At 37.9% G+C, this 60,948-nt stretch overlaps 2 protein-coding genes and 1 pseudogene across 3 annotated transcripts; 1 reads left to right on the plus strand and 2 right to left on the minus strand.

The window, feature by feature from the left end:
* Window positions 1-3,230: 3,230 nt before the first annotated feature.
* LOC132311098 (uncharacterized) lies at window positions 3,231-7,037 on the plus strand. Of its 2 annotated transcripts, none has more exons than XM_059808826.1 (2): window positions 3,231-4,331; window positions 6,589-7,037. In XM_059808826.1, exons 1-2 carry the CDS (start codon window positions 3,301-3,303, stop codon window positions 6,593-6,595), a joined length of 1,038 nt encoding a protein of 345 aa, XP_059664809.1. In that variant the 5' UTR covers window positions 3,231-3,300; the 3' UTR covers window positions 6,596-7,037. The 2 variants fall into 2 exon arrangements, with proteins under 2 accessions (XP_059664809.1, XP_059664808.1); XM_059808825.1 differs by having other exon boundaries at window positions 3,232-4,331; window positions 6,608-7,037.
* On the minus strand, window positions 6,416-9,734 carry LOC132311097 (probable galacturonosyltransferase 12). The gene is made up of 5 exons (XM_059808824.1): window positions 9,336-9,734; window positions 8,281-8,336; window positions 7,401-8,153; window positions 7,006-7,308; window positions 6,416-6,851 (listed from the first exon to the last, which is right to left on the minus strand). Exons 1-5 carry the CDS (start codon window positions 9,550-9,552, stop codon window positions 6,567-6,569), a joined length of 1,614 nt encoding a protein of 537 aa, XP_059664807.1. The 5' UTR covers window positions 9,553-9,734; the 3' UTR covers window positions 6,416-6,566.
* Window positions 9,735-50,276: 40,542 nt separating this feature from the next.
* LOC132315179 (small nucleolar RNA R71) lies at window positions 50,277-50,374 on the minus strand (annotated as a pseudogene).
* Between the last annotated feature and the right edge of the window lie 10,574 nt (window positions 50,375-60,948).

A 60,948-nucleotide genomic window follows, 5' to 3' on the forward strand; every position in this document is an offset into this window, starting at 1 on the left:
ACCCTAGATCATTTCTAGCACAAATCACATCATTCATGCATTTCAAGTAACATAGAATCGTATTATACAAAGCAACAAGATATAGATTCATCAACTTGAAATCTAAAATGCTAGAATAACCAAAGTGGGTCATGCCTCCTAACGTCTATGTTCCAAATGAATCTATAGGATCATTCCTAAGTCACATTTGAACAATAAATCAAAAATCACAACATCTATGCAATTTAACCAATATAGAAGCATGCTATACAAAGCAACTAGATATAGATTTTCAAAGTTAACAACTTGAAATCTAAAAGTACAAAAACAACTAAATATAACAATTTAGTATAATTAGAATTCTAATACCACACATCAAGACATAGATTCTCAAAGTTATCAACTAGAAATCTAAAAGTGTGAAAACAAATAGTGGAAGACTTGGACATCACGTCTCGGATTTCCGCCGAGAACAAAATGGTTATTCCGGGCATTAACCCGCTGGGAAGACCACCCTAGGGCGCACTATCTCAATTGGAGAAAACTCATACCTCCCGCACTAGAGACAAACTCTAACCATATCACAATAACAATGTCCCAAGTAACTCCAAAATAAACCAAATAAGTTCACAACTTATACATAATTATATAATGCATGAAATCACCTTCCATGCACAAATTGGTTGAAACCACACAATCCATGCCTTAGAGTTTCAATTCTAAAATGGCATATATAATGTCAAATCTTTACTATGATATAACGTACAAAACAATATCATCAACTTAACAATTTAAATCATGCCTCCATGGTAAACTTTAAACACTAATTCTACGACATTTTAGCAAGAAGTTTACAAGGCTAATGATACCAATAATTCACAAGAATCCATATTACTACTACATAGTACAAGTTAGCAATTTAACTCCCAATAGTGTACAATAAGCATTCCGTATTCATAATGCTATGAAATCACAAGTCAACAATATATTCATATTAGAAACATACTCTCATGAATATAAACTTAACAACAATGTTCTTCAATGCTTAAAACATACTCAAGTGAATACACAACAAGTCTAAATCCATGATCTCAATATAGAAACAACTTCTAAAACATGATTAAATCCATGGAACAATAAGATATAGTTTAATTAAATAAAATTAATTAAACTCTCTAGATTTTAAATCATTTCCAAATGGCCTCCATATAATATATGTTAAAAGACATATCATGGTCATTATATATATTCATTCAAAAGCTTAGTTAGGCCAATGAAACTATAAAATAGATTTTAATTAAAGTCTCTAGAATTTCAAACTCAACCAAATGCTCTCAAATTAAACTATGTTAACAAATATGCCAAAACTTAATTTAAAATAAGCCCATGAGAATTAAACTTTCACAAAAGATAATTATTTAATAAAAAGTGTAATTCTTATTCAAATAATCCGAATTTAATATATGTTAACAAACATATTAAAGCCAAATTTTCTAGTATTCCACAATTCAAATCCAAGTTATACATCATCATGAAAATTTAATCTTATACAAAGAATTAAATATTACTAACTTTCTAGATTTGATACAAGGCATACATATATGTTGTAAAATCATGGGAAACACATAATACAATACACAAATAATCCTAAAATATCCCCTACCTCCATTTGAAATGAAATCTCAAATCCCCACTAAAATGAAAGTGCTCTAAATCCGACGAAACTTCTAGGTTTTGTCAGGGACAACACCACGAACATGAATCCCAAGGAAGCCCCATCAAAATCACATCTTGACTTCAAACCCGCCGGGTCCGAAAGAGTGGAATTTGAGCATACGCGCTCAAACGGAAAAACTCCGTGAACGAAAAAGATTCAAAATGAGAAAATATGAATAACGGAAGAAACGACGTAAAAAACTAAATCCCGAGCAGAGAGTTATGGCCTAAACTTGGCGCTAACTAGGGCCAAAAACCCTGAAAGTGGACAAAAATGACCAGAAGGAAATTCTATGAGTACACGACTCGACGAAAAGTGAAAATGAATCCCGTACGAGGATCCAGGCTCAAAACAAGGCATTTAGTAATAACTTTCATTAATTGCACAATGGCCCCTCCAAAAAGTGAAAACTACGAAACTGCCCCGGAATGAAAATATCTTCCAAAAAGATATTTTCTTAAAAACCCACACCACAAGAAAAGAAAAAGATTCTGAAGAACTATGCATCCATGCCCTTATGGACACCGAGAACATCCAGAGTACCTTTCTGCAAAAGTAAATATACGTATTTTGTAGAAACCACTTAGAATAAAGATACGTGAAGTCAGAAACCAACTCCGAACATAAAAAGTGAGGTTTAGCAATAAAATGACAAAATAAGGAAAATGACGAAATAGGGAAAATGACGAAAAGTAAATAGTGTCGAAAAACGAAGAATGTGAAAATGACTCGATCCTCAAAAGAAGTTGTCAATCCAAAAAAAAGAGTCTCGGAAACTATTTCTGAGCACTTGAGATGACACTAAATGATGAGAAACTGAACTCAGAAAGGAAAAGAACAATGGAAAAAAACATATCCGTGAAAATTTGAGAAAAGAAAGAAAGGAAAATAATCGGGTCATTACAAGTCCATTAATGAAAGTTAATGAAGTTTTTAGAGAGAGAAAGGAAGAAGACGACATTTTGAAAAAAGACAAGCGTATTTTGGATACAATATATAAATGTATTTATATATATGAAATACAATATTTAAAGTTTTTATATATAAAATACATGGGTGGTGAAAATTTAGTTACCCAAAATTTTTAATTGATGCGGCCAATTCTCCTTCACTTATTTCAAAATGATAGAAATAGCAAACTGTTTGACTTGAGGTGATTTTCACCCCAACAAAATACCTACAGATCTCTAAATTTATAGAATATTAAAAAGATAAAGATATGAATCAAATCCGTTTTTAGTGAATTAATGATTCTCCATTTAGAACCAACATCTAGGAGAATCAACAATACGATTCCGGAAGACATGGTCGATTTGGAAAGCACAACAAAGAACCAAGTTATTTTTATTATTATTTTTTTTTGAAAGGTACACAGAACCAAGTTCAAAAAAATTGGAGAAATTATTATATGATTTTTTAATTTAATTAATTTTTTTCTTTCTTTCTTGTAATTACTAATTGACACATAAAGCAAATGTGTCACCATTTTAGGTTTTGTGAGGCTGTCAATCTGTCTTACTCTCCTTATCCATATGGTTGCAAGTGGAACTCGCTTCTTAAACTCCTACTAGCTCTTTTGCTTACATTTGATGAACTGAAAGAAAATGGATTGTGATCTTCTCAAAATCCATTTACAAACCACTCTAACTTCAAAGCATTCATTCCAATTGCAACTAGCTAAAACTACTCTCTTCGCATCTTTCCCATTCTCTACACAGCAGCAGCATCACCACCAATACCATCTCTCCTCCTCCTCCTCCCCAAAACCCAAATCCAAATTCCTTCCTCTATCTGTCCAATGTTCTTCTTCTATCTCCTCTCCCACCCCACCCACCTCCAAAGCAGAAGCCATCCTCCAAGCCAAAACCTGCCTCTCCACCACCTTAGAAAAGCCCCTCAACAACCCCAAACTCACAGGTAAGCTCAAGAAACTGAAGCAGCCCAGGTTCCGAGTCGAGATACCCCTCATTGACGACTCGCCCGATTCGCTCTCCCAACTCGCTTTCGCGGTCTTTTCTGACATACCCATCAACAGAAAAGGCTCTCCGGTGAAGATCTCACTCGTATGGCCAAACCACTCGTTGACAGAATCTGCTGCTGATTCCTTTGTTTCTCAACTGCCAAACCGGCTTGAACACTTGTACATATCTTCATTGACCAACAACAGTGATACCACCACCAGCGTGTTGAATTCTGGTGATGTGGCAGTGTTTTTGGCGCCAGAGGCTTCACAGTTGGCTGTTATGAAAAGAATTACTGACATTTTGTACCCAAAGCCAGTGGTGATTTTCAACCCTGGATGGGGGTTTGAAGAGGAGGGCAGTTTTGGTGAGTTGAGTGGGTTTGTGGCCTCATTTGAGGTGGTATATTCATTTATGGGATTGGAGGTCAGAGGAATTTTGAATCAGAGAAAAGGAGTAATCTTCAAGTGTGTTAAAGATGGGGTTTTGAGCGGTGAGAGATGGACGGTTTTCGTTGAAGAAGGAGGGGAAATGAAAGTGATCTCCATGTTCAAGGCAAGGCCATCCATTGGGGAAGTTGAAAACGTTTTGTATAACTTGATGGCTATTAATTCCCCTATTACAAAGTCTGCCAAGTTTTTGAAGGATTTGGTTTCGAATGTAACCGGAAAAAAGTAAGTTCCTCAGTACTGTCAATTCATTCTATTCAAGTGCAATACTGCCATTACAACTTGGGGTATTTGTTTGTTGAAATGCCTTAGTGAATTCAATTGTTCCCAACTCTTGATAATTATTATTCAATACTCTTTTCGTACTTCGATTGTTAGGAAAAGGATGTTGTCAGTTCCGACTGCATTGTTCTGTTTCCTCATTACTTCTTGATATCTAGCATTACCATTGTGGCTTTGTTTTAGTTGCTGTCAACAGCTTTTTCCTAGTACAATTAGCAAGTTGTAGACCTATTATAGATGGTAAATGAACCTCTCTTTTTTTTTTTTTTCCCTGATTACTCTTTTTAATACTATTTGTTCATTCTTTCTTTTTTCTTAAATTTTAATTATTTCTCAGTATAATATGGTCTTAGAGATTGTTTGAAGTGAGACCTATAGGAATCATTTAATGGAAGGAGGGTGTGAAATTATTATGAAGTGAATACTCTTAAGAATTACAACATTCTTCCAAGAGGTAACCAAAGTAGTTTATAGAAGACCATAGTGGGTGGTTTTTTTTTTTTTTTTTTTTTTTTTTTTTTTTTTTTTTTTTTCCCTGCTGAGATTAGTAGGAGATAGGTTAGAGGCTAGGTCCCCTTTTCAATCCTTCTCAGCAGAAGGATTTGTCCCCTTCAGTGGTATAAAAATGGCAGACTGCTGTCATTGAGACAATGTGGCCTGTGCATTTGTTAGATTTGTCTAAGAAAAATGATAGTTGGAGAATCTGTGCTGTGGTTATTCAACTTAAAAATCGTACCTGTCTAATCTTTAACTGCAATTGGTAACTTGAAAATTGTGACAAATGGATACATGGAGCTATTCATTAATTTGTTTATGCTTTTAGAATTTAGACACATTAGATGTTTGCTTTGTGATACCTGTTAAAATCTTACCAAGAGATATCTCGTTGAAAATTCAAAAATGGTAGTTCCATTTTTGTGAGTTTGACAGGGGAAAGGGTGGTTAATTCAAAGGCCAGATTGAAGTCCTGAGAAAATTGAAGTAGCCTATTCTAGTTTCATGACAATTCCATCTTCTCCTTCTTCAATTATTATTGTTGTTGTTATTACTTCTTCTCTTAAGATGTTTGTTTGTTTGATAATTTTTTAATGTGGTTGCATTTAGTATTTCAGAGTTTAATTAATTAACATGGAGAAATGCGAAGGCAATATGTTTGTTAAGCATATCAGATGAGAGTTTCACTGGGTGGTAAGAACATAAGCAAACATGTCGCATTTATTTCCAGGAAGACCTGCTTGGAACTAAGAGGAGATCTAGCGTAAAAAATATCTTAGTGAACCTGAACATAATTAATTAAGTAACCGGCATATCAGAGGATGCTTATACTTGTGCTGTTTAAAGTTTTGATCTTTTTTTTTTTCTAATGTTTTAGGAACTACAGTCTAATTTATGTTCATCAAGTCCTGTGTTGGACTATGTTTTCTTTTGCATATATAATGTGTGGTGAGATAATGTGAAGTAGAGAGCCCCTAAGATTGAAATGTGTCTTATACTATAAAACTCATTGCCTACCACCCCCAAATGGTGTGGAAAACCATCTATAGTACATGAACGCCAAGTTTTGTTTGTACGCAATGAGCACCTATTATTGTCACCCTTAAAAGCCAAGATGAACTACAAATTTCTTCTACTCTTTAGTGTTCTTATTCAGGGGTTTTAGAAATTCAATGCTTGTTGCTTTCACCTAAATAACATCGGTTAGATGATCTTGGACTATAGACCAGATGTTGAAGAAGGTAGATTGCTCATTGCACTGGTGAGACTATCCTTCCTGTTACTGTTTTCGTTTCTCTTTGTTTCTACTATTTCTTTGAATTCTGTACTTGATAAGGCTCTGGTTCTAGATGAATGGTCCTCAGCTAGGTGCGTGAAATTAAGAATATCTTGTGTTGCATAAGACAATAAGTTTTTTCACAAATCTCTCTTATCTGTTACTTGCATAAAAACTTCATGGTTTAAAGCCTATAAAATCCTTTACTCAGGAAATGAAGAAAATAATTAAGAACACAAAACCACAAGCAAGGGAGTCAATAAAAATTGAAGTCTGGTGCTGTTTTCATCTCATGTGCAAAATCATGGACCTTGAATCCATGAAGAAATCTCTCCTGTTTCCAGCTTTTTCATGATTAAGCTCATACTTGATCATCATTATGCTCAATTTATTCACCACAATCAACGCTAAGATTCCCTAATATGGCAGCTTTTGATGAAATTGTCAGAAAAGTTGACATACTTGGTCCATAGAGGCCGAAGTTGGGGGAACACTACATCCAGCCAAGGTTTTGCTCGGCCATTGAAATGGATGACAGCGGCAGTTTCAGCATCTGAGATGCTCGTGTTGCCCTGGTACCCCAGTCCGAGCATGTGCCAGAACGGATCAATAATGTGGACGTGATCATGGAATGCTATTAGTCCCGGTGGCAATGTTCCTAGCTGCCACAAACTTAAATCGGATTTCAAGTTCTGTAAGGAGAGGAACAGGTATACTTGTTAGAATGCAACTTTGATTTTGCAATAGACTACCAATTATTCTGAGTTCTAGCCAGATGAATTCAATAGTCATGTAAGTATCTGGAAAATCACATGATTAATGTGATATAACAATATGGAATTTTACCTCTTCAATCCAGTAATGATATGTTTGGCTTATGTTAGTCTTCCTCCAAGCCTCGAGATCAAAGATATTCATGCCGTATGCCCATGCACATTCATTAGGATCAAAATTGTTCTTTATCAAAGGGTGAGAGAAGTTCAAATAGCTCTTAAACCGTTTTGACATTACAAACTTGTCATGTCCCCTACACGTTTCTACAGCTCCATTGACCTTCCCATTCATGTCAACGTCCCAAAGAGGGGAAAGATCAGTTTGAACCACAATGTCATCGTCCAGAAACACTACCTTGTTAAGACTAGGAAACAACTGCAAAGCAAATGCAGCTGTTGTGATTAAACAAAACACCATCAGGACTAACTATAAGAAAAAATAGCTTATGATCAGAACTTGGGATTTACCTCCGGTAGATATATCCGAATGTGATTCATCAGCGAATTGTACTTGGGGCTAAGCGCTTGCAATTTCGCTGCAATGACATGAGGCTTTTCAGTGTGATTTGCAACAATGGCCGATGAACCGCCTCTAAACTTTGACCGAACTTGTTGGTCTTTCTCCATGGCTTCCAAAACAGGGACCTTCCCCTTGGTGAACCAATCAAAATGGTGCAGTTCCTTTACCTCAATGACTGCAGGGATCAAAGGGTGCAAAGAGAACCATGCCTGCATGGGAGAGTAGGTCTTTTTATCTGTGATTATGTGAAGGACAACCTTTTCAGGGTGCAACGAGTTCTGAACGAGTGATGATGCAACGACGGATGCAGCAAGGATGTTGTCAGAGGCGAGCACGAAGTGGAATAAGGAGTTGTCGACTAGGGAGGGGACAAGTTCCGGCAAGGGGAGCTGGAGGCGGGCATTGGCGTTGGTGGAGTGCTCATTGGCTAGGTTTAGGGCAAGGCAGTGGAGCTGTTTCGGGATGCTGCTGGACGCCACGTGCCGGTACAGGTATTCTTGGATTTTGGCTGTCCTAGTCCTCTGCTCAAAGAGGGTGACCATAGCTCTAAGCTTGAGAGCAAAAGTCTTTGCACCTAGTTTTCTGTCTTTTATTTCAGCAACAAACTCTTCTAATGTCTGAGGAACCTGATCAGCTGCTCCTAATTGTATTTCATCTTGGCTCATTGGTTCTTCCAGGATTTCAAATATCACTTCTGGAACCTATCAGAAATCAAATAATGCTAAAACATGATCAGTACTAGTACAGAAAGAAAGTGATTAAATTAATTAATTAGAGGATCTCAAGTTATTTAATACAATTCGAAATTAAGATCAAGGGATTGATTACAGTTGATTCAATATTTCTGCCAAGAATCCTTGGTCCTAGTCTTTTCCCCAAGCAACCTGTCATCATAAGATCAGTTGCAAAATGATATCAGAAATTGTAATCACACACATTGGTAAAATTAGCGTTCTCAATTTGAGAGCATCGTTATATATAAGAGAAAAATTACAAATATGAAAAGAGAATAAAAATCAAATCCCTAAACAAAAGCCTAAACATTAACCTATAATGAAGACCCAATAAATCTGTCACAATCATCGAGTCAACTTATAGATATGATTTCCAATACTTCCCTTCAAGCTGTAGGGAATATATCAACCAAACTCATATATATTAAGACGTAAAACAACTGTATCCTTACCACAATAAGATTGCAATGCTACCTAACACACCAGCAGTCCAAATAAGGCAATAAATGTTGTTGGAGATATGGAAACGGCAAACACCATGCTACCTAAACAAGGCACAAATAGCACCTAGAGACTCTTAGCACATGTCAAATGCTAAAGGGATATCCCCAAAAAATGGGTCTTAACTTGGGAGAAGAGCCTCCCTACACCGGTGCGATCCATCCTAGAGATGAAAAAGATCCGAACAACACCAAGAAAAGGGCCATGCAATATTCTCTTGGGCCAAAACACAGAGCTCCAACAAAAACAAACGACGAAAGAGAAATCTGAAAAATGACGCCATGAGATGGCATGGTGGCTGAAACTTGGATCACCGCCGGAGATGAGGCTTATGCCGCCATCTCCGACAGTGGCTCTGATACCAAATTGAATTATATGATAGGTGGCTCTAATACCAAAAGGTAAAATTAGTGTTCTCAATTTGAGAACCTGACTATCATTATATACAAAAGGAAAATTACAAACATGGAAAGAGAATAAAAATCAAATCAGAATAAAAATCATATTTTTAAACAAACGCCTAAACATTAGCCTATAATGAAAACCCAATAAATCTGCCATAATCATCGAGTCAACTTATAGATATGATTTCCAACACACACACACACATATATAAAGAGAGAGAGAGACGGATTAAAATGTAGCTACCTAAGGTAGAGCAAGTCCGGCTGTGTTCATCAATGGTATGATCCATTGCCGTTAACACAAAGACGAACCGAAGAAGAAAGGTAAAGAAGAGAAGTGAATACAAAACCATGCGACACGACACTCGTCTTGAGCCAACCTTTACTTTGATGAATTCTTTAACACCTTTAGATGGGAATACTGTTACATGCCGCAAACTTGGCGATATGTGAACCTGCATATTTCGAGTTGGTTCTTTAATTGGTGGCGGTCTCTAACTATTCATTTGGCAATCACTCAAACAAGAACTGAGTTTTGAATGAATTGCAAGAAGCCACGAAGAGTAGATGCAGCTAGTAAAAGGAAGGTCTGGATATTGGTGCATGTTTACATTGTTTAGTGTTGCTATCGATCACCTAACCTTGCTTAGCATTTGGGTTATATATATTTATATATATACATCAAATTTTACTGGGTATTTTATTTTTGAAGTTGTTGGAGGGAAAGAGACTTTGTCTTGATTTTGAAGAAGAAGAAATGTACGTTGAGAGAGAGAGGGGGTTGTAATTGTTTGGTATCGCTGCTATCGCATAGGTTTGCCTAAACATGAAGTATTTGAGAATATATATATATATATATATACACGTGGATCAATAACATGTGTGTTTGGGCTTTTGACGGAACAGAACTTCTAAATGGAAAATGACACACTCTCTGTCCTCTCCAAGGAGGGTGACAGAGAAAGGTGGGGCTTGTTGTTGGTCTGTTTGAGTGAAATTTACAGGAACAATATGATTTTATTTCTTTGAATAATACTATTGATTTTAGGATTGTAGTTAATTTTTCCCTTTCATGAGAGGGCTTTTTGTCACAAAAATACTAATAATACAATTAGAATAATGACATGTGTCAATTTTGAATTTATAATAAATTACATTGACCTCTCTTGAAGTTTGGACAAATTACATATGAATTAAACGTTTGGCCTTTATTACTCTGACTTATCCTAAAAGTATAAAATATCTTTATACCCTTCTCTAATTTAATAATAGTTTAACAAAAAAATCTATCAAACAACAAAGACGCTATTACCCCTTCTTTTTTTCTTCGTTCTTTTTTTTTTTTTTTTTTTTTTTTTTTTCATCTTGTAAACATTATATTATCCTAACTATTATTTTTTTGGGAAAAAAAAAAAAAAAAAAAAACATCATCAAACCCTAAAAGAGAAACCTACTCAAATGTCATTAATAAAAAAATTCACTTTTGTAAAATTTAATAATATAATATTAGTATGAAAATTGACTTTACATTTCAATGGCATTGCATGGTATTTTTGTCTTTCATATCAAAATATAAGGTTATTAAGGTCTTTTAATAAAAGGAAATGACAACTTAATAATTTTTTGAATTTTCATTAACGGCGAGGTGTCGTTGATCATACTCGTCAAATCTTAAGAAAGGTTAAATTAATAAAGGCTAAACGTTCTACCCGTATAATTTTTTCAAACCTCAGTGAATGAATTTAAAATATATATAAACAATAAAAATATTGAAGAGTCTTAATTTTTCTAATCTTATATCTTAATTTTAATTTGACAGAAGTGAAACATTAATCCAAAAATATCATGGTGGTTGTTAAGGTGGTACCCGACTTTCATTTCTGATAATTTAATATTGATTTCCGACAAATTAGAGATGGGTGTAATTTAGAAAAAAAAAAAAAAAAAAAAAAAAAAAAAAAAAACAAACAGAAGGAGGAGGAGGAGGAGGGATATATTGTTAGTGCCATTGATATCTGAATTTGATTTGAGAAATAGTGAGAGTCAAATTGCCTCCTCCTGTTCCTGCTCCAGCCAGTCCCAGGAAAGGAAACCCGTGCCTTTAGATGTTATTAAGGATACTACAGTTTCTCCTACTCCTAATGTGTTGAGATTTGTATGCTGTGATATAACAAATTTTTACTTGGATTGTATAGATATTATTTCTTATTTGAAATGATATTTATATATTATATACTTGGTGAATGATAATGTATTATACTTTCGATTCGTGATAAAATTGATTATGTCCACTTGATTGCAAGAGATATTTATATGTATTTAATGACAATCAATACAAGAATATAAATAGCGATGGTAATTAAGGATAGACTCTTAATTAATTAAGACTTTAACCGGATCCGCAATAGGTTGGGATATATTACAAGAGCCGTTGTATGCAATTGCTCTCAATCATAATCATTGTCATGTTATTTGACTCTCAAGCATGAGAGAATTACAAACACTTTTATTAATTAATAATTACTTTAATTTGTTTAGCGAAACCTCCGGGATCCTATGACCGACAATTTAGATAATTATGTAATTAATAGTTAAAGAGTTATATTCTCGATATTTGCATCGTTGTTACTTGTATTTATTTCGATTTGGTTATGGTTGATCACAAAGTAAATTCGAAATCCTTTGTGTATTTTAGACAAAATGATTTTTATGAATTTACTTACTAAATTATTATTTTTTGTTAAACAAATGTTTTATATGATCAAACTGGGAAATAATCAAGGAACCAAAATAAATATATTAATAGTGCGGTCATATTGATGGCTTTAATTATTCGATAGCTAATTATGCATAGAGAGGTCAAAGTGCAACATTGACTTAGTGATTATTTACTATTTGATTGGAGGTCAATTAATTTCTTTTAGTAGAATAGAAATTAATTTATGAATTAATTGAATTGGGTCCATGGTAGTTGGATCAGGTCAATTATTAATTCATTAGAACCAAAAAAATATTAAGGTCAAAGGATTCTCTCACCTATAGCTCAACTTAATATTGGAGGCCCATTTAATTAGAGATAACACTTAAATTATAGAGATTGATAAATACTTTTGACATGTATGTACACTATATGATTATATATACATATGACTATGTATTGCTTAGTAAGCTTTTTTGGCATCATAAGTATGTGCCAATAATCCCTATGTTCGATCCCTACTCGCTATACTCACATATACTTGTTGATACACTCAGCCAAGGTATCAAAATTTAGATGTTTATAAGTGGCAATTGGGACATTAACTTTTAGATTTATAAAACCACTAAACAACTATACATTAGTACAGCGAGTAGGAATCGTCTACTAGAATTATTGGCTTGGAATGAACTTAATATCAATGAGCATGAGATTGAAAAGATAGTGAATGGTTTAATTATACTAATGGTGATTTTAAACTATGTAAGCATACAAATGAAATAAGGTATTAAGGTAATAAGGAGAGTGGCTTAGGGTATAAACGAAAAAAAATATTTTCAATCACCCACTATCCTGAAAAAAAAAAAAAAAAAAAAAAAAAAAAAAAAAAAAGAAAGAAAGAAAAAAGAGAGGACCGAAAAATGAAAAAGGGACACATTGTCACAAAAATGACAGTTCACATGTATGTGTATAATTCTGCATATACAAATGAAAAAGGGACACATTGTCACAAAAATGACAGTTCACATGTATGTGTATAATTCTGCATATACAAACTTAGTCCCTAAGAAATGTGAATTGTCCAACATTCTCTCAATAGGACAACAATGCACGTATCTGTCATGTGTATTACACACTTATATAGACCAAAATGCCCCTGTGAAGGACACTTGTCAACATATAGTAAAATATTATTTTTGCTGCTTGTGTGTATTCAAGTAAACTGAATTTCTGAGCTCTGTAAAAACAATGTAGCAGCTGATACATATATATAATAGTCAGACACATATGTGAAATGACTAGAATATCCTTAGTAAAAATACACAGTACGCCAGCAATATAACTGTGTTTGGTCTGTAACCATGGTCTGTAACACAATGTAACTTGCTTAATTACTTTGAAATGAGCTCTCTCATATGTAAAAGGACCATACTGCCATTATGCATCCCTGAGATAACCTGAGCACACCAGAAACCATGGTATACCACTGTAGTAAACCTGTAATCATATTTTTTACATTTAAACAGGGTATACCCTAGATCAAATGTGGGACCAACAAAAAGTGACAACTCCAATCCTCATGGGCCTCCAATATTAAGTTTGGCTATTGGTGAAAATTCTTTGGGCTTACTTGTGACGACCCTGAATTTTACAAACCCAATGTGTCTTGTGATGAAGCGGATCCAAAAATGCGAAAACAAAACAAAAACAAGTCTTTAGAGATGTACGTCATCCCTAAGACACAAGAATGGCCTTCCGTGGAGTCCCGTGACTCAGCGGAAGCAAGACCGAAGTTAAGGTTTTAAAACCCTCCAAGGAATGAACCAAGGGCAAAATGGTCATTCCAAACTGAAATGAGTGCCACCGTACACACCATTGGAAAGAAAACAAAAAATAAACAAAGATAGACTCAAGAATCACTTGATTTGGAGTTCGGACGACAAAGATATCAAGTCCCGAAGTCAAAGGAAGAGAAACCCCCAAAGAATCCCCTCCCGGTTGAAACCAAATCCTAAAACTATCTCACTAAAACTTAAATATCTCAAGGTACAAGTGGAATCTGGAACTGTAATTGGTACCATTGGAAATCTTATTTCGACGCAGTCATTTTAGACTCAAGAATGGATCAATTCGGAGTTAAAACGAAAGAGATATGGCTATTTGAAGTCGGAGGGTCAAAGCTGAGTCAACCTAAAAAAGGGGGCTTGGAGTGCTTGTCCAAGAGCTATGAGCGCTCGTCCAAGCCATCCTTCCAGACGAGTGCTCATCTGACATTCGTGCAACACTCCTAGTTAGGCCTGAGCCCACTACCCCAAGTTGGAGTGCTCATCCGTTGCTAACGAGCACTCGTTCGATGCCTAATGCACCAAACCAGCCAACTTAAAATGTGATTTTGAGGTCTTTAAGGGATTTTTTTTGGAAAAAAAGTTGTGAAGTGAACCCTCCTAAATTCATGTTTTCTGGTCAACCATGTCAAGACTAGAATTTATTTTTCAAGGGAAATACCTAAAATGCCCTTTAAACCAAATTTGCAAAGAAAAATGCAAAATGAGTCCAAAGGGTACTCAAATCACCAAGGAAGAGGTTTTGCCCAAAAACAATCATGCACACAGATGTAACTTACCTATTAGGCTGTGCTACAATGATCAACGGCTTTAAAATACCGCCAATGCAAAATATGACCTACCTAAACCCCAATGCGGAAAAAATCCCCTTTAAAGGCAAAATATGCAACAACCAGACCTAAATGCAATCAAAAGACCATTTAGCCCTTGGCCACACGTCATGCATATTAAATGAGTGCTAGTAAGTGTGCTTGTGCACACTTTGTACCACCCGAATTGAAAATTGACCGCTATAACCTCGCATTTTCCTATTTTTGCCCAAAAATGCAATACATGAAACCAAAATGCAAAAATGAAAACGAAATGGTGTTTGGCCCTTGGCCACACCTCATACATATTAGATGAATGTCAAATAATAAATTCCATATATAATGCACACTTCGGTGCGAAAATGATATGCTAAAACCATTGATATTCATATTATTCTCATTTAAGGCAAAATTCTATATTTATTACATTTATGTGTGATAAACGCTGAAAAGTGCGCATTTAAACCATTTAAACTTGAGTATTTTAGGACCTTATTCTATCTTATTTTCCCGTTTTACTCTAATTTCATATTATTTCCCTTTTCAGGCACTTATCCCCAAAATAAGTTAATTCAGCTGAATTAGAGGATAAAAGATGCAATCTCAAGCTTAGTGGAAGAAATGAACAAAGTGGAAGCAAAGTGATGGAAAACAGCCTTCTTCAATCGATTGAACCAAGCTCCGATCGATCACACAGTGATCGTTCCCACCATGCCAAGATGGATTGAGCCTTTTGTCCTTATCCTCAGGAAATTTCCCTCTTTGATTGATCCAACATTCCTTCGATCGATCGGATATTTTTGATCTTATCCCCACCTACGACTTTTGTCTTTTTCCCAAAATATCCTGAAAATATCTCGGCTTTGCCATTATTCTAAAAAGGTGCTGCCATAGTTCGATCAATCGAACCAACCTAGTGATTGATCGAACCTCCTCAAGTGCGAGAAAAACAGAGTTCTAGCCAATTAAAAGGTGTACTCGTGGTGCAATCATTTAGAGGTCCTATTACACGAGGTCTGACTATTGGGTGTTATATTTGAGCTACCTATATAAGGATTTTAGCCATTTTTGTATCATAACGACTTTAGAAAGGAACCATATACAATAGAGAGGTAGGAGAAGTCTAGAGATCAAGAAAGAGATACACACCATTTAAGAGAGTTCGTCCACTCATCTAGGGTTTCCATCAAGGAGAAGAAGATCATTTCCACCGTGGAGATAGCCCTTGAGGGTTAGATGATTACATCAATGAGTGGCTAAACCATTCTCTTGGGGCTAGAGATAGCCCTAAGCATGCCTCATAAACTTTAATGTTTTGTAATTAAAGAGGATTTGTGTTGTAATTATTGTCTTGACATTTTATATATACATATGAATCTTGTCTCTACAATGATTTGTGTGGCTTAATACTTTCAATTGATCATTTAATTCTATCCATATGTCTATATATGCTATGATGAATGTTCATATATTTATTTCTACATTTTGTGGCATTGTGGTTTATTTGATGGTTCATACTTATTTCTTGATGGATTGTACCACACTCTTAGCTTAATCTTCATGTCACTAGCTTAGTTGTAGTGTAGTTGCCTTATTTTCTTAGATAGGTGGACAATCCATGCTTGTTGTTTGATGTTCTATACTTATGAATGCAAGTAGTATATTCTCTAATTTGATGATGTGCATTGATTGTGGACTTAAAGGAAGGAATAATGGCTTAATTTTATATGTTTTGTTACTCACTAGTTTGGCTAGATAATGTATACTTAATTAGTTATCCATACTTGTTTATTCAATTAATGACACACACTTGTATTGCAACACATAATCCCTCTCATTCATTAAATATTGAGTGTTTAAGAAGGTGATATTTGGTGGTGACCTCTAAGTCCCAAGACCCGTCTCTTATATTCTCTACATTTCATTCTATTTCAATTGTTTTACTTTACATCATTTAGTTTACATTTTAGTTTAATTAACCAATCAAAACATCTTTGATCACTCGACCTACTAATCCAACATTGATTTCCAAGCTAAATACACTCTATTTCCCTTAGGACGATCCTTACTCACCCTAACTATATTTATAGTTAAAAGTGGTAGTGGAAATCTCTAAATTTAAACTTGGCCACACTACACACTCTTTTTGCAACTTTGGATGCATTGACAACGGGCATAACCAAGTTTTGGCGCCGTTGCCGGGGATTTGGCACCGTCGTATTTTGGAAATCAATTTAAAATTACTACTCTTTCGATCATGTTTTTATTTTTATTTTATTTTGGTTACTTATTGTGTTTGTTCTTGATTGGTTAGGTGAATTGAGCCAAGAAAGTGAAGTAAAGGGAAATTCAAAAGCAAAGAGGCAAACTAAGCTAAGAAAGAACACAAAAGGCTAAAAATAAAAAATTAAAAAATTGCAAAGCAAAGTAAGGAAAAAATTGAAAATAAATTGAAGTTACTTAAATACCCTTTATGAGCCTTTCTAAACTCTTTCCTAGTTAAATCGTCGGCCCCGTGGAGGCAAGTCTTTAATTGCTAGTTAAATCGTGAGCCCACATAGAGGCAATTTATTTTTCTTGCACATTGTTCAAAGCATGGGAGTATGGGATAAATATTAGTGGAGGTTTGTCAATTGACTTGTTGCGGAGGAGTAGTCTTGTCATATTCTTATTGTGATTTGTTTGTTTTGATAGTGCATATATGGTCGTTGATGAGCGCCGAATAATGTATATTCAAGCGCCCTAAATTACATTAACAAAGTCCAGTTATTAATTATTTTATGTAGATTAACTCCAATTCTATGTTTTTATGCATTTTCAGGTTCATTGGCCAAAATGGAACAAGAATAAGGCCTTGTGGAGTCTTGAGCAACAAAAGGGTGCCAATGCTGAATTCTGGCAGCAGTAGAGCCTGGTCTTTGCTTGCCATTTTGACCTTCCAAACTCGAGATCTGGACTTCCTTCATAACATGAAAGATTTAGAGCTCTGAATCAGCTTTCCAAAGCTTCAAGTGGTTCATCATTCGGAGTTCGGAGCAGAGAGTTATGATCTTCACAACAGAGGTGCGCAGAACTGCCTGGCAGCACTGATGTACTGCCTTTCTCCCCATTTTCGACCAACCAGACTTGAGATTTGGGTCTTCATCAAAACATGAAGTTTTTAAAGCACTGAATCAGCTCTCCAAAGCTTCAAACAGATCGTCATTCGGAGTTCGGGGCACAAAGTTATAGCAGTTTTCCCAAAATAGGTCAGCACTGAGCAAGAGGAGCATGTTACACATTGCACTAAGTTAGAGTGCTCGAAGTCACCAAGCGTGCGCTCGAAAATCAGGCAGAATGCCCTTCGGAAATGGCTCATTTCAGCCCACTTGCACATTGGATTCCTCAATGCCATCTTCCCTCTTTATGAAGTGGTTGGAGGTGTCCCTTGGAGGAGAGAGGGTATGGTTGGAGCATAAAAGGCTACCCAAAGGCCACATATAGGATTAAGCTTCATTTTGCAAGATTAGAGGAGAGAGAAGAGAGCAAGGAGGGTGTGTTCTTGAAGCCAAAGGAAGGGAGCTCGAAAATGGCTTATTCTTCCAATCTTCCTTCTTCCATTTTTGTATCCATGGATAACTAAACCTCCATCTAGGGAGGTGATGAAGCTCTCTCTTGTAAGCATGCTTTAATTTCATCTAATTTGGGGAATGATTCATGTACATGGTAGTTTCATGATTTAGAGCACTTACACTTGTTGTAATGGATTTCAATGCCTATAAATGATCATGTTGAGTTCTTATCTTGTCTTAGATTTTATCCTCTCATGATTATATAACTTGCATCTTCATAGTGAGAATGGAAATGAAATTGTGAAATGGGTTTAAAGGCATGTTGTATGAGAAATTTGTTAATCCATAGCTTAAGACTTCCTTTTGATGGATTAATCTTGTATCTTGACTTCATGTGCTATTACCATAGTGATTAAGGGGTTTGATGGTCCCTAGCTTAGTGAGCATGTTATGGCTACACCTAATCTAGGTAGTTCTAGCATGTGGCTCTTTGAGGGATTATACTTAAATCTTGATCCTATGATTTTCTTGAGGATAATGTAGCAATCTAGTATTACTACATATCATTGCCATGTAGTGAAATTGTTTCCCAAGTTAATAGAAATTTAGTATGTTTATAGGATTGGTGGTGAATTCACTTCCCTAGACCTCCTTTTCTAGACTTCTTCTTCTTAAATTCCTTGCATTTATTTCTTTAAGCACATTTCAATTCTAGTGACTAAGTGACAAACCAACAAAACTCTATATACCCCCTCATCATTCTAAAAGTAATCTAGACTCTTAGGTTGCCATAGACTAGCGCAGTTCCAGTGGTTCGACTTACCCGACCAATAGCCCTATTTTACAATGATTCGTGCTATTGCGAAGGTTGATGTTAATTGACCAACCGATCAATTTTTGGCGCCGTTGCCGGGGACTACAAACGGTTTAGCAACCGAAGTTTCTAGGGTTAAATTTAGTTTGATTGTGAATATTGTGTCTTGTGAATATTCCTTGTGTGTTTTGACCACCTTTGTGTTTTAAGTGTTGTAAGATTCTAGGGACTCGAAGCTCGCCGTGGGAATGCTAGCAAATTGTAAGTCTAGAGGACCCCAGGTAAGTCTCGTGACTTCTAGTTTCGAGTTGTGAATATTGTGCATGTGTTAAATTTAGTTTTAGTTTAGTTGTGACGCCCTTGTTGAGGCTCTTATCCTGTTTAAATTTTGTGTTAAAGCATCGGTCCTTGTCGTGGCCATTTACATTTTCCGTCTTGATAATTGAGGAGAAAGGGAACATCGTATGTGGAGTTGTGGTTGATGAATTGCTTTGTTGAGTATATGCTTTATTGTTGATGTTCGGTCGTAGGTCACTTTCCTTACCCACAATCGATTCGCCCATTGATATCAATTCTCTTGAAAGAACTCTTAGACGGAACCTTAGGGAACCCACTCTTACAAGGGACCTTGAAACTGAATTCAATATAATGGGGGATAACGTAGGAAATCCGGGGAATGAAAGGGCTGAAATTCCTAATATCGAGCCAATGACTCTTAGAGATCATTTCATCCCTACCACCTATGCTTCTCCATCTTGCATAGTGATGCCAAACATCGATGCAGCTCAATATGAGATCAAGTCTAGTACCATTCAAATGCTTCCATCATTTCATGGCTTTGATAATGAAGATCCATACAAGCATCTTGATGAGTTCCTTGAAATCTGTTCAACCATCCGGTTGAGAGGTTTTCCGGACAATGCACTTCATCTCCATCTCTTCCCATTCTCCCTAAAAGATAGGGCAAAATATTGGTTGAACTCCCTCGCTCCCAACTCTATTACTTCTTGGGCTCAATTGCAACAAGAATTTCTTAAGAAGTATTATCCGGTGAGTAAAACCAACCAAATGAGGCGTTCCATTCTAAGCTTTTCTCAAGTTGATGGAGAACAACTCCACGAGACTTGGGAAAGGTTACAAGATCTTCTTCGGAAGTGTCCTCATCATTTGATCCCAAAATGGCAATTAGTGCAAGCTTTCTATGCCGGCTTGACCGAAACCCATAGATTCATGGTTGATTCTTCTTGTGGTGGGATGTTCATGTCCAAGAATGCGGATGAGGCTTGGACCTTACTTGAGAATTTGAGTGAAAATTCACTTCAACACAATTCTCGTAGGGCTCCGACCGCAATCACTCCAAGCAACACCAACCCTTGTCAACCAAAGTCAATAAGGGAGGAATCATCTCAAGTGGATGCCATCGCTCATAAATTCTATCAATTGATGGCACCACATCTTCCTCCTTCATTGTCTCAAAATTCGGCAAGTTCAGTTTGTGCTTCATGTACTAGTCCATTCCATCTCTCGGAAGATTGCCCCACAACGGAGCAATTTCCTAGTCCCAACCAAGAGCAAGCTAATGCCATGTTCTCGCGGCCCGGGAACAATCCATATTCCAACACCTACAATCCGGGTTGGCGTGATCATCCGAATTTCTCATGGCGGCAACAAGCCCCACAGAATTCCCAATTCCAAAACCAAGGGCGGCAAAATCAGCCCTCTTCTCAATATCAAGGTAGACCTTTCCAAGCCTCTTCAAGCTACCGTCCTCCTTACAATCCAAATGTCTCCAATCAACCTCCTGTGTGTCCAACTGACGAGATAGTAGCTGCAAACAAGCAAATGATGGAATCATTAAATAAGCAAATAATGGATGCCAACAAGCAACTCTTGACATCCTTGCAACCTACTCTCCAAATGGTCCACTCTCATACTCAATCCATAGCTAATCTCGAAAATCAAGTGGGCCAAATAGCTAACTCGGTGAATCAATTGCTTCAAAAGGACAAGGGCAAGCTTCCCTCTCAACCTTTTGAAAATCCTAGAGGAATGCATGTGATTGACGAAACCCCTCCTCCGAGTGGGCCGACTCATGAACAAGTTCAAGCTATCACCACCCTTCGGAGTGGTAGAGTGGTGGACAACAAGGTCGATGGAGACAAAAGTGAAGAAGTTTCGCCGTTGAAAAATCCAAATTCAAGCTCTTCTAATCCAAATTCTTGTCCCAATACCATTCACGGATATCCCACACATGTCTCCCCAAATGTGGAAACTACTTATGAGCCAAAAGCTCCGTTTCCTCAACGTCTTCAAGAGTCGACACACTTTGGGAACAAGAATTGTAAAATTCAAGACATGTGGGAAGTCTTCAAGCAAGTGAAGATTAACTTGCCCCTGTTGGATGCTATCAAGCAAATCCCTCCCTATGCAAAATTTCTCAAAGATTTGTGCACTCAAAAGCGCACTTCTAAAAATCATTTGCCAAAAAAAGTGAGGTTGACTGAAAATGTTAGTGCTATTATTCAGCACAGCACTCCCCCGAAGTATAAGGATCCGGGTGCCCCCACAATCTCGTGCGTCATTGGTGACAGCAAAATCGAGAGGGCCCTCCTTGACTTAGGAGCTAGTGTGAATTTAATTCCATACTCGGTCTACCTACAACTTGGTTTGGGCGATCTTAAGCCGACTTCCGTGGTTTTGCAACTTGCCGATAGATCGGTCAAGCATCCACGAGGTATTCTTGAGGACGTCATCATCAAAGTGGACAAATTCTACTTCCCGGTAGATTTTGTGGTTCTTGATACGGAACCAGTCCATGACCCAAAAAAGCACATTCCCGTGATCCTTGGTAGACCATTTTTGGCTACGGCTAATGCATCAATTAATTGCAGAACCGGGGTGATGGACATTGCTTTTGGAAACATGCAAGTCAAACTCCACATCTTTCATGCCACTCAACATCCCTCCAATGAGGATGATTGTTTTCTTGTGGATGTCATTGATGAAGTGGTCGAAGAATCTCTCCCCTTCATCCTAAGCAAAGATCCCCTTGAAACTTGCATGTCTCATTTTGACTTCTCAAACTTTGATGTTGATCAAGCCATTCAAGAAGTCAATTCCTTGCTTGATATTAATGCTATCATGGATGTACCTCCTTGGAAAATTCCAAAAGAACCACTTCCCCAACTTTCCACCACTCCTCCGGTCCCATCATTGTTATCTCCGCCACAACTTGAGCTTAAGCCGCTCCCGGCCCATCTCAAGTATGTGTTCCTTGGTCCAAAGCAAACCCTTCCGGTCATTATTGCCTCGGACCTTCAAAAAGACCAAGAGACCAACCTTTTAGCGGTGCTCCAAGAGCATAAAGAAGCTATTGGTTGGACAGTGGCAGATTTGAAAGGAATTGACCCCTCCATTTGTATGCACCGCATTCATATGGAGGATGACGCCAAGCCTACTAGAGAGGTCCAGCGCCGGTTAAATCCAAACATGAAGGAAGTGGTCATGAAAGAGGTGATCAAATTGCTAGATGCGGGAATCATCTATCCTATCTCTGATAGCAAGTGGGTGAGCCCCACACAAGTTGTCCCCAAGAAATCCGGGCTCACCGTTGTTGAAAATTCAGCGGGCGAGCTCGTGCCACAACGAACCACCACCGGGTGGCGTGTGTGCATTGACTATCGTAAACTCAACTCATCAACTAGGAAGGATCATTTCCCGCTCCCATTTATTGATCAAATCCTTGAAAGGTTAGCCGGCCAAAGCTTCTATTGTTTTCTTGATGGTTATTCCGGCTATAACCAAGTGGCCATCGCCCCCCAAGATCAAGAGAAAACAACATTCACATGTCCCTTTGGTACTTTTGCCTATCGACGCATGCCTTTTGGTCTATGCAATGCACCGGCAACGTTCCAAAGGTGCATGATGTCCATATTCTCCGATATGGTTGAAAGGTTCTTGGAAGTTTTCATGGATGACTTTTCCGTATTTGGCTCCTCCTTTGACTCGTGTCTCAAAAATTTATCTCTTGTGCTCCAAAGATGCAAAGAGACGAATCTCATTCTAAGTTGGGAGAAAAGCCATTTTATGGTCCAAGAAGGCATTGTTTTAGGACATGTCATTTCTAAGCGGGGAATCGAGGTAGACAAGGCAAAAGTTGAGTTAATCTCTAATCTTCCTCCTCCGAATTCCGTCCGTCAAATCCGTTCTTTTCTTGGCCATGCCGGATTCTATCGTCGCTTCATCAAAGATTTTAGCAAAATCTCACGGCCCTTGTGTAATCTCTTAGCCAAGGATGTTCCGTTCAATTTTGATGACGCTTGCATGGAAGCTTTCATCAAACTTCGCATTCTCCTCTCCTCTGCCCCGATCATGAAACCCCCTAATTGGTCTCTTCCCTTTGAGATCATATGTGATGCATCCGATTATGCATTAGGGGCGGTTTTGGGCCAACGTGTGGATAAACTTCCGCATGTCATTTATTATGCTAGCAAAACTCTCTGTGATGCCCAATTGAACTACACCACCACTGAAAAAGAATTGCTAGCTGTGGTGTACGCCTTGGATAAATTTCGCTCCTATCTTCTTGGCTCCAAGGTCATCGTCTTTTCAGATCATGCCGCCCTTAGGCATTTGTTAGCGAAAAAAGAGACAAAACCCCGCTTGATTCGATGGATCCTCTTACTTCAAGAGTTTGACATGGACATCCGGGACAAAAAAGGGACCGACAATGTGGTCGCCGATCATCTCTCTCGCTTACTTATTGAGAAATCTTCGGAATTTGCAGCCATCCGTGATTCCTTTCCGGATGAGCAACTTCTTCAAGTTTCACATTCTACTCTTCCGTGGTTTGCGGATATTGTCAATTATCTTGCGGTTGGCAAAATTCCAGCTCATTGGTCCAAACAAGAGAGGGACCGGTTTTTCTCCCAAGTCAAGCATTTCTTTTGGGAAGATCCGGAATTATTCAAGTATTGCCCGGACCAAATCATCCGGCGATGTATTCCTGAAACCGAGGCCACAAGCATTTTAAATTTTTGCCATACTCTTGCTTGTGGAGGCCATTTCAGTGCCAAAAAGACCGCTAACAAAATCCTTCAAAGCGGATTCTTTTGGCCTACCTTGTTCCGGGATGCATACAATTTTTGCAAATCGTGTGAACGATGTCAAAAACTTGGATCCATGTCCCGAAGAGACATGATGCCCCTCACCAACATTTTAATTGTTGAAATTTTTGATGTGTGGGGGATTGACTTCATGGGACCATTTCCATCTTCTTATGGCTATGAGTACATCCTTGTAGCGGTGGATTATGTGTCTAAATGGGTTGAAGCCGCGGCTACCAAAACCGATGATCATAAAGTCGTGATCCATTTCATTCAATCTCACATCTTTAGTCGTTTTGGTACACCCCGAGCAATCATTAGTGATGGCGGATCTCATTTCCGAAATCGTTATCTCAAATCCGTCCTTGCTAAGTATTCAGTCATTCATAAGGTTGCTACACCTTACCACCCTCAAACGAGTGGTCAAGTAGAGATTTCTAACCGGGAGATTAAGCACATTCTAGAAAAAACGGTTAGACCGGATCGCAAAGATTGGTCATTACGGCTAAACGATGCACTTTGGGCTTACCGGACAGCTTATAAGACACCCATTGGCATGTCACCATATCGACTTGTCTTTGGCAAAGCATGTCATCTCCCGGTAGAATTAGAGCACCGTGCTTATTGGGCCGTAAAAAGGTTCAATTTTGATCTCAAACAAGCCGGCTCTAATCGTGCGTTGCAATTGAATGAACTTGAGGAATTGCGTAATGACGCGTATGAAAATGCAAAAATTTACAAGGCAAAGACTAAAGCTTTCCATGACAAGCACATCGTCAAAAAGTCTTTTGCCCCGGGACAGAAGGTCTGGCTTTTCAATTCCCGCTTGAAACTCTTTCCCGGTAAACTCCGGTCAAGATGGGATGGTCCATACATTGTCACTACCGTCTTTCCTCATGGAGCAATCGAACTTCATGATCCTGCAAGTGGATCACTCTTCAAGGTAAATGGCCAAAGGCTTAAGCCTTGCATTGACAGCACAATTCTAACCCGAAAAGTTGAGGAAGTCCCCTTGACGGATCCCATTTATGAGGAATAGTGCCTGCTCTAGCTTGGTCTAGCTATCGACATTAAATTTAGCAAAGCAAGGGAAGAAATTCTTTCGATGTTCCAAGCTTCCCTACCTTCTTAAATTGCTCGTGCCTTGAAATTTTCTGGGAAATGGTTTCGATAAGCCAAAAATTTGATTTTTCTAAAATGGTCTTCAGTTGTGTTTCGCAATTTTAGACTGGCCTCTTAGACCTTCTTAACTCTAATTTTCATTCCCGGAAATTTCTATCGCTTTTGAACAATTTCATAGGACCTATGGCATGCAACTCATGTGCACAACCTCTCCTTTTCAATGCATTGTTGAATCATGGTTCCTCAAAAATTTTCATGCATTAGAGAGAAGCTGCAAGGTTTGAAAAATTTTCATCCAGGCATTAGAAATGTTGAGCAATTTGACAATTTTTCCACAAATTTTCTATCCATGCATTGGAGAGGTGTTACATTTTGAAAAAATTTCCAATTTGATCCATGCATTAGAAAGAAGTTGAAAAGTTTTCCAACTTTTTCTAAAAATCCATCCATGCATTGGATTGGAATAATGTGTCAAGTTTCAAATTTTCCATGCATGCCTTGAATTTAGGACTGACATGCAAATTTTCAAAAATTCTCTATGCTTAAAATTTTCATTTTTGAGAATTCTATCCCTTTTGCATCATGTTGAAATGTTTTAAGTTTGAAATTTTCATTTTTGAGAATTCTATCCCTTTTGCATCATGTTGCCAAAAGCTTGAAAATTTTCTTAAACTCATCCATGCATTGTGTGCAGTGCAAAGTTAAAAAAAAAAAAAAAAAAAAAAAAAAAAAAAAAAAAAAAAATTTCATCCATGCATTGGAATGGAATGAATTTGCAACGTTTAAAAAATTTTTCTTCAGAAATTGCATTCAAGCTTTGTGTGATGTTGTAAAAGTTGTAAATTTTTCCATGCAATTTAAATTCATGCATGCATCAGTAAAGAAAAACATTTCCATGAAAAATTTCCAGACAAATTTTTTCCATGCATTTTTTTCCATCCATGCAAGCTCATGCATGGCCATGCAACAGCCTTCAAGCTCCATTCAAGGTTCAAGCACCACAAATCATGAGCCTGCTGCCTTCATTTAGAGCATTCTAGCTCCCAGTTGGAGTGCTCTAAGCTTTTTAGCCCATCTTCCGCAGCTGCATGCTACTGCCTCAGAATCGAGCACTCGTAGCCCAAGCTTCGAGTGCTCGAAGCTTCACCATTTGCTTGGCCAACTCACTGCTCTCATTTCGAGCACTCGAGCTTCCTCTTCCGAGTGCTCGCACTCCCTATGCAACCCACTCGAGCCTGCTGTCTCCATGCAGAGCACTCGCCCTCCCCCTTGCGAGTGCTCGAAGACTCCATCCCACTCAGCAAACCTCTCAACCTCCACCACCCTGCGTGCATGCCACCCCTCTCACCTCATCACCCCTCCCACAACCACCCTTCCCACCCTAACCAACATCATCCCACCTCTCTGCAACCCATAGAACCATGCACAACACCTTGCACCACCTCACCACCTCGCACACATAGAACCATGCAAGCAGCAACTCCAACCTCAACTCCTATCTCTCTCCTCAACCCAACGCACCACAACCCAAACCATCCACCTCCTCTCGGCATCTCTGCAGACAACCCCATCCACCCACCATCTCTCTCTAAACCATACCTCACCACCATTCAAAACCCACCAACCATGTTCAGCTTTCAGCTCACTCAATCCCAAGCCCTCGCAGCCATCCCATGCAAACCACACCCTGCATGCAAACCCTCAACTCTATCTCACACCATGCACACCAACCTTCCCCTCTCTCTCTCTTCCCAAACCAAACCATACATCCCCACCATGCATGCATGCATGCACGTCCATGCATGCATGCCACCTCTCAAACCCACATTCTCTCTCTCTCAACAACACACCCTCCAACACCCTGCACCCCTACCACCTCTCGGCCTCCACCCCTCACCACCCTCCTACCAACCTTCACAACCAACCTCAAACCCTCACACTGCTCAAACTTCGAGCACTCGAAGACCCAGCCTCGAGTGCTCGAACTCCCCTTCACACACCCGAGCCCCTCACCCAACTCTCTGCCCCCATTTCGAGCACTCGAAGTGGGCCTTCGAGTGCTCGAACCAAGCCTCTCTCTCTCTCTTTTAAAACCAAACCCCCTCACTCTCACTCACCCCTCTCGGCACCATCCCCACAACCACCTTACTCCCCTTGCATGCAAGCCCCATGCATGCACCTCAATCTTCCCTCATCTCCCATCATCCACCCTTACCATCTCTAGGTTTCTCACTTTCCAACACCCACAATGCATGAACCACCCCATGCATGCCCCTCTCGGTTTTCTCTCTTCAACCTCACCCACCTCAACCATTTTCTCCACCCACATCATCAACACCTAAACCAACCCACCCCTTCTCTCTCTCATTCCCACCACCCCATCATCTCACTTCCCTCTTCCTGCCTTTTTTCTTGCTCTCGGATACACTGAAATTCAGGTCTGTGTCCTCTTCATTTGTTTTTCTTTTCCTTTGTTCATTCATGGTGTTTTACACGGAGGATGGGCTAGTAATGTTGGAGTTTGGTTTTGTTGATGATTTGTTGTTGCTTTGTCAATGCTAGTGCTTGTTTCCTTGTTAAAAATTTTGGGTTTGCTCCTCCATCCCACTCACTTTCCTCTTCTCCTTTTTGTGGTGCACGCCAGGTGTTCGCTGAAATTCCTCAACCAAGTCCACCTCTCTAAATGTCTCGTGCCGGTCCTTCTCGCCCTCCTCGACCCTCTTCAGGTGCCCGTGCTGTCACTCGTGAGCGACCACGTGATCCTTGGGATCGCAAACAACTCAACTACGAACTCTCATTTCCGCTCACGGATGCCTTTGACATTCTACCCACAACTTCGTGGGCTGTCGCCGAATTGACTAACCGGCGTCTGCAGCACATTTGCGCACCCCTTGCCAGGGTTGCCTACCCCCGTGTAGTGCGCCTCTTCTACCAGAATCTCCAGTGCCCTGAAGAGCCACCCATTTCTCTCACTACATCCATTGACGGCACCGCCTATGCTTTCACTATGACTGACATCATTCAGGTTTCTGGTTGCCCCATTGAGTGCCCCGATGACATTGTCAATCGTGAGAATCTCCCTTTATATGAGGAGCCGGATACATTAACTGTGGCGCAGATTGCCGCTGCCATTTGCCCTATTGACGATCCTACTCGGCCCCGGTCTTTTATCCGCAAAACCAATCTTCCGGAACGCCTATGGTTCATTGACACTGTCTTCAAGCACAATGTTTGCCCTTTGGTGCACAGCACCGAGCGTCGGGGCCTCTTTCTGCAAGCCTTATATGCCATGGACCAAGGCCAATGGTTCTCCATCCCAGAGCTCATTTGGTCCACCTTTATGAAGTTTTGGCATGATGCTCATAATGCACGGGCTCCGCGAGTTGAAAATCGGAAATTGCCTTTGCCGTTTTTCATCACTCGACTCCTTCAGCACAAGGGTTTCGTTGTTCCTCCCCACGAACCAAGAGGCGACAAAATCAAAATTTTTACCCAGCGCCGGTGGATCAATGTTCTGAGCCATTCTAGTACCCCTCCGCCTCCTGCCCCCCTGTTCATCCACGCTCCACCTCCTCCTCCTTCTGAGGCAGTTTCCACCGCCGCAGCCACTGCGACGATAGAGCCTTCGGTCGACTCTCACCAGGACCAGGCTTTCATCCGAGCTTCCATTGCCGGTATTCATGCGCGACTAGATCGTTTTGAGCATTCTTTGTCCGCGTGCACTCAGGCTCTGTGTGAGTCTTCTTCACGTGCTGAGGAAGATCGTCGTCTTGCTGCTGAAGACCGCCGTGTCGCCGCTGAGGACCGTCGTTTGGCTTCCGCTGAACGGCGTAAGACTCAATCTCTCCTCCATTCCATCCTCGCCCGTTTACCTTCTGGCCAGTAGCTTGTTGCGCGTGTGGACCTTCTCTTTTGTTTCATCTGTACCTATTTCTCTTGTATATTTTGTTTTCCTTTTAAACTGTAAGAATTTGCTATGTATAGGTTACTCTGGTCGACATGATCCCTGTACAGTTCTTTTTGTCATCATGTAAACTCTTTATGCAATGCAAGTTCTTTATGTTCTGTTAATTTTCGATACATTCGTTTTCTGTCTTTATGCTTGTGCTATTAATATGTTTGTGGTTGTTTCTTTTGGTTCTTCATATTGCTTTCCAGGTTGCGCAGTCCGGTTCAAGTTTGGGGGTTTTTGTCTCCAAATGCCATTCCCTCCCCCGGGTATTGTTGTTCCTTTTGTACTCGTTGTCATTTTTGTCTCTCACTTGCATCCATGTCCACATTGAGGACACTGTGTCGTTTAAGTTTGGGGGTGCATCAAGCATTCTTGGCATATTTTTGGTTCCATAATTTTTGCTAAAGCAATGATAGTATAACTTGACACTTGTCGGAGATGAAACATATGTTTAATACCTTGTGTATAGAAGCAATTGAAAAATTTTGAAAATAAAGAAAAATTTGAGTTGAAATGATCATGTAAATACAATGTAGTCTGTATAAATGCCTCAATTAGATTCTTGCTGGATTTACACTCTTATAAGCTTCACAATGCACAGATGCACATTGGAAACTTAACTGTGAGGCATGCAACTTGATTGACCTTGACCTTGGCCTAGTTAATCTGATTTGATGAACCTGATAGATGGATACCTTTGGCATGTTTATTCAAAAAAAAAAAAAAAAAAAAAAAAAAAAAAAAAAAAAATAATAATAATAATAATAATGACCAGTTGACGTTCGTAGCCTTTCCAGCTCGAGCTATTAAGCCCTAGGAGTGTCTCTACACTTAGCACCCTAAAGCCATCTGGTTTGGGAGTTGTTGGCCTAACGCTTGCTACAAGGGTTGGTTAGAAAGCTTAAGGGACTTAAACATTGCACGGTCATTCAAAAAAAAATTAAACTAGTAATAAACATGGTTCGTTGGAGTTCGTAGCCTTTCCAGCTCGAGCTATTAAGCCCTAGGAGTGTCTCTACACTTAGCACCCTAAAGCCATCTGGTTTGGGAGTTGTTGGCCTAACGCTTGCTACAAGGGTTGGTTAGAAAGCTTAAGGGACTTCAGCATTGCACAACCATTCTATGTTTCGCTTATGTGTTGAAATAAATTGTTAACAAGCAACAAAAGTTGTCTTGAAAATAAAATCATGCCTTAGGGACTTCATGTAAAAGGGAATTCATTGACTTGAAAACTTGTACCTTGGAATTGGAAAAGAAAGTAAAAGCCGCATGTTGAGAATCCAATTCACTTTCACTGAAGCTAGAGTTGATTTCCATTCAAGAGATGATAATTGAGTTATTTATATAGACTTTGATGTTGATGCATGTATGTGGAAATGTATTTAGCCAATTTTTGTATCAATGCTTCATATATGCAAGGTAGTTTTCCCAATGACCCCATCTCTAGTTTTTGTCTGTTTCAAGTTGTATTTGAGCTATGTATCTATCTCATTTTACCATGGAGGATATTTTTTGTAGTAGCATGCCCATGGTTGTCTTTTCTTTATGTTTTTCATTGTAGTTTTGCTAAGGGACTAGCAAAATGTAAGTTTGGGGGTGTGATGAGCGCCGAATAATGTATATTCAAGCGCCCTAAATTACATTAACAAAGTCCAGTTATTAATTATTTTATGTAGATTAACTCCAATTCTATGTTTTTATGCATTTTCAGGTTCATTGGCCAAAATGGAACAAGAATAAGGCCTTGTGGAGTCTTGAGCAACAAAAGGGTGCCAATGCTGAATTCTGGCAGCAGTAGAGCCTGGTCTTTGCTTGCCATTTTGACCTTCCAAACTCGAGATCTGGACTTCCTTCATAACATGAAAGATTTAGAGCTCTGAATCAGCTTTCCAAAGCTTCAAGTGGTTCATCATTCGGAGTTCGGAGCAGAGAGTTATGATCTTCACAACAGAGGTGCGCAGAACTGCCTGGCAGCACTGATGTACTGCCTTTCTCCCCATTTTCGATCAACCAGACTTGAGATTTGGGTCTTCATCAACATGAAGTTTTTAAAGCACTGAATCAGCTCTCCAAAGCTTCAAACAGATCGTCATTCGGAGTTCGGGGCACAAAGTTATAGCAGTTTTCCCAAAATAGGTCAGCACTGAGCAAGAGGAGCATGTTACACATTGCACTAAGTTAGAGTGCTCGAAGTCACCAAGCGTGCGCTCGAAAATCAGGCAGAATGCCCTTCGGAAATGGCTCATTTCAGCCCACTTGCACATTGGATTCCTCAATGCCATCTTCCCTCTTTATGAAGTGGTTGGAGGTGTCCCTTGGAGGAGAGAGGGTATGGTTGGAGCATAAAAGGCTACCCAAAGGCCACATATAGGATTAAGCTTCATTTTGCAAGATTAGAGGAGAGAGAAGAGAGCAAGGAGGGTGTGTTCTTGAAGCCAAAGGAAGGGAGCTCGAAAATGGCTTATTCTTCCAATCTTCCTTCTTCCATTTTTGTATCCATGGATAACTAAACCTCCATCTAGGGAGGTGATGAAGCTCTCTCTTGTAAGCATGCTTTAATTTCATCTAATTTGGGGAATGATTCATGTACATGGTAGTTTCATGATTTAGAGCACTTACACTTGTTGTAATGGATTTCAATGCCTATAAATGATCATGTTGAGTTCTTATCTTGTCTTAGATTTTATCCTCTCATGATTATATAACTTGCATCTTCATAGTGAGAATGGAAATGAAATTGTGAAATGGGTTTAAAGGCATGTTGTATGAGAAATTTGTTAATCCATAGCTTAAGACTTCCTTTTGATGGATTAATCTTGTATCTTGACTTCATGTGCTATTACCATAGTGATTAAGGGGTTTGATGGTCCCTAGCTTAGTGAGCATGTTATGGCTACACCTAATCTAGGTAGTTCTAGCATGTGGCTCTTTGAGGGATTATACTTAAATCTTGATCCTATGATTTTCTTGAGGATAATGTAGCAATCTAGTATTACTACATATCATTGCCATGTAGTGAAATTGTTTCCCAAGTTAATAGAAATTTAGTATGTTTATAGGATTGGTGGTGAATTCACTTCCCTAGACCTCCTTTTCTAGACTTCTTCTTCTTAAATTCCTTGCATTTATTTCTTTAAGCACATTTCAATTCTAGTGACTAAGTGACAAACCAACAAAACTCTATATACCCCCTCATCATTCTAAAAGTAATCTAGACTCTTAGGTTGCCATAGACTAGCGCAGTCCCAGTGGTTCGACTTACCCGACCAATAGCCCTATTTTACAATGATTCGTGCTATTGCGAAGGTTGATGTTAATTGACCAACCGATCAGTCGTAGATCAATGAATCCAATTCTTGTAACGACTCTGGATTTTTCAACCCAATGTGTCCTATGATGACCCGAACCGGATCCGAGATGCGGAAGCAAAAAATAAAATAGTGGTCTCAAGAGACACAACACATCCCTAAGACACCGATGTGACCCTAATGAGGTCATGGAATCCAAAGAAAACAAATGCGGAAACGATGATTCAAAAATGGACAAAAATAAACCTAGGGGAAAAATGGTCATTTCCAAGGTAAAATTGGGTACCACCGAGCACACCATTGGAAAGACAACGAAAAATCAATCAAGATGGATTCAAGAATCGCATGATTCGGAGTCCGAACGAAGGAGAAACGACAAGACAAAGAAAATGAACACTTAAGGATAAAAGGGTAAACTGGCAATTATCTATGAATATCTGGGTGCAACTGAGTATACCATTGGATAGAAGACGAAAAATTAATCAAGTTCAAAAAAAAGTTCACTTGATTTGGAGTCCGGACGAGGGAGATATGACTAACGGAAGAAGAAGGGGCAAAACAGTCAAAAGGTGCCAACCCAAGACCATCTAACCAGTTAAGAGACCTTCCTAACCGGTTAGGAGGCAAAAAATCTTGACCACTACACTGCCCAAGCACATCTAACCGGTTATGAGGAGTCTATCGTTCGCACACTTGAACTAAAACTCAGCAAAAACCTGGCAATAGGGATTTTTCCCGAAAAAAATGAGATTTTGAGGGCCTAGATGACATTTTTTTGGAAAAACACAAAGAAGAAACCCACCTCAAAATTGAGTTTTCTATGTGAGTCTTGGAGAAAGTGAAAAAAAAAACTCACTATAAATGGCCCAAAATGCCCCTCCATGAAATCAGGTCATGAAGGTCCAAAAAGCTACTACGGTGAAAAATAGAAAGCTAAACTTTGCGATGGATTTTCGATACCAAGATGACATTTTATGAAAAAACACGAAAAAGAAACCTCCCCTAAAATCACATTTTCTAAGCGACCATGTCAAAAGAAGAAAATGAAATCGATGTGAAAAGTCAAGAATGCCCCTAGATCATATTATGCAATAAAAATTCGAAATAAGTCCATAGGAAGCTCAAATCACCAAGGATGAGGTTTTTCTTGAAACGACCATGCACATAAACGTAACTTACCTATTTAGATGGGCTACAATGGTCCATGGCTTAAAAAAACCACCGATGCAAAATTCGACCCCCCAACGGGCAAAAAGGCAAAAATGAACTTGAAATGGGAAAAATGAAAACCAAAATTGACAAATGATTTCAAATTACCGTTTGGCCCTTGGCCACACTTCAAACATGATTAATGAGACCCTATGAAAGAATAAAAAATGGAATTCCCACACCCGATGCAAAAGTTATGAAGTAATGACTTAACATTTTTCAATATTTTCTCAATATTTTATGAAATCAAAAGTTATATAGGATACAAGATACATGATATTGGTCTCCGGCCTCATCTCATACATGTCAAATATATTGTAAAGAGTGTATTTATGTACACATTACATGTTTAGAATCAAATATACTCATTTTTACAAAAAAAAAAAAAAAAAAAAAAAAAAAAAAAAAAGCTACAAATACCATTTCAAGCCAACCTTTACAAGAATTTAAAACCCTCAAGTTTACAATCATCCAAGCAATGATGAACATCACGAACCAAGTCTTCGTACCTGAAACAGCCCCCCAGTAACTTTGGGGTGAGTAAACAAGTTTACTCGTAGAGAATGAGCATGCACCGACTCGATTTCTTTCAGATTTTTAGACTAGCATGAAACGATTCAAAAGGGTCATGCCACCTAATGTCTATGTCAAAGGTTCGACTCAGGGAACATCCTAAGCTACCATAGAGCAATGTCAACAAGAATCATGATATATATACATATATGAAATGAATCAAGTTTGGGATAATCCAAAGAACACGATAGGAAAGATACTTGAATATAGATCAACATGAATTGCATTATCAATACAATTAAGCAAGATTTGGAAATATTCATTCAACACGACAAGAAGATACTAGAATACAAGAATCACATTATCAATGCATTTACATGATTGGGACATTAACACGATAGGAGTTATACAAGAAATCAAGAACAAGACATAATATCTATGCAAATAAACAAGATTGGGGCATTTCATATAACACAAGAGGTTCTTAAGTCTTCAAGGAATGGATAATTGAAACTTAAGGAGTGAAATCCATGATAAAGCATAATGTCTATGCAATTAAACAAGGCAGGAAATACTCCATATAACACGACAAGGTTCTTAGATCTTCAAGAGATAACACTTGAAATATAAGGGTTTAAAGGTTTTGTATGTTGATATAAATCATTACATATGGTCCATGCCACCTAGAATCTAAGTCAAGTTACACGTTTAGGATCATTCCTAAGTCATGATAGCACAAAGTAACATGAAACGAGAAAACTAAGAAAGTTAACAAGATTGAAATAATTCAATTAACACGACTAGGACAAGCCTGAAATCAAGGATAATGCATGATATCTATGTAATTTAAGTAAGTTGGATCATTTCACATGACACGAAAAGTTTAATACACGAAATCAAATATAAGGCATAATATCTATGCAATGAAACAAGATTGGGGCATTTCACATGCACGACAAGTTTAAATCTTCAAGGAATAGCAACTTGAAATTTAAAGAGTGAAATCAACCAATGTGGAAACTCGGATATCGCCCGGATTAAAACCATACTCTTGGGATCACTTTAGGGCTACTAACCCATGGGTACCTTCCCCTAGTGCGCACTATAAGATAAGGAGCTTTCAATATCTCCCGTACTAGAACCAAGTCCTAGCCATGTTAATTCTTGATTGATATCCCAAGTTCCAAAATCAACAAGTTGTGCAACCAAGAGTGTATCAAGATACAAGTAATGCATTAAACCACATTCCATGCACAACCAAGATTTTAGAACACACAAGTCATGCCCTAAGTTATCACTATAATGGCATGTGAAATGTCAAGAAATTGTAGTATGCATCTACATAAACTACAAACTATGATTTAAAACACAAGGAATCTAATGATGTAAATATACCACAAGTATAAGATTAATAATTTACTTATTGGTTTAACAACTCTTGAACAATTAAATCATTCCAATGTAAGGGTGCAAGTTCATTAACCACATTAATGAAACTAAGTTGCAACAAGTCATGATACATGATAAATAGGCAAAAGCCCCATGAAATACAAGTGTAATTCATTAGAATACTAAGTAGAAATTAATTAACCTAATTAATTAATTTCTCCAAAAAGCAAAGTTGTCCAAAAATTCTCAAAATAATATATATGAATGTCCATTCCATGGTGATTGCAAATATCACATCAATTTTACAAGGTGAGCAAGATAACATCATGTGGAATTTAATTAATTTAAAATTAAGTAAATATCCAGATTTCAAAAGTTGTTCAAATGATCCAAGATTAATATATGTCAAGGATTAAGTCATGGCCATGCCATATATCAAGTCAAAAATGGAAAACAAGCATGGTACAATTAAGTAGAATTTAAATCAAATTTAAATAAATTTCTAGATCTTGAACAAAAGCAAGCATACATGTTGTATAAGCATCAATAACATGCTATATAACAAGAATCATAAACTATAACACCCCCTACCTCAAGTTGAGATGAAAATCTCAAATCCCCACCGAAAAAAAAGTGCTCCGAATCCAACGATACCGAAGGGTTTTGTCGGGGACAACACGATGAACAAGAATCCCAAGGAAGCCCCATGAAAATCACAACTTGACTTCAAACCCGAACTCAAGAAATGGTCAGAAATGGATTCAATTAAGGGTGAAAGGTAGAGCACGTCGAGAGGAACAATAAACGTTAAGGCCGAAGACTTTTCACTAAGGAAAAGTGGATCAAAGGAGGAGAGAGAAGGTGGAAGCTCCATGGGCATCCATGGCTACCGGCCAAGAGAGGAAGAAGAAGAGAAAAATCTAATTTTTCTTCTTTAAGTCCCCTATTTATAGAAAAACCCTAAAAGTGCCCCGAAAGGGCCTCGCCGGGTCCGGAAAAATGGATTTTGAGCAAACGGGCTCAAATAGTGAAACTCTGTGAACGAAAAAGATTCAAAATAAGAAAATATGAATAATAGAAGAAACAACGTCGAAAACCGAGTCCTGAACAGAGAGATATGCCCCGAACAAGTTTGGCGGCAACAGGGTCCAGAAACTCTGAAACTGGAGAAAAACGACCAGAATGGAATTATAAGAGTACATGACTCGACAAAATGTGAAAATGAATCCCGTACGAGGATCCAGGCTCCAGACGAGGTATTTTTGTAATAACTTTCTTTCATTGCACAATGACCCCTGCAAAAAGGGTTAACTGCACTAATGATCCAGAATGAAAATATCTTCCAAAAATATTTTCTTAAAAACCCCTGAAATAAAATATCTTCAAAAGATATTTACGAAAAACACCCCAAGAAAAGAAAATAATTCCAAATAACTATGCATCCATACCCCTATGGACAGTGAGAGCAACCAGAGTACTTTATTGTAAAAGTAAAGATACGTATTTCGTGGAAACCACTAAGGATAAAGATACGTAAAGTCAAAAACCAACTCCGAGCATGAAAGGTGAGGTTTTGCCAAAAAGTGACAAACGGAGATAAGACAGAATAGGGAAAAGGACAAAATAATGCATAGTGTCCGAAAAGTGAAAATGACTCGGTCCTCGAAGAAAGTTCTCAATCCAAATACAAGAGTCTCAGAACTATTTTCGAGTACTCAAGGACACTATGAGACGAGAAACTGAACTCAGAAAAGAAAATTAAACGGAAAAAATTTATCCGTAAAATTTCAAAAAAAAGGAAAGGGAGGAAAATGACCGGGTCGTTACAATTCTTGTCCCACTTAATTTAAATCTTAAATCCATTGTTCGCAATCCTAGGGGAAGGGGTAGTTCTCGTCATTCCATTTCATCGATGGAAGACATCAATGAGGACCATGTGGAGAACCTTGGTCACATTGACCAACACAGTATCCTCCACCCTAATGTGCACCATCATGAAAACATCCAAGTATCATTAGGCATGCTAAGGCCTTTCATTCCACAACAACAACAAGGCCATGTTCCATTGGAAATGCCTCGGCCAAATTTTGTTCCACCACAACCTCCCATTATTCAAGGCAATCAAGGTGCTCGTGTAACGCCACCGGTTATGAATCCTCCTCTTGCTTTGAGAGATCATTATGTGCCAAATGAATATAATGCACTTACATACATTCAATTGCCTTCATTTAGAGCACATCACTATGAAATTAAACCACAAACTATTCAAATGCTTCCCAATTATCATGGACTTCCAAGTGAAGAACATTACAAGCATTTAGATGAGTTTCTTGAAGCGTGTTCCACTGTGAAATACACGGACATGCCGGAAGAGGTTTTGCAATTAAAACTCTTTCCTTTCACCCTTAAAGATAAGGTAAAATATTGGTTCAACAATCTTAGGCCTTTCTCGATAACTACTTTGGCAGAAATGCAATGAGAGTTCTTGAAAAAGTATTATTCGGTTTCAAAGACCAATGCAATGAGAACCTCAATTCAAGAGTTTTCTCAAGGGGAAGGGAAATTGTTTCATGAGGCATGCGAGCGCCTTAATGACTTACTTAGGAAGTGTCCACATCACGACATTCCTAAATGGCAATTGGTGCAATTTTTCTTTGAAAGTGTCGGATGATCATAAAGGAATGGTAGATGCTCCTATGGGTGGTTTATATCTTGATAGGCATGAGGATAATGTATGGCATCTTTATGAGAGCATGAGTGAGAATTCAATGCATCAATCCTTATCTTCCAAAAATGGTAGAAACATACGTAAAAGGAAGAATGTCAGCTTGTATCAAGTTGACAATTCCAATGGCATCACCGCCGAAGCCAAGTCTTTATCTCAAAGGTTTGATTAATTTTTTATTAACCAAAATTCGGTGAATCAAGTGTCTTCCTCCCCTAACCATTCTCATCATAATTCCAATGAAACTTACATGACTTGTTCTAGTGTCTTACATTCTACTTCCAATTGTCCCCATGGATATGTGCAAAGTGAGAACCATGAACAAGTGAATGCCGCATTTGTCAACCAAAGGAATAATCCCTATGGTACACATTATAATCCCGGGTGGAGGAACCATCCAAACTTCTCTTGGAAAAGCCAAGGGGAAGGGTCAAACCCTCCCCAAAGTGGTTTTCAAGGCAAGTATGTTCCGCCCCCAATGCAAAGCCAAGGTTCCCATAATTATAGATCATCATACCAAGCACCACATGGAACCCAATTTACAAATTCTCATTTCCCTAATCAATTATCCTATTCTCAAGGAAATTCTAGGAGTCCCGCTTTGGGTACATTGGAGGCAAACACCCAATTACTTCATTCTCATTCCCAATCCATTGCAAAGCTAGAAACCCAAGTTGGGCAAATAGCTAGTAAATTGAAAGTTAGGGAAAAAGGGAAAATGACATTGAATCCACCACCCAAGCAACAATTTGTTGTGGAGACCAATTTATTTTCGGAAGGTCATATAATTGAACATGTCAATGCGGTGATAAGCTTGAGAAATGGAAGAATTTTAGACAATCAAGTTGGTATGCAAAATGAAGAGAGTGAATTGGTGCACCCAAAAGTTAACACCCATCCCGTTTCACATTTTATTCCTCCTTCATTGCATGTGAAAGAATCTTTTGTTGTGTAACGACCCGGGTTTTTATTAAACCCGGTGGGTAAGTGATTAATCGAGGATTGACCTGTTAACGGATCTAGAATGCGGAAGCGGAAGATAAACTATAATCCTTTGAGATATAAACCATCTCTAAGACATCAATGTGACATTCCATGAAGTCACAGAAGTTAAGGAGAGCAAAAGAGGAAACTAGGGACAAAACGAGCAATTTCCGCTAACTAAGGGCAAAATGGTCAACTCATAAAAAAAGGAGGAACTTGACTCTAAACAAGTCAAATAAGGTGTATACAACCTAATATAATCATTTTCCAACATTTCAAGAGGTTCTAAGAACATTGGCCAAGAATCCCGCAAAATGCCCTTTCCCGGTTTAAGTGAAAACTGACAGTACTTCACTAAAATATACATATCTCTCACTATTTTTGGAATCTAAGAATGGGATTGGTACCATTGGAAATCTTACTCAAAATCCTTGAGTTTAGGCTCAAGAATCACCCCATTTGGATTAGAAACGAAGAAGTTATGATCCTTTGAAGTTGGGAGACCAATGCTGAAACAAAATCTGGAAGCTGTGCATATGAAAGCTATTTAGGTCGACCGAAATGGAGTTTCAGTCAACCAAAATGACCAAAAATTTTGCTGAAAACATGAATTTGAGTGCTGGTTGTTTCGGTAGACCGAAATAAAGTTTCGATCGACCGAAATAAAGTTTTGGTCGACCAAAATAGGCCTTGAACAGTAGAATTGGCTACTGGAATGATGAATTATTGTGCGTTAATGGTTCTATTTGCCATCGGTCGACTGAAATGGAGTTTCGGTTGACTGAAACAACTCGAAAAGCTGCTATAAGGCCTGCTATATGCCAAAGGTGTTAAGGTTCAACCCATGCTTTGAATCCTATGATGATTTGGTTCAAAAATGAAAGTTTAAAACTGATTTTCAATGAGATTTTGAGTATGTGAACATGCCAACAACCTTGAAATGACTAAATGAATGTATTAAACCACTTATAGCCTTATACATGTCCATTACAAGAATTTCATATGCCAAACCTTCAAGGTTGGTTTATAAACATTTTTAAAGCAAAGGATGGCACCAAATGACTACAAGTGTTAAGTTAAACATATTTGGCCATTGGCCTCATTACACACACATCCAAAGAGTATCAAAATGTGCACTTAAGTGCACATTACATGTCTTGAACAATAAATACAAGTTTTTAACATAATAACCAAAACAAAGTGTGATATGCTAACAAGTGCATATTCTAACATAGCAAAAATACTCTAAGTAGTCTAGCAAGTCTAATATTGTTGTGCATCCCACAATATTGCTTCTTTCCTTGAAAAACACTCGGTAACTTCGGGGTAAGTAAACAAGTTTACTCGTAAGGAATGAGCATACATAAGTTCAACTTATTACAAGGTTTGCATTTAATATAATTCAATCCATGCTATTAAAGTGACATTAAAACTTTCAACATAGCATAATGAGATGCAAATTCACAAAGTTAACAACTTGGAATTTAAACGCGAAATCAAACCAAAGTGGATACTTGGATATTGTCCGGATTAAAACCGTACTCTTGGGATCACTTTAGGGCTATTAACCCTTGGGTACTTTCCCCTAGTGCGCACTATAGTGTAGGGAGCTCTCTATCTCCTGTACTAGAACCAAGTCCTAACTAAGTCAAGTTCTTGATAATATCCCAAGTTTCCAAAATCAACAAACAGAGCAACAAGTCATGATATGTGATAAACACAACAAGTTCCATGAATTGAATGACTAAATCATTAGAACAATAAGATAGAAATTAATGAAACTAATTAAATAATTTCTCTAGATTTCAAGAGTTGTCCAAATGATTCCAATTAAATATATAACAAGTAGTAACTCATAGACATGACATATATCAAGTCAAAAATGGAATTTAAGCATGGTGCAATTAAGTAGAATTTAAATCAATTTAAATTAATTAATTCTCTAGATTTAAAAGCTTATTTAAATCATGCCAAATTAATATACAATAAAGATCAAGTCATGGCCATACCATTTATCAAGTCTAAAATGAATCATATGCAAACTGCCATTAGTCATTTGTTTCCTAAATTAACATAAGACATGCATACAATTTGTATACCATTTCAAGATCAATTAAATCACTTGGAAAATTAAATTATAACACCCCCTACCTCAATAGAAAATAGTATCTCTATAATCCAAGGCAACCAAGCTTAAAATTGGAAAATTAAACAAGGGTTTATAGAGGAGAATGAGAGGAAGATAAAGTGTTCCAAGGTTATAAATCTAAAGTGAGTGGAAGGACACCAAAAATGAAGTCAAAGCTAATAGTCAAGCTTTTCTCCAATGGTGGCTAGATTAGGGTTCTTAAGAGGAAAGAGATGTATGAACTAAATGTGAAAATCCTAAGTTAAAATGGTGGGATTCTCCACTTACTAGGTTTTCTTACACTACCTCATATACACACACTAATGCAAGACTAAAGGTGAGTCCTACACTTGTCATGAATCTAAGTAAGCTTCCAATACTTAATATTGAACCTACACTTGTCAACCATCCATGCCAACAAGTGCACATATCCTAGGCCAACAAATAGGTGAATCTCCACCCTCCATGTGTCAAGAGATTAAGCCTCCAAGTGGTTCTACCACAAAACTAACAAGTGGCACCTTAGGAATGTGACACTTGTCACATTTTTCCTGAAATTGCAAACAAGTCCTTTTTTAAAATATCTTCCAAATAAAATTACAAAATGGTCCCTAAGATGAAAAATAATTACTTTACTTAATTACACTAAAACCCCTCAAGTTTAGCGTAATTACCAAAAATCATGCTTTCATGCCCTTTATAAGAAAAGTAAACATTTAATATGTTTTTCTACAAAAGTAAAAATGTAGATATCATGAAAATAAAATATCATGGATGCATGCCAAGCCGGAATCAAATCCGAGCACAAAAAGTGAGGTTATGCAAGGAAAAATGGAAAAATGACTAAAGGACAAAATAAGGAAAAGACGAAAAAAAGATTTTCCGAAAAAAGAAAGGAAGGAAAATGACCAGGTCATTACATGTTGAGAAAGATTTGAGAAAATATTTGAAAAATTCATGTGTTGACAATGTGTTGAAAAAAAATTTTGAAAAAGTTTTTGAGCTAAAGGCTCCATTTTCGGATGCCTTAAAAGGATCGAATTCTCTTGAAAAACAACAAGGCAAAGTGAATGAAATCATTGAAATGTTTAGGCAAGTGAAGATTAATCTTCCTTTCTTGGATGCAATTAGACAAATTCTTGTATATGCCAAATTCTTGAAAGATCTTTGCACCCTAAAGAGGAAGAACACGAGCTAAGCACCAAAAAGGGTTGTTTTGACCGAGCGAGTAAGCTCCATTTTACAACATAACACACTTCCAAAATTCAAAGACCCCGGTTCACCCACTACTTCTTGCATTATTGGTGACCATGTTATTAATCGGGCTCTTCTTGATTTGGAAGCAAGTGTGAATCTTCTCCTATATTCAATATATGTTCAATTGGGCTTAGGAGACCTAAAACCGACGTCTATAGTTTTGCAACTAGCCGACCGATCCATCAAAAAGCCCCGAGGTATCATTGAGGATGTGTTGATCAAAATTGATAAATTCTTCTTCCCGGTCGATTTCGTAGTCATAGACACAGAACCGGTTGCAAATCCCAAGAGCCAAATTCATGTTATCCTTGGCCATCCCTTATTGGCAACCGCTAATGCCAACATAAATTGTGGGACGGAGATAATGAAAATTTCATTTGGGTATATGAAGGTGAAGTTGAACATATTCAATCTAACCCCCAATTCCATGGACAAGCACGAAGAGGTTTGTGTTGTTGAAAAATGCATTGAAAATGAATTTGAAAAATTTGAGTCTTTACTTGATGTTGAAACTTCCAATAGTTTGCTTTCCAAAAATGCTTCAAAAGATCTTGTATTCAAACCAAGTGCTGCAAGGGCATGGAAGCCCAAGAATTGCTTTGATCAAGGACCGTCAATTCCTTTTGATTCAAATCCAATAAGTTCTCTAGGGAATAGTTTGTTGGGTGGGGTTTAAAGTTCTTTCTGCCCCATTAAGGAGGGGATGTATAACAAGATTTTTTATCCGGGCTAAAAGAGCCTAATGTCTTGCTAGAGACGTTAAACACTAATGGTTCGTAGGGTTTTCAACCCTATTCCTCCCTCATTTCTATTTTTACTTTCATTTCCTTGCGTCGTCTAGATATATTCTGGGATCATAAACATTGTTTGGGACTTTGATAGGGAATGCCTGCACTTTCATCTTCGAATTAGACATTTAGTGTCTATTCGATCGATCACAAAAGCAAGTTCGATCGATCGAACATCATCTCTGTATACTCTCATCTCTCAGTTCAATTGTGCGAAAAATCTCTGCATATTTCAGCTCTCTATGTATCGTTCGAGCTTTTCATCAGATCGATCCAAGTTTTTCTCAATCGATCCAGTTTCCATTTCGATCGATCTGTGTTCTAAACTTAGAAAATTTTTTGAATCTCTAAAAAATCACCTCTTTGTGTATCATTCGAAGATTTTTGCAGGTTTTCACCTGTTGGATCGATCGAAGTTCAATCGACTAATCTCCGATCAATCTGTGTTTGCTTCCATTTTACTTTGACTTTTCAAATTTCAAAATTTTGAATTTAAAAAAAAAAATTTATTTTTATTTTATTTTCCAAAAATATTTTTAAATTTCCAAAAATTCAAAAAAAAATTCAAAAATATTTTGTCGTCTTGTGGGTTTGATTGATCTGTGTTCGATGAATCTATTAATCCATGAGATCGATGGAACATGTCGGGAACAGTTTTTAAAAATATGACCCAAGGGTAATTTGGATCGATTTCAACGTCAATCCAAATCCCTTCCTCTCTCCCGGCATCTCTCTTCCTTCTTTCGCACCTCTGGCAACACTCCGGCGACCTCCCAAAGCTTCCATCTCCGATCCCGATCTCATCTTCTCCCTCTCGGTCCACTTTTCTCATTCTATTCTTGGTAAGTTTTTAATTTTATTTTCCATTTTTGAAGTTGAGTCAAAGGATTTTAAGTTGTTATGCTTAGATTCAAGCTTTCAATCTTAGATTTATTTCCATTTCTCAACTTGCAAGCATGTGTATATATGTATATATATATCTTTTGTTTTTGAATTTGATTTTGGGGGTCACGTGCCGATTTAAGTGATCATTCGTGCTTTGTTGAGGTGTATAGGGGATCACGAGCCTTGAAGTGACCATTTGGATGCCCCCATGTTGTCCACGTCAAAGATCCGTGACTGCCCATATTTTTCCACAGGTTCGATCGATCTCGCCATAGCTCTGATCGATCTGAGCTAAATCGATCCAACACATCTCAAGATCGATCCAACTTGGATCGATCACATATTTCTATGATCGATCGAGATTCACTCTTTTTGCATATTGATGCCCCTGCACCCTCATTTGTGTCCATGCTATCATATTTATGCCCAATGCTTGTGTTTTCCACATTAGATGCATTCCATACTTATCATGTCTAGCATGTTTCTCATATTTGACCATTCACTGTCTATATTTGGCTGCATTACCACTTGCATAGATAGGTCTATGTGCTTACACTCTATATTGTCTATCTTCATCTGACAAACATGTTTCTATCTATTATGCATTCAATTCTGTATTTTATATATTGTTTCCTGTTACTGAATATATTTACAAGTGTTTCTTTCTTTTTGCAAACCATGACTCGGTTCAAAACCACGCCCTACCGTACATATGACCGCCGGGTCCGGCAGCGAGTAGAGGAGCCTCCAGAGCCAGCTCTCATTCAATCCAATTGCTCCTTCTCTTCTTCATCTGCCTCTTCATCTTCATCATCTCAAGAAGTCGAGCCCATGCTGCCTCCTTCACACATTCTAGCACCACCACCGGCACAGCCCGGCATTGCCCGTGACAGGGTAGAAGACAGATATTTGCGCCTTTTAGAGGTGCATGAGTCAGTGTTTGATGAGACATTCTTTTCCCGGTCGGCCACGACCAAGTGGGCATATGATAAGATTTACCGGCGCAACATCTCTCCTATCTTGGCCCTAGTGGCCAATCCAGTTTACCCGAGACTTGTCCGATTGTTCTATCAGAACCTCCGGCTAGCTCCGAGTAACCTGGTTGAGTTACGACTTATATAGATGGACATCCTATCCACATCATCGTTGAGACTTTGGCGACAGCCTCTCAGTGCCCACACTTATGCCCTCTCGGTCCTATGGTTCTTTGATTTGGTTTTATACCGAAATGTTTTTATGGCGGGGCATAAGATTCAGAGACGGGCAAACTTTTTGGCAGCCTTATATGCTTTCTATACAGACCATTGGTTCTCAGTTCCAGCACTCTATTGGCGTGTAATGATGAAGTTATATACAGATTATTTCAGCAAGAGCCGGCCCAAGCGGGCCAAGTACCTCTCCTTCGCACTTTTGATCACTCAGATTCTCAAGGACCAGCATTATCCTTTTCATCCGCAGAAACAACCTGAGACTGGGGCTTGCCACTATGGCAAGAAGGACTAGAATAAGAGCTACAAGGCTCTTATTAAAAGTCTACAAGAAGAGCTAGTCTTAGCAGCCGAGGAGGCAGAGATGGAGGAGGAGGTAGCAGCAGCAACTGTTGAGCATCCGGCAGATGCACCGACGGCAGAAGGTGCTTTTATGGACATTGACTTGGAGCAGGAGCCTTTAGAAGAGTCACCACATCACTCTCTAGCAGGGTCACCACTTCATTCTCAAGAGCAGAGTCAGGGTGAGCATCAGTTTCCCGATCCCGCCATTCTTGACGCTCCAGCTCAGACACCCAACTTGGGGGAGCGTATCCAAACATTGGAGGATGCGGTCGTCTCCCTCCGAGTAGATGTGGCCTCTCTCAGCACAGATGTGCCTACTCTCCGTGCGGATGTGCTTATTGCGCTGCAAAGTCTTTCCAGAGATTTTCGGGGTTCACGCCCGCTAGACCGACTTCTTCTACCTGATCTCTTTCTCTCTTTATCATATATATATCTATGATCTTTGACTGATACTTTGATACTATACTTTGCGGCCAGTCTATTGGCCCGGTTACTATGATGTACATTATACTGTTTTATTTCTATACATGATATTTTGGACGTCAAATTCTTTTATTGATATATCTATTGTTGATTGACTCCATTATTAGGTGCATCCCAGTGATTTCAGTGAGAGAGTGCTGCCCAAATTTTTCAGGACCACCCTTATTCCTCTCTCTCTTTTTATTTCATTCACTATCCCACTTGCACTTACATGTCCACTGTGCACCGTTATTATTCCCTTTGTTATCTGATGAGGTTTTATCCCAGTGCCATCTTTTCAGGACCACAGTTAATTCCAAGTTTGGGGGGTTATACCACCCACTTCGGATACTTTTGTTCCAGTTGTTCTTTGCCATAGCTAAATAGAATACTCTTTCCTCTTTCTGTTATTCCTTTTGCGCATTGAGGACACTGTGCCATTTAAGTTTGGGGGTAACTTATGTTCTTTGCATTCAATTCAAGATTTTGAGCATGACTTGTGTATATGAGCGATTTTTCTATGATTGGTCCATGACTAGCTATGATTTTGATCTTTTGAGGACTATATTGCTTAAATTTTAAAAATTGTTTGACTTGAGAGTCCAATACTCCTTGTATGCCTTGTGGATGCCATTTAGTAATAAATTTTTCAAAAAATTGATATCTTGCTTCCATTTGTGGTCCACATCATCTTGATTTTTTGATTGTTTTAAGATTCACTCTAGGATTCTACACTAGCACAGGCGCACACTAGCATTTATTTATGGGGTACATGCTTTGTTGATTATTGATTTGGTTATATCCCAATTGAGCTAGTAGTGCATTGAAAGCTTTCATTCTTGATAAAGGTGGATAACAAATCCTTTTCACTAAGTAGCCGGGATTCTAGCCTCATCAAGCACTGAATTTCTCGCGCCAAAAGGTGGAGGGCCCAAACTCTAAATTAATAACTTGACAAAAAAAAAAAAGAAAAAAAAAGGTTGTTGCAAAAGCAAATTGATGAGCGCTGAAAGTGCGTATTTAAACTCCTTAAGCTTAGGTATTCTAGGACCTTTATCTATCTTACTTTCCCGTTTTAGACTAATTTCATGTTATTGCCTTTTTTTAGGTGCTAATCCCCAAAATAAGCTAATTCAGCCAAATAAGAGCTTAAAAGAAGCTAACTCAAGTTGGATGGAAGAAATGAGCAAAGTGGAAACAGATTGAAGTAAAGTGTGGAAATTCAGCAAGTTCGATCGATATCAAGGACACTTCGATCGATCGAAAGTTCATCGATCTAGAGTCTCCAAGATGGATCCAAGCTCTTTTGTCCTTATCCAAAGCTCCCACAAAGTTCGATTGATCCAACAATTCTCAGATCGATCGAAAAGATTCCATCTTATCCTGTTGTACCATCCTACCTACCACTTTTGTCTCATTCCCCAAAATATCTCAGATCTGTCCTTATCCAAAAAGGCGCCGCTATGGGAGGATCGATCCAGCCAAAGTTTGATAGATCTCAACCATGTTCGATCGATTACAGCACAGGTTCGATCGATCGAACCCTCTCAAATCCGAAAAAAAATATATCTCCAACTCATTAAAAGTTATCTCATTGTGCAATCATTGGAGGAGCCCTTGTGTACGAGCCTGGACCATTGGGTGTGACATTTGAGCTACCTATATAAGGAATATGAGCCACTTTTACACATATGCTTAGATAGATAGTTTTTTAGAGTCTTAGATACAATTCTTAGAGAGGAAGAAAAGAGAAGAGAATGCTATAGACATTCTTGAGAGGTTTTCCATCTTCCCCAAGAAAAAGAGCACTTCTACCATGGAGATAGCCCTTGAGGGTTGGAGGACACCATTCATTAGTGGCTAGACATCCTCTTGGGGCTAGAGTTAGCCCTAAGCATGCTTTCTTTACCTTGATTTATGTATTTTTGAGGGGATTTGTGTTGTAATACATGTTTTGACATATTTATATACATAAATCCTGTTTATTCAATAATTTGTGTGGTTTAATTCTTCCAATTGATCATTTCATTCTATCCATATGTCTATGTATACTAGGATAGATGTTCATGTGTTTATCTTTATCTTTTGTGTTGTTGATGCATGTCTATGTGTGTTGATGCTATAGATCTAGAGATTGTCAAGACATAGTGCTTAATAGAATGCTCTTGTGGTTTATTTGATGGTTCATACTCATTTCTTGATGGATTGTGCCTCTCCCTTAGTCTAATTAGTTTAATTTCCATGTCATTAGCTTAGATGTAGTGTAGCTACCTTAGTTGTTAAGTGGGAGGACAATCTACGCTTGTTGTTTGATGTTCCATACTTATGAATGCAAGTAGTATATTTCTCCAATTATGTGATGTATTTAGATTGTGAGCTTAAAGAAGGATTAATGACTTAGTTTGATGTATTGTGCTATTCATTATTTTGTTTAGACAATATATACTTAATTGGTCATCCATGCTTGTAAAAACAACCACACACACTCACTATTGTTGCAATATATGTTTTCCCCCTCATTAATTGTAAATTGAGTGTATAGAAAGGTGATGCTTAGTGGTGATCTCTAAGTCCCAAGATCTCTCTCTCTTGTTTTATCTATCCTTTAATTATTTGTTTTATATTGATCTTGTTTAATCTTAATTGCAGCTCAATCAACCAAATAACCTACCTTTGATCACTCGACCTACTAACCCTAAGCATTGTTCCATTACTAGTAACCCTTCAATCCCTTGGGACGATCCCTACTCACCCTTGCTATACTTTTAGTTAATGATAGTAGTGGCATTTATAAATGTAAAACTTGGCTACATTACACATCTACTATCTTTTGCACATCTTTAAGCGTTGGTGCGGCGACACACCAAGTTTTTTGCGCCGTTGCCGGGGATCGAATTGGCAACGCCGTGATTTAGAAACAATTTGGGATTAGTACTCTTTTAATTGTGTCTTTTCTTTATTTTTATTTTTGGTTACTTATTGTGTTTGTTCTTATTTGGCTAGGTGAAATTGAGCAAGGAGGTTAAGCAAATGAGACTTCAAAGCAAGGAGCTAAGCTAAGCACAAAAAGGACTAAAAATTTTAAAAAATGCAAAGCATAACAAAGTTTGGAAGTTGAAAATAAATTGAAGTTGCTTAAGGACCCTTTATGAGATCTTTCTAACTCAAGCTCTAGTTAAATCATCAGCCCGCATGGAGGTTAGTTTTTTCACTTCTTAGATAAATCATGAGTCCGAGTGGAGGCAATTTACTTTTCTTTGCATGTTGTTTAAGCATGGGAGCATGGGATCATTGTATGTGAAGATTTATTGATTGAATTGTTGCGGGGGCGAAGTGATTGCTACTTGCTTGTTATTTACTTTGCTAGTGTATGCATGGTCGTAGGTCATTGAATCCTACTTTTGTCCCTTATAATTTGCATCTTGAATCTGTTGTTCGTAATCCTAGGGGGAGAGGTAGTTCTCATCACTCCATTTCATCAATGGAGAATTTGAATGACGACCATGTAGAGGACCTTGGTCACATAGACCAACAAGGAAACCTCCACCCTAATGTGCATCATAAAAATGTTCAAGTACCATTAGGCATGCCTAGACCATTCATTCACCCACAACAACAAGGCCAAGTTCCATTGGGAATGCCTCAGCCAATATTTGCTCAACAACCCCCCATAGTTCAAGCTAATCAATGTGTTCGTTTAGCACCACCAATTGCGAATCCTCCTATTACATTAAGAGACCATTATGTGCCAAATGAATACAATACACCCACTTGCATTCAATTGCCTCCATTTAGAGCACATCACTATGAAATTAAACCCCAAACGATTCAATTGCCTCCAAACTATCATGGACTTCCCAGTGAAAAACTTTATAAGCATTTGGATAAGTTTCTTGAAGTGTGTTCCAGTGTGAAATACACGAACATGCCAGAAAAAGTGTTAAGGCTTAAACTTTTTCCTTTTACCCTTAAAGATAAGGCAAAATATTAGTTCAACAATCTTTGGCCTTTTTCGATAACTTTTTAAGTAGAAATGCAACAAGAGTTCTTGAAAAAGTACTATCCGGTTTCTAAGACCAATGCCATGAGAACTTCAATAAAAGAATTTCTCAAGGGGATAGGGAAATGTTTTATGAGGCATGGGAAAGGTTTAATGATTTGCTTAGAAAGTGCCCTCATTATGACCTAAGTGGCAACTAGTCCAATATTTCTTTGAAAGTTTACTAGATAATCACAACGGTATGGTTGATGGTGGTTCTTATCTTGATAAGCATGAAAATGATGTGTGGCAATTGTATGAAAGTATGAGTGAAAATTTCATGCATAGGTCCTTTGTGATACCCCTAGATTCTAGAGCCACGGGTGATCAATTCCGAGCACAGATCCAAGGGATACCAAACAACAATTAAGTATATAAACAAGCATTTGAATACAAAAAATAATAATAATAATAAATAAATAACAAGCTGAAGGAAACTATATAATAAATTCTTATTTTAAAATCCTCAAATAAATAATAATTAAAAATTCAATAATAAAATCCTCCAATCCTCGGATACTAGTAATTAATTAAGCTACAACTCGGGAATCCATATTGTGGACCCCTAATAATATCCTAACTGAAATAACTGAACTGAAATAAAACTAATAATTAAACCATGAAGAAGAGTCCTACGTAGAGTCGGAAGAGTGAATGACTGTCTTTGCTCGACACGAACAATCTCTAAGATAGGAACTGACGAACACCTGAAAAATAATGGTGGGTCAGACCCACATACAAGTTCTAATCTACTACATCCCAAACAGAGACCCGATACACGTACACACCCTAATTAATTCAACAAGAACTAAATAGTCCATAAATAGATATATATACATTAAAGGAACCTCACTAGACTATAGAGTTGTCTCAACCTGAATAGTAGGCAACATGCAAAATGCACATATAGTAGGCATGAGTACTTAGACCTACCAGGGTACACAACTACACTATATCTAGCTACACATCCTGGCAATATACGCACCTTAACCACTGATCCTGAGACTCAAGCTCATATCATGGCGTATAATTATATATGTAAAATCCGTCCTATCCAACCATCAAAATAAACTATGCAATTATTATTTTAATAATATGTCATCCAACTATTCCGTTGACCTGATACGAATTAGTACGATTTAACACTATGGTTAATCCGTTCCCTTATTAAAAAAAAAAAAAATAGGTAGGACTTAACTCTTAAGTTAATCCGTCCCTAATATTCCCCCATCCCATAATGGTGCATTAATCCATATCATAACCAAACAAAAGTTTCCAATCCAAGGATAATATAAATAATATTTACATCTAATAATCCAAATAAACATAATATAAATCATATACACATCCTTTGCATTACTTGAGCAAAAATATCAATATTAAATAGCATGCATTTAATTTACATCACAAGAAATTAACATGCATCTCAACTAAATTGTATATCTCTATGTTCTGATTAAATTAATTTAAATATAAACAATTGATTAAAATAATTTAATCCAACAATATTTAGTTAATTTATCCTTTTTAAAATTAATTAAATTCCATGCTTAGCATGTAAACTTAAACCATGCATTCTAATTTTTAATGAATCTATTTAAATTAAATAAATATTTAATACTGATCTATAAATCAAAAACAATTTATGAAAAATATTTTATGATCTATAAATATTTTTCATATTAATCAAATTAATATGAAAAATATTTAATTCAAACCTAACTATATTCCATACCAAAGAGATTTATTCCTAAAACAATTGTCCTTTCCTTCTCGTATGGTGTGCACAATTGATTCTAATTATAATTGCCTTACAAATTGATTCATTCAAATTAGTATCTTCCTATTCCTCGTTCGGCGTGCATTCATAAAGGAAACAAATTCAAAATTTGATTTCATATACATATGGTATACAAACTGATTCGGGCAACCATTAGCCTCGTTCAGCGTACATTCATAAAGGAAGCAAATTCAAAATTTGACTTCATATATTATAGTATACAAATTGATTCATGTAAACCATCACTACCCTCGTTCGGCGCGCACCCAAACTCATTCATGCTATAATTAACTCATGTGTGAAAAAAATAGATAAATTAAAATAAAAACTAAGGCCATCAACAGTGCTAAGTTCGGCGGAAGAAAAGAATTAAATCTCATTATTAAAACATGAATTTAAATTTTCAAATTAATCAATGAAATTCGATTCAATTAATTTATTTAAAGAACCTATAATTAATCTAGCATGCATAGAGTACGAATCAAAGAAGAAGAAAAGAATTAAAACTTGCCTTTAGGGATTTGATAAAAAAAAACCCTAGCCTCCTTCTTCCTTTTTCTCTTCCTTCGTCTTCCTTCTTTCTCTCTCTAAAATATATTACGTGATTATTTTCTAACCTATAGCTATGTATTTATAGGCTAAATAAAATAACATAATCCTTTTCTCAATCCAAGTCAAACTAATAATAAAAAATAAAATAAAATTTAAATACTAAAAAGATAACTAAAATATATTTTACGTATAATCTATGTGTAATCCTTTATATATATAAAATATAAATATACACATCACATTATTACTAAACGACTTTCCTTATATATATATATATATATATTTATTTATTTATTATATATACATATACAATTATCCATGGGTAATTATCCGTACCTATTAAACCCCTTATCCAAGTAGTCCATGGGACCCAATTGATTGGTCCATTACTACTATCCATATCCAATTCCTCACAAATATAAAAATAAAAATAAAAATAAAATAATTAAATCCCTAAACAAATACACATTAATAATTAAATCAATTAAACGAGTCAACAATTAGCCAAGAAATCAAATAAATAATTAAAACAATTAAAATAATATTGAGACTATCCTTTTGAAATTAGGGGTATTACATCCTTATCTTCTAAAAATGGTAGAAACCTAGGTGGAAGGAAGAATGTCGGCTTGTATCAAGTTGACAACTCCAATGACATAGCCGCCGAGATGAAATCATTGTCTCAAAGGTTTGATCAATTTTTGATCAACCAAAATTCGGCAAATCAAGTATCTTCCTCCCCTACTCATATTCATCATCGTGCATCTAATGAATCTTGCATGACTTGTTCAAGTATCTTGCATTCTACTTCTAATTGTCCCCATGGACATGTGCAAAGTGAGCCCCATGAGTAAGTCAATGCTACATTTGTTAATCAAGGGAATAATCCCTATGACACTCATTACAATTCAAGTTGGAGGAACCATCCAAATTTTTCTTAGAAAAGCCAAGGGGAAGGCTCAAACCCTCCCCAAGATGGTTTTCAAGGGAAGTATGTTCCGCCACCAATGCAAGGCCAAGGTTCCCAAGGTTTTAAATCATCATCATTTCAATCACATGGCAATCAATTTTCTAATTCTCATTTTCCTAATCAACCATCATATTTCCTAGGAAACTCTAGGAGTCCCGCCTTTGAAGAGAAAGTTTTGACCGCTCTAGGCACTCTAGAGGCGAACACTCAATTGTTTCATTCTCATTCCCAATCCATTGCTAAGCTAGAAACCCAAGTAGGGCAAATAGCTAGCACCTTAAATGCTAGAGAGAAGGGGAAGAAGCCTTTGAATGCCCCACCAAAGCAACAATGTGTTGTGGAGACTCACTCCTTATCGTACGGGCACACAATTGAGCATATTAATGCGGTGACAACCTTGAGAAGTGGGAAGATTGTGGACAACAAAGTAGGTGTGTCCAATGAAGAGAGTGAACCGGTAAAATCAAAAGTTGACACCCGTCCCGTTTCTTTTCATATTCATCCTTCATTGCATATGCATGATCATTCAAATGAGAAAGTGTTAGAAAGTGATTTGAAAAGTGAGTCCAAAATTGATTTGAAGGAAGAATGGAACAAAGCTTTGAAAAAGGATTTTAAAAATTCTTGTGTTGAAGACTCTTCAAAGAAAATTTTTGAAAAAGCATTTGAGCCACGAGCTCCATTTCCGGATGCCTTGAAAGTATCCATTTATCTTGATAAACAAAATACCAAGACCAATGAAATTATTGAAATGTTTAGGCAAGTGAAGATTAATCTTCCACTTTTGGATGCAATTAAGCAAATTCCGGCTTATGCCAAGTTCTTAAAAGATCTTTGCACCCAAAAGAGGAAGAACAAGAGCCAAACACCTAGGAAAGTGGTCTTAACCGAGCAAGTGAGCTCAATCTTGCAACATAACACCCTTCCAAAGTGTAAGGACCCCGGTTCGCCTACTACTTCTTACATCATTGGTGACCATGTCATTAATCGGGCTCTTCTAGATTTATGAGCAAGTGTTAATCTTCTTCCATACTCGGTATATGTTAAATTAGGCTTAGGAGACTTGAAACCGACGTCGGTGGTTTTACAACTTGCCGACCGATCCATCAAAAAGCCTAGGGGTATCATTGATGACGTCTTGATTAAAATTGATAAATTCTTCTTCCCGTTCGATTTCGTTGTCATTGACACGGAACCGGTTCCAAATCCCAAGAGCCAAATTCCCATTATACTTGGCCATCCTTTCTTGGCAACCTCAAATGCCAACATCAATTGTAGGACGAGGGTAATGAAAATTTCATTTGGGCATATAAAAGTGAAGTTGAATATCTTCAATCCGACCCCAAATTCATTTGACAAGCATGAAGAAGTAAATGTTGTAGAAAAATGTCTAGACAATGAATGTAAAAGAATGGAGTCTTTGCTTGAAACCAAAACTTTAAAAAGTTCATCTTCAACCTTGAATTCAAAAAATGATGTTTCAAAATCTTGCTTTGAAAGGGCATAGAAGCCCAAAGATTACATTAACAAATGACCAACAAATTCTTTTGAACCTAATCCAACAAGTTCTTTAGGGAACTGTTTGTTGGATGGAATTCAAAGTACTTATCACCCCGACAAGGAGGGGATGCATTACAAGATATTTGATCCGGGCTAAAAGAGCCCAACATTTTGCTAGAGACGTTAAAGACTAGTGAAGGCTTCGTAGGGTTTACAACCCTATTCCTCCCTCATTTCTATTTTATCTTTCATTTCTTGCGTCGTCAAGATATGTTTTGGAATTCGTACACATAGCTAGGAATTGTGGTTGAGTATGCATGCACTTTCAAACTGAAAATAGGTATTTTGTCTAAGTTTGATCGATCTCAAATGAGGTTCGATCGATCGAACACCCATCCTTGCATCCAATCATTGCTCTGTTCCAACGATCTGAAATTTCCTGCATAAATCAGCCCTCTGTGTATCATTTGAGAATTCCTTTGGATAGATCTGAAAGTTCCTAGATCGATCCAACTTTTTCTTGGATCGATCTTCACTCCACACTTAGAAAATTTTTGAGATCCATGAAAAAAGGCCTCTCTGTGCATCGTTCGAACTTCTCTGCAGGTTTTCACCGGTTCGATCGATCGAACCATATTCTCGATCGATCTCAGCTTGATCGATCTCTACTCTTTGTTGACCTTGATTTTGACTTTGATTTCATTTTTGTTTTTATTTTTATTTTATTTTATCTTATCTTAAAAAAGCTTTAAAAGATTTTTATTTTATTTTAAAGATTTTTTATTTTTAATTTCTACTTTTCTTTTCATTTTTAAATTTTCAAAATCCAAAAATTTATATATTTTTTAAAATTCCAAAAAAAATTTGTATTTTATGTTATTTTTCCAAAAATCTAAAAAAAAAAAAATTCGAGGTGAGATCGATCTCAACATTTTTAACATCGATCTTGTTTGATCGATCGAAAATTTTCCCTGATCGATCGAACTGGTCGGGAAATGTTTTTAATAACAAAACCCTCAGGTCATTCGATCTCAACATTTTTAAGATCAATTTACAGACCTTCTCAGCCCTCGCAGCTGCAAACCATCTCTCTCCCATCTCCGGCGAGCCCTCCGACGACCTTCTCGAGGCTCGAATCTCTCTCCTTCATCTCAGAACTCATCTCTCTCCTTCGCACCACTCCTCTCTCTCGGATTTGGTAAGTTCCGAGCTTTCCCCTTGATTTTGAGATGCTTGTCAATCTACCCATTTGTGATGCTTGTCATATTAGATCTAGGGTTGCTATGTTTGAATCTTGCCATATTTGAAGTTTCCATGATTGCGTATATACATGTATATATGTGTATATAGTTTTGTATATATATTTCATTTTTAATTCAATTTTTGAGTGTCACGGGCCAAACAAGTGACCCATATTGTGTTGTTGATGTGTGAGAGGGCCCCACAAGTTTGCTTGGGTGCCCCCGTGCCTTCCACGTCACAGATCTGTGACTTTTTGAATTTCCCATCCCAGTTCGATCGATCGAACTTTTCTCAGATCGATCATTCAAAGATCGATCGAAATTTTCTCAGATCGATCTCATAGAGATGGATCTCACATTTTTGTGATCGATCAAACTTTATAGATTTGCATCCCACACTTCACACACTCTTTTATGTGATTCCATGCTATCTCACACATGCCCAATGCCTGTGTTTTCCACATTGGATGCATTCCATACTTATATTGTTTAGCATGTTTCACTTACTGTCACTGTTTATTTAGCCCCATCATCACTTACGTAGATTCATGTCTTGTGTTGTTTATCTTATTTGACATACATGTTTCTATATACTGTGTTTCAAATCTTAATGCCAATACTAACTCATATTGCAAGTGTTTTTCTTTCTGTTTTGCAGGCCATGGTTAGGGTCAAGACTATTGCCCGTAGACATTATCATCGCCGAGTCAGGCCCAGATTAGAGGGACCAGGTGAGCCCTCTCATGTTCGGGAGCAGCCCAAGCATCAGGCAGTACCATCTCAGGTCTCGAATCCTGAGCAGCCTGAGCAGCTAGAGGATTATACAGAGGCTGATCCAGCTTAGTCCCCATCAGACAGCAGACTACAGTCTTCTGCTTCTGCATCTTCATCATCTCATGATAAGGCTGAGCATACACCATCACCTTCTTCATTTCCGCCTCCTGCACAGCCAGACCAGGCCTTAGATAGACCACTGCCGAGATACTCATGCCTTCAGGTGGTACATGAGTCAATTTTTGACATTTCTTTCTTCTCCCGGTATATCCTAACCCGGGCAGCCTACGAGGACATTGACCGCAGGGGCATTTCAGCCATTCTAGCCCCGGTCACTTACCCAGTTTACCTAAGGCTTGTTCGGATGTTCTTCCAGAACCTCCGACCTGCCCCAAGTAATCTGGCGAAGCTGCGTACTACAGTGGATGGCTATCCTATCCACATTACAGTGGAGACTCTGGTCCGATCCTCCCGATGCCCGCATGCCTGCCCTCCTGAGCTTGAGCTCAATAATCCTATTTTGGAGAGGAGGCTTTCTTATACATTTATAGCCGAGGCACTTACAGGCCATTACAGTGAGGGTGACACATTTGCTACTCGCACCTATCTGCCCGATGACCTGTGGTTCTTTGATTCGGTCCTGTACCAAAATGTGTTCATGGCCGGCCACAAGATCCAGAGGCGTGGCGATTATTTGACAGCTTTGTATGCTCTCTTCATAGGGTGCTAGGTTTCTATTCCAGCCCTCTACTGGACTGTGATGATGAAGCTCTATGCTGACTATATCAGCAAGGCTAAGCCCAAGCGGGCTAAGTATCTTCCATTTGGTAATCTTATCACTCAGATCCTCCAGGATCAAAGCTATCCATTTCATCCTGATGAGCGCTCAGAGATAGGAGCTTGCCATTTTGGCAAGAAGGACTAGAATAAGAGCTACAGTACTCCTATTAAGAGTCTTCTAGAGGACGTAGTGATAGCAGCAGAGGAGGCAGAGATGGCAGTAGCAGTAGCAGCCGCACCAGTAGCGGACAATCCAGCAGTCGATCCGGCTGCAGTCCATATGGATATAGACTTGGAGCAGTACCCTGCAGAGGGTCTGCAGCATCATTCTCCAGCAGGGTCGCCAGTTCATTCTCCGGAGCACGCTCTGGATAAACCACAGTTTCCTAATCCAGTCATACCTGAGGCTCCAGTACAGACACTTGGCTTTGGAGAGCGTCTCCAGGCTTTGGAGGATGCCGTAGTCTCTATCCGCGCAGACACTGTCTCCACCCAAGCTGACATTTCTTCCCTGCATACGGATGTCATGGCTGCGCTATGAGACATATCCCGAGATATCCGCAGAGAGCGCCCTGCCCGTCCTACCTCCTCAGCATGATCTTCATCTCTCTCTATTACCTGCTTTATATATCTGTGATATTTGCTATTTTTGCTACTGTTGTGATATTCTTACAGCCAGTCTGTTGGCCCAGACATTCTGATGTACATTATTTTTACATTATTTCTACCTTTTGTTATACATGTTATATTATGCTATTTTTTGGATGTTATACCTTGTATTGATATATCTGTATTTGATTGACTCCATCAGGTGCATCCCAGTGACTTCAGTGAGAGAGAGTGCTGCCCAAAGTTTTAGGACCACCATTTTTCCTCTCTCTCTCTTTACTTCAATTTCTTATCCCATTTACACCTGCATGTCCACTGTGCACTATTATTATTCCTCTTTGTTATCTAATGAGCTTTTATCCAGTGCCATCTTTTCAGGACCACAGTTAATCCCAAGTTTGGGGGGGTTATACCACCCACTTTGGATACTTGTGTCCCGACCATTCTTTGCTATAGCTACACTAGTATACTCTTTCCTTTGTTCTCTTTGCATATTGAGGACATTGTGCCATTTAAGTTTGGGGGGGGGGGATAATGGTGTTAATTGCAGTATTTGCTTTCAATTCAAAATATTAAGCATAACTTGTGTATTTGAGGGATTGTCTATGATTGGTCCATAATTAGCGATGATTTTGATCTTTTGAGGACTATATTGCTTAAAAATTGCTTGACTTGAGAGTCCAATACTCCTTGTATGCCTTGTGGATGCCATTTAGGAGTAAATTTTTCAAAAAATTGATATTTTGCTTGCATTTGTGGTCCACATCATCCTGATTTTGTGATTGTTTTGAGATTCACTCTAGGATTCTACACTAGCACAGGCGCACACTAACATTCATTTGTGGAGTACATGCTTTGTTGATTATTGAATTGGTTATATCCCAATTGAGCTACTAATGCATTGAAAGCTTTCATTTTGATAAAAATGGATAACAATCCCTTTTCATTGAGTAACTGGGATTCTAACCTCATCAAGCACTGAATTTCTCGCACCGAAATATGGAGGGTACAAACTCTAGGTTAATAATTGAACTTGAAAAAAAAAAAAAAAAAAAAAAAAAAAGTGAGGACTTCTCCCAAAAGGTGAGAAGTGGGAAATGATTAGATAGAGGTTGTTTTGATTTGTAGTCTAGTTGATTTGAGCTTGTAAGTCCTTAAGGGTGTTTGAACACCTAGTGCCCTAAAGCCGTCTGGTTTGGGAGTCATTGACCTAATGCTCGACCTCATGGATCGCTAGAAAACTTAATAGATCAACACATTGCACTATGCTTCCATCTTTGATCCTTAGGATTAAGAAAAAATAAATAAATAAATAATGAAAAAATAAAAAAATCGAGTGAAAAGAATAAGCGCACCTAGATCAATAAAGCTTTAATAAAAGGTTCACTCTTTGTCTTGATGATCGGTACTAGATTTGTGTGCTAACTTGAGGTTAAGGATGGGATCATTTCTTTAGTTGGCTCAGATAGCAACATATTTGATGTCGGTCCACTCAAAAAGGATTCTAGTGTTGCTTTGATTTGCATGATCATTTTCTTGATGTGTGAAGGACCATACTTGCTTGCTTGACGTTGAAATTTTGGGAGATTGCTTGGAAATGGTTGAAAAATTGCATACTTGAGGTAGTTTTCTTCCAATACTTGTTTGCAATATTGGTGCCTCTTTTGTGAGAATGAGCTTAATGTTTGTGGGTATCATTTCTGGAAACCCTCGCGAGACTTCACTCGTCCACTAGGGGTAACCTAAGGGTTTAAAAGGCTTATTGCATGTGCTAAATGCAATCGTGTTCCCTACGAAAGTGGCATTATCCATTTATTGCTTTTTAGTTCATAGTTGTATAGTCGTTCATTTTATTCCTTTACTTTATAGTTCATTGCTAGGGACTAGCAATATTTAAGTTTAGGGGTGTGATGAGCGCTGAAAAGTGCGCAATTAAACCCCTTAAGCTTAGGTATTCTAGGACCTTTATTTATCTTATTTTCCCGTCTTAGACCAATTTCATGTTATTACCCTTTTCAGGTGATTATCCCAAAAATAAGTTAATTCAGCCAAATAAGAGCATTAAAGAAGCTAACTCAAGCTAGATGGAAGAAAGGAGCAAAGTGGAAGCAGAATGAAGCAAACTGTAGAAATCAGCAAGTTCGATCGATCTCAACATCACTTCGATCAATCGAAGCAACATCGATCTGGACACTTCAAGATGGATCCAAGCCTTTGTCCTTATCCAAAAGAATCCACCAAGTTCGATCGATCCAACATTTCTTCGATCGATCGAAAATATTCGATCTTATTCACGCCTACCACTTTTGTCTCCTTACCAAAATATCTCAAAATATCTCAGAGATTTGTCTTTATCCAAAAAGGTGCCGCCAAGGATGATCGATCTCTACAGCATTCGATACTTTGTAGTTGTTCATTTCATTCCTTTACTTTATAGTTCATTACTAGGGACTAGCAATATTTAAGTTTGGGGGTGTGATGAGCGCTGAAAAGTGCGTATTTAAACCCCTTAAGCT

This window comes from Cornus florida, unplaced genomic scaffold, assembly GCF_030987335.1.
Source record: "Cornus florida cultivar Cherokee Brave unplaced genomic scaffold, ASM3098733v1 CherokeeBrave_3.0.0_Hap2_Chr06, whole genome shotgun sequence".
Classification (NCBI taxonomy): Eukaryota; Viridiplantae; Streptophyta; class Magnoliopsida; order Cornales; family Cornaceae; genus Cornus; species Cornus florida.

Bases quoted from the DNA above. Each gene is read 5' to 3' on its own strand.
- LOC132311098 (XM_059808825.1), top strand. From the start codon at position 3,301: ATGGATTGTGATCTTCTCAAAATCCATTTACAAACCACTCTAACTTCA. The intron at 4,332-6,607 runs GTAAGTTCCTCA...TGAAATTGTCAG, and splicing joins TCGAATGTAACCGGAAAAAA to AAAAGTTGACATACTTGGTC.
- LOC132311097 (XM_059808824.1), bottom strand. From the start codon at position 9,552: ATGCAGGTTCACATATCGCCAAGTTTGCGGCATGTAACAGTATTCCCA. The intron at 8,154-8,280 runs GTAATCAATCCC...GATTTCTGATAG, and splicing joins GCAGAAATATTGAATCAACT to GTTCCAGAAGTGATATTTGA. The intron at 6,852-7,005 runs GTAAAATTCCAT...CTCTCCTTACAG, and splicing joins ATCATTACTGGATTGAAGAG to AACTTGAAATCCGATTTAAG.